Source organism: Amblyraja radiata, chromosome 43 (assembly GCF_010909765.2).
Source record: "Amblyraja radiata isolate CabotCenter1 chromosome 43, sAmbRad1.1.pri, whole genome shotgun sequence".
NCBI lineage: Eukaryota > Metazoa > Chordata > Chondrichthyes > Rajiformes > Rajidae > Amblyraja > Amblyraja radiata.
The window spans coordinates 2,139,411-2,211,499 of record NC_045998.1 but is presented as its reverse complement, the minus strand read 5'-3'; the positions used below and the strand labels follow the sequence as shown (position 1 = coordinate 2,211,499).

The window sequence follows — 72,089 nt, the reverse complement described above, 5'->3', positions numbered from 1 at the left end:
ACAATGTCATATCTACCAACCTCTAACTGAGCCTCAAGCTCATCTACTTTACTTCTTATACTTCGCGCATTCATATACAATACTTTTAATTCCTTACGCATCTCACCTTTCACATCGATCCCTATTACACTTGGCCATAATCTCCTATCCCTTTATGAGCTTCCTTTCCCGTTAATTCTGGGGTCATTAACCAAGCTAAAGGGATCAGGGGGTATGGAGAGAAAGCAGGTACAGGATACTGAGTTGGATGATCAGCCATGATCATATTGAATGGTGGTGCAGGCTCGAAGGGCCGAATGGCCTACTCCTGCACCTATTTTCTATGTTTCTATCCCTTTACTCTCTTTCCCTTTAACTCCATCCTTGACTATCCCATTTGACACCCCACCCCCCTTATTCAGTTTAAAACCACCCGTGTAGCAGTGGCAAACCTGCCTGCCAGAATGTTGGTCCCCCCCACCTGTTAAGATGCAATCCGTCCCTTTTGTACAGTTCCAAAACAGATCCCATTTGGTATTTGCCATTATTTTGCTGAGCTGGATGTTAGGTTAACAAATCACTCACTAAAGTAATGCACCAAAGAATGTGTGCAAAATTACATGCTGTCACATTAATACAATTTTCAACTTTACAACACTTGTTTTTCTGATGTGCCAAATTTCTAGGCTAGCTATCTAAGAATCTAATGGGAAAAAATGAATTTGGACTTACAAATATACGAAAAATCATGGTGGATTATAAGATCCAAGCAAAAAACAAACCGAACATATATATAGAGGGATTAAATCAACATTTCAAAAACGCAGTGTTGTGTTTAAAAAAAATATGCATAATAATAATAATAATAATACATTTTATTTATGGGCGACTTTCAAGAGTCTCAAGGACACCTTACAAAAATTTACAGGTAGAGGAAAACATGTAAGGGGAATGAAATAAATAGTAGAGACATGACTAGTACACAAAGTAAAGACAGAATTCAATTCAAAACACAATATGAGGCAATTAATGCACAGATGAAAGGGAGGGGGACGTGGGGCTAAGGATAGGCAGAGGTGAAGAGATGGGTCTTGAGGCGGGACTGGAAGATGGTGAGGGACACGGAATTGCTGATCAGTTGGGGGAGGGAGTTCCAGAGCCTGGGAGCTGCCCTGGAGAGGGCTCTGTCCCCAAAACTGCGGAGGTTGGACTTGTGGATGGAGAGGAGACCGGCTGATGTGGATCTGAGGGACCGTGAGGGTTGGTAGGGGGAGAGGAGGTCAGTGAGATATGGGGGGGCCAGATGGTGGAGGGCTTTGTAAATTAAATTAAATGTCTTTATTTATATAGCACATTTTTAGTCAATTTGCATTGACCCCAAAGTGCTTCACATAATTACATCCACACACACAGGCAAAGGTGGGTGAAGTGTCTTGCCCAAGGATACACACAGGCAAAGGTGGGTGAAGTGTCTTGCCCAAGAACACAACAACAGTATGCACTCCAAGAGGGATTCGAACCAGCTACCTTCCGGTTGCCAGCCGAACACTTAGCCCATTGTGCCATCTGTCGTAGGTGAGGATCAGAATTTTGTAGGTGATCCAGTGGGAGATGGGAAGCCAGTGAAGTTGTTTGAGGACTGGAGTGATGTGATGCCAGGATTTGGTGTGGGTTATGAGTCGGGCGGCTGCGTTCTGGACCAGTTGGAGTCGGTTGATGTAGGTGGAGCTGACGTCAAGGAGAAGTGAGTTGCAATAGCCCAGTCGGGAGGAGATGAAGGCACGGATGAGTCTTTCAGCAGCGGGAGGTGTGAGAGAGGGTCTGAGTTTGACAATGTTGCGGAGATGAAAGAAGGAGGTTTTAGTGACATGGCGGATGTGAGGCTCAAGGGAGAGGGTGGAATCAAAGATCACGCCAAGGTTGCGGGCCTGGGGAGATGGGGAGACAGTGGTGCCGTCGATGGTGAGAGTGGGGTTATTGATTTTGCTGAGTGTGGCTTTGGAGCCTATGAGGAGGAATTCTGTCTTATCGCTGTTGAGTTTGAGGAAGTTATGTTGCATCCAGGTTTTTATAGCTGACAAACAGGAGTTGATATGGGAGAGGGGGGGGGGGGGGATTTGGTGCCGAGGTAGATCTGGGTGTCATCGGCGTAACAGTGGAAGTCCAGGTTGAAGTGGCGGAGTATCTGACCAAGGGGGAGGATGTAGATGATGGAGGAGGGGCCGAGTACGGAGCCTTGGGGAACGCCTTGAGTGACTGTGGCTGTAGCAGAGGTGTGGTTGTGGAGAGAGATGGTGGGATCTGTTGGAAAGGTAGGAACGGAGCCAGCTGAGCATACACTAGAAGAGTTGTAAAAATGATTAAGTATTGGCAGAAAAATGTGAAATTTTACTTCAGGAAAAGACAAAAACATTGAGGGAAGGTTTTTGATCAACAGTATAGACATAATATACTTTTCTATTTAGTGAGAGTAAAACTACTTTTACAAAGCTATCAACGGGATAACAAGTAGGTAATTTAGAGGCAATTTCCTTACACTAGTGCTATGCAACCTTTATTATGGAGAGAACAAGATTCACAAATTATTGCTAAATTAATCCATTTGTCTCCAAATTTATGAATATTAAAAGCTGGTTGTTGAAAATTTCTGTTAAAAGTGATCAAGAAAATGACCAAAACAAGCAAAAACTTTCAGACAAACAAAGTCTGTAATCTCCACTAAATGAGCAACATCCCTTCATTATATAAGCATCTGGATAAACAGGGTCTGATTAGGAACAGTCAACATGGATTTGTGCCTGGAAGGTCATGTTTAACTAATCTTCTTTAATTTTTTGAAGATGTTACTCGGGAAATTGATGAGGGTAAAGCAGTGGATGTTGTGTATATGGACTTCAGTAAGGCCTTTGACAAGGTTCCTCATGGAAGGTTGGTTAAGAAGGTTCAATGGTTGGGTATAAATGGTGGAGTAGCAAGATGGATTCAACAGTGGCTGAATGGGAGATGCCAGAGAGTAATGGTGGATGGTTGTTTGTCAGGTTGGAGGCCAGTGACGAGTGGGGTGCCACAGGGATCTGTGTTGGGTCCACTGTTGTTTGTCATGTACATCAATGATCTGGACGATGGTGTGGTAAATTGGATTAGTAAGTATGCAGATGATACTAAGATAGGTGGGGTTGCGGGTAATGAAGTAGAGTTTCAAAGTCTACAGAGAGATTTATGCCAGTTGGAAGAGTGGGCTGAAAGATGGCAGATGGAGTTTAATGCTGATAAGTGTGAGGTGCTACATCTTGGCAGGACAAATCAAAATAGGACGTACATGGTAAATGGTAGGGAATTGAAGAATGTAGGTGAACAGAGGGATCTGGGAATAACTGTGCACAGTTCCATGAAAGTGGAATCTCATGTAGATAGGGTGGTAAAGAAAGCTTTTGGTGTGCTGGCCTTTAGAAATCAGAGCATTGAGTATAGAAGTTGGGATGTAATGTTAAAATTGTACAAGGCATTGGTGAGGCCAATTCTGGAGTATGGTGTACAATTTTGGTCGCCTAATTATAGGAAGGATGTCAACAAAATAGAGAGAGTACAGAGGAGATTTACTAGAATGTTGCCTGGGTTTCAGCAACTAAGTTACAGAGAAAGGTTGAACAAGTTAGGGCTTTATTCTTTGGAGCGCAGAAGGTTAAGGGGGGACTTGCTAGAGGTTTTTAAAATGATGAGAGGGATAGACAGAGTTGACGTGGAAAAGCTTTTCCCACTGAGAGTAGGGAAGATTCAAACAAGGGGACATGACTTGAGAATTAAGGGACTGAAGTTTAGGGGTAACATGAGGGGGAACTTCTTTACTCAGAGAGTAGTAGCTGTGTGGAATGAGCTTCCAGTGAAGGTGGTGGAGGCAGGTTCGTTTTTATCATTTAAAAATAAATTGGATAGTTATATGGATGGGAAAGGAATGGAGGGTTATGGTCTGAGCGCAGGTATATGGGACTAGGGGAGATTATGTGTTCGGCACGGACTAGAGTGGTCGAGATGGCCTGTTTCCGTGCTGTAATTGTTATATGGTTATATGGTTATGGTTATCATTGACATTACACCATGTTGCCTAATCTCTCCTATTGTTTGGGGGAACGTCCACAATGTTTTTCTTTCATTTGAAAGATGGTGGGGAGTGTAAACGATGAGGGGCAAAGTGAATATGAAGTGATAGCTCCAGTGCAGTAACCAACAAAACGGCACAGTAAATTGTACTCCTGTAATACATTGAAATAAAAGCTTATTCCAATAATAAGCCTTCCCCTATTTTACCTTGGACATCAGGGCACAAGTGTCGAATTTCCTACCAATGTTCTTTAAAGAGGCATTCTGTCCATCCTTGACTGTGGAGAGAAAATAATTTCTGGTATCATTGACAATAGCATTATTATACTGCAACATTACTGGAGAAACTCAGCGGGTACTTCCAAGTACTGTGGAAACAAGGGAATAATCTATGTCTCTTGTCGAGACCCTGCACCAGGACTGAGAGTGTAAAGAGGAGATAACCAGAGGAGAGGGTGAAGATTTTACAAACAATGTGTGTCGAAGTAGAGCTGCAACAGGTGAATTTCATTCGAGGATCCTCTGGAATTAATCCAAAGCCAAGATATTTAGCGTCACTCAAAACTGCTGCCCAACTTAGTAGGCAGTGAAATTGAGAATCCTGCCGCTGTTATAGAACTGTAATTATCACTAGGTGCTGCAGGAAGCATCAAGGCCAAGACTAAACAACTGAAATGCAGTACTTTGATTCGCTCGCTGCTGGTTAGGGGAGTGAGTAAAACAATTTAAGATGCTGAACTCGACAATTAGTTATTTATGTTTTTTTGCCAGTTCTATGGCATTCTTCAGGAAGATTGTTCCCGATGTTGGGGAAGTCCAGGACAAGGGGTCACAGCTTAAGGATAAGGGGGAAATCCTTTAAAACCGAGATGAGAAAAACGTTTTTCACACAGAGAGTGGTGAATCTCAGGAACTCTCTGCCACAGAGGGTAGTTGAGGCCAGTTCATTGGCTATGTTTAAGAGGGAGTTAGATGTGGCCCTTGTGGCTAAGGGGATCAGAGGGTATGGAGAGAAGGCAGGTACGGCATACCGATTTGGATGATCAGCCATCATCATATTGAATGGCGGTGCAGGCTCGAAGGCCGAATGGCCTACTCCTGCACCTAATTTCTATGTTTCTTTTAGTCAGTCAACTTTAGCTTAACAACAGCAACTTTGAGGTTGATTTGGCAACATTCAAATCAGTAACGTTGGCAAAAGTGTGTAAAAGTGTGTCGACCATCTGATTCGCTTTCAAGGACAACTTGTGCAAATTAATTTTAAACCATGTATAACCTGATTTTTAATTATGTAATTTATATGGGATACATAATCACATGGATCCTCACTACCTACCTATGCAACATAACCACAGCAGGGCTGCTGGTAAATCCTCCTCTTCGATCAGTAGTACAACCATTGGAGGGGCAGGAATCTGTAGCACAATTAGCCGATTGATATTACTGGACAGACTGCAGGAGGATTGAAAGGATCTGGAATGAGTACATACTTTAATTCAGCGATAGTGATTCAGCAGTGGAAGTCTCACCTCACTATTACCACGATCGTTTGTACACGGCAAAGAGATTGTGTAAACTTATCCTCCATGACTCGTGGAATTCAGCTCCTGACGACTTTGGGGTGTGGGAGTAAACCGGAGAACCCGGAGAAAACCCAACGAGCTCATGGGGGGGGAGCCAAGACCGTGCAGCCGGCAGCTGTAGTCAGGATCGAACCCGCCTCTGTGGCGGACGCTGTCTGTCTGTCTGTAGCAACTCTCCCGCTGCGACACCCCACCTCCCCCTCCCCCTCCCCCTCCCCCTCGCGCTAAACGCCTGTCTAGTTCTAGATTAAAACCTTTTTGAACTCGTCAAGCAACGTTTCACAAAACACAGTCCAGTGAGCTACAGGGGGAGGGAGCGCCCGGGGTGGGCGGGGCTACAGGGGGAGGGAGCGCCCGGGGTGGGCGGGGCTACAGGGGGAGGGAGGGAGCGCCCGCTTCGAGCCCCGGACACAGACGGACACAGACGGGGACAGACGGACAGGGACGTGGAGCTTAAACCCAAACCCGCTTCATCTTCAACTTCCCGCCCGCGCTCCGTCCTCGACCGTCGTCATGGCCGCATCGACAAGATGGCGGCGCGTCACGTCACGTGTTGACCGCATTAATGACGTTCCGTGACGCTCCGTCCGTTGATAGGGCGGGAATGTCACGTGAAGTCCATTCAATGACGTGTTGGGGCGTCACGTGGTCCGCTCAGTGACGTCACCAAAGACGCTAGAGGAGCTCCACCTGCCTATGTAATATATGCAAAAATGAATTAAGAAAGAGAGGGATAAGGAGAGAGGGGGATGGGGAGAGAGGGGGGTGGGGAGAGAGGGGGATGGGGAGAGAGGAGGGGAGAGAGAGAGAGACAGAAAGGGAGTGAGAGAGAAATAGAGCGGGATAAGGAGAGAGAGAGAGGAGGGGAGAGAGAGAGAGAGTGCCTTTTTACTTCAACCCAAATCCCCCAAACAACCATTTGCAGGCAGTGCTTTTTTACTTCAAACTAACCATATTTTCATTTTCAAACCACATTAAGGGTACTCACATTTGTGTAGACATTTGTTCAGTGTCATTAGAGCTCAGTGACCTCCATATTGCAGAGACTGATTGAGGCACACCACTTCCTGGATTTATAGTCCCTCCCCCTCCCTCCAGCAGGGGCAGCAGAGAGAATGGTGATTTTTTAAAAACATTAATTTCTCTCTGATTTTTAATCGATGGGAAAAATACTCTGGTCCAGGAAGGCAGACGTGGGCTCTGATCGAGGCGCCCAAATATGACGGCCGTAGGTGGCGGCGTTCGCTCAGAAATCGCAGCACAGTGGGCCAAAAGCGGTCAAGATCAGACTTTTATTAATATAGATAATTCTTCCCTCCTTGCTTCTCAAAAGAGAAGTTGTTAAAGAAAAAAAAACTAATTATTTAATGCGTCCCGTTAGACACACTCGCATTGACGGCATCCAGGGAGGTAATAGTGAGGCTCAATCAGGCGCTGGTAAAGCCGCATTTGGAATTTTGTGAGCAATTTTGGACACCATATCTGAGGAAGGATGTGCTGGCTCTGGAGAAGGGCATGAGGAGATTTACACGAATGATCCCAGGAATTAGTAGGTTAACCCATGATGAGCGTTTGTCGGCACTGGGCCTGAACTCACTGGAGTTTAGAAGGATAAGGGGTAATCTCATTGAAACATACAGAATAGTGAAAGGATTGGATAGTGTGGATGCAGAGAGGATGGTTCCACCAGTGGGAGGGTCTAGGACTAGAGGGCACAGCCTCAGAATTAAAGGATGGTCTTTGAGGAAGGAGATGAGGAGAAATGTATTTAGTCAGAGGGTGGTGAATCTGTAGAATTCTTTGCACAGAAATCTGTGGAGCACAATTTAGTGAATATTTTTAAGCAGCGATGGATATATTCATGATTAGCAAAGGAGTCAGAGGTTATGGCGAGAAGGCAGGAACATTGGGTTAGGAGTGAGAGACAGATCAGCCATGATTAAGTAGACTTAATGGGCTGAATGGCCCAATTCTACTTCCATCAGTTATAACTTTATGATCTGATATGGATTGAAATCCGTTATCCATGGGCTGACCGGGATTGTTATCAACATTTATGGGCGATCTTCATGGAAGAAATCTGTCCTTTAACTCGGCCTGATCTGTCAGTGACTGAAGTTTCTGGTAACTCAGTGTTGCCCCCTGTGGGAATCGAGAGGTTCACTGTTATTTACTCTCTATCATACTGAGGCATTGTTTGAATTAGATTGATTAGGGAAACTAGTATTGACCTCAGTTTGGGCATTTGTCTCGGTGGAAAACACCCAGTTACTTGTCCATGAGATCCTCTTGCACATATGTACCTGAAAATTGAGATTTTGAGCCCATTTTCTCCCTGTAACAAAAGTCCACCAACACAAGCAACATCCCAATGAATATCCTCAATTCCCTCTCCAGCACAAACACATCTTCCTTGAGTACGTCAACCTACACACAATACAACAAGTGAGGCTGACCAGTGACCACTCGCCCACCATGAGGGAACATGTCCAATGCCTCACGAAAGCCCATATATTGGCTTAGCCAGAGTTGAATGAATTTTTGGTTACAGGTCCAGGATCATTTCCACCAATGAACCTCCTGTCCTTCAACGACCCTACAACTGCGAGCCTCCACACATTATGTGTTGCACAAAGGCCATTCAATCCCGACATTTTTAGTGGTGGAAGCCACCCCTCCTTCTGTCTCTCCCTCTGCTGCAGAGAAGATGAACAGAAGGATCACAACTGGCATTTGAAATTGTCTCTATTCAGTGTCATGATGATGATTCTGCACCAGGTCTCAACTCTTGCTGTGTGCCAGTTCCACACTAGGCCCCAATTCTCCAATATTACATCCAACATCCTGCCTGCCTTTATAAATACTTCCTGTTACGATTTATCTCAATCCGCTACTTGATAATCTGATTCCCTCTCCACCACCTAACAGCGAGAGCTCACAAAACCCTGTCCAACAGCTCCAAATGCCCACCCGCAATCTCTCCCTCTCTCTCTTTCTCTTTCTCTTTCTCTTTCTCTCTCTTTCTCTCTTTCTATTTACACACACAATTCCCACTCCGCCGCCCGACCCGCTCATGCAATCCACGAGCCTCCACTTTCCTCGGAGTGAATCGCGGTGAAAGGTTTGTGTGGTCCATCTCACGTGATTGGGTGTCACCCTGGGCAATGTTTCAGTTGTCCGCCCGCCTGTGCCCGAGTCTCCCCCCGACCCCCGGGGACTCTCTGATTCTCTGCTTCTCCCCCCAGTCTCCGTCACCCTGGATGTGGAAACAGCGCATCCGCTGCTCGAGGTGTCTGAGGATCGGAAGACGGTGAGATGGACACAGACCCGGAGGAGTCTCCCTGACACCGAGAAGGGGTTTACACACTGGGCATGTGTGCTGGGATCAGAGGGAAAGGTGGCGGGGAGTGAGTGGTGGAGTCTGGGAGTCGCCGTAGAGTCTGTGGAGAGGAGGAGACGGGTCAACCTGACCCCAAAGACTGGAGTCTGGAGGATCAGGCGGATTGATGACATGTTTGAAGCAGTCACCTCCCCTCCATCCCCTCTTCCCGCCCGTCCCATCCCCGGCAGAGTGGGAGTTTATCTCAGTTACGAGTCCGGGACAGTTTCATTTTACGACGCGGACACCAAGTCCCATCTCCACACCTTCACTGGGAATAAATTCACGGAGAAACTGTATCCTTTCTTCAGGACTTGGACTGTGGGGCAGAAACCCGGTGGACAACAGGGCGGCGCTGACCGGCTCCTATTTAAACCCCCAAATTCCGCTTCGTGAAACCCCAGTGAGCGCGGAAATAAATCCAGGGGGAATATAAATGTGTGAAGAGTGAAATAAACAGCAACTTTCATCAGAGCTGTCTGTCAATCCGTTCATTTTTATCAGTTAACCGCGTCCGGCAACAGAACAGAAATTACTTTTGTGAAAATATAAAGATTGAAACAATCTCCCTTCCCGCGGGTTCAGCAGCAGCCGCGGGCGGCGGGTCCTGAGCTCCGGGCTCCCCCGGGTCCTAAAGTTCGTCGAGATAACGCGTTTACATTATGTCTGCAGCATTTCCACTTTCAACACCAGATACATTTACCTTGGAACGGATGTTTCCAAGAATAGGTGCGTAAGAAGTTCCAGTGTTCCCGGTGAAAACCCGCAGAAATTCCAGGTTCGAGGAAAACCCGCAGCTCCGCCTTCCATGTGTCTATCTTCAGTCTGAAGCAGCATCTGCAGATCCTTCCTGCACATTGTGCCCAGTGTGTGTGGGGTGTGCAGTGTGGATGGAGGTCTCTGTGGTTTCCCCGTTTACACAGTCTGTGTTTGTCTCCCAGACCCCGGTGCTGCCTCTCACCATTACCGACCAGGTGCGGCTCTGGGAACTCGAACATGACCGGCTACAGTTCAGGGGGGGAGAGGGAGGAGGGAGAGGGAACAGGGAGGGGGTGTCATGTTGAGGGATGGGGGGCGGAGAGAGGGGGACGGATGTAGAGAGGGAGTGGGGAGGAGATGGGGATGGGGAGAGAAGGGAGGGCAGAAAACATCATCAAGATCTCACGGTCGAGTTTAGGGTGAACTCCCCCTTCTCATTGTACCTCTCCTTACTTCCCCCCATCCACTTCTCCCCCCCCCCCCTCTCTCCCCCCACTGGTGTACTGCACAACCAGTTCATAGAAACATAGAAAATAGGTGCAGGAGTAGGCCATTCGGCCCTTCGAGCCTGTTCAATATGATCATGGCTGATCATCCAACTCAGTATCCTGTACCTGCCTTCTCTCCATACCTCCTGATCCCTTTAGCCACAAGTTCCACATCTAACTCCCTCTTAAATATAGCCAATGAAATGGCCTCAACTACCTTCTGTGGCAGAGAGTTCCAGAGATTCACCACTCTCTGTGTGAAAAAAAAACAAAAACATCTCGGTCCTAAAGGATTTCCCCTCTATCCTTAAGCTGTGACTCCTTGTCCTGGACTTCCCCAACATCGGGAACAACCTTCCTGCATCTAGCCTGTCCAACCCCTTAAGAATGTTGTAAGTTTCTATAAGATCCCCCCTCAATCTCTTAAATTCTAGCGAGTACAAGCCGAGTCTATCCAATCTTTCTTCATATGAAAGTCCTGACATCCCAGAAATCAGTCTGGTGAAACTTCTCTGCACTCCCTCTATGGCAACAATGTCCTTCCTCAGATTTGGAGACCAACACTGAAAGCAATACTCCAGGTGTGGTCTCAACTGCAGTAGAACCTCCCTGATCCTATACTCAAATCCTTTTGCTATGAACTGCTAATGTTCCAGTTGCATGTGGATTTTGAGTTGCTGCGTGACTATGCGCGGGACCTGGGGGTGCTGGTGTGGGAGAATCCCCCCCATGCGGCTGATGGTGGTCACCCCCACCGGCCACCCCGACGTCAAACGCTGCAGGAAACGGCAGAAATACAACTGACCACCCGGGGAATCTCCCCCCTTCCCGCCCCCTTCACTCTCCCCCATTCCTGCCCTCCCACCCCCACCCCCACCACCCCAAAACCGAGACTGGAGTAACCCTCCCAGCTTTGTCTCCCCTCCCGCACATTCAGTCTGATGAAGGGTCTCGACCCAACCCGTCACCTGTTCCTTTCTCTTCAGAGATGCTTGCAAGATATAGGAGTAGATTTAGGCCATTCGGCCCATCGAGTCCACGTCTTTGGAGTGTGGGAGGAAACCGTAGATCTCGGAGAAAACCCACGCGGTCACTGGAAGATCGTACAAACTCCGTACAGACAGCGCCCGTAGTCGGGATCGACCCCGGGACTCCGGCGCTGCATTCGCTGTAAGGCAGCAACTCTACCGCTGCTCCACCGGGACCGATTTGTGGAATTCTCTGCCTCAGACGGCAGTGGTGGCCGATTCACTGGATGCGTTCAAAAGTGAGTTAGATAGAGCTCTTAGTGCTGGTGGAATCAAGGGATGTGGGGAGAAGGCAGGAACGGGGAACTGATTGTGGATGATTAGCCATGATCACAGTGAATGGCGGTCCTGGCTCGAAGGGCCGAATGGCCTCCTCCTGCACCTGTTGTCCATTTATCGATGTATCCCATCTTGTCCCCCTCCCCTAAACCTCTCCTCTTCCCCCTCCCCTCCTTTTCCATCTCTCTTCCCCCACCCCTCTTCCCCTCTCCGCTTCCCCATCCCCTCAGCCATCCCCCCCTTCCATTCCCCATCCCCCCCCTTTCCCTTCACCTCCCCCCCCCCTCTGTTTCCCTTCACTTCTCCCCGCCCCCGACACGTGACACCAGACCTCCATTGTCCCGCCCCCGACACGTGACACCAGACCTCCATTCACCCGCCCCCGACACGTGACACCAGACCGCCATTCACCCGCCCCCGACACGTGACACCAGACCGCCATTCACCCGCCCCCGACACGTGACACCAGACCGCCATTCACCCGCCCCCGACACGTGACACCAGACCGCCATTCACCCGCCCCCGACACGTGACAGCCGAATGACGTAACTCGCGGCGCTCCCATTGTCCTGCCCCCCCGCACGTGATAAGGGCCCCGCCCCCAGCATCATCCCGGCTGCAAAGCTTGACAACTCTGTGAAGCTTTGGTCATGGGGGTGACACAAGTTACAGAAGTGAAGATCCAGGAAGTTATCCACAGTGACATTCAACAAAATTGTTGTGTTTAGTTCTAAATCATTCTGTTCAGTCAAAAGGGACAGACAGACAGACAGCAGTGTTTAAACGTGTTCATTCATTAATTTTAAAATCTCCTGGGAACCTGTGACCTCCCAACCTAAGCTGGGACCGACAGTGGGAGCTTCACATGTTTCAATGTCCCATCTACAAATACTACAGCATTCACTTTGTCCAACTCATTGGTGAGGCTGCGCTCGAGAATATTATGTGTAAAAGGACACAACGTGCTGGAGTAACTCAATGGGTCACAAGTGATAGAAGCAGAATTAGGTCAGAGGTCCCATCGTCTACTCCGCCATTCAATCATGGCTGATCTATCTCTCCCTCCTAACCCCATTCTCCTGCCTTATCCCAATAACCTCTGATACCCGTACTAAACAAGAGTCTTTCTATGTCTGCTTGAAAATATCCATTGACGGCCTCCGCAGCCTTCTGTGGCAAAGAAATCCACAGACTCACTACCCTCTGACTAAAGAAATTCCCCCTCATCTCCTTCTTAAAACAACGTTCTTTAATTCTGAGGCTATGACCTCTAGACGTAGACTCTCCAACTGGTGGAAACATCCTCTCCACTCTATCCAAGCCTTTCATTATACAGTACATTTTGATGAGATCTCCCCGCATTCTTCTAAACTCCAGCGAGCACAGGCCCAGTGCAGTCAAATGCTCATCATGCAGCATCTCCGGAGAACATGGAGAGGTGACGTTTTGGGTCGAGACTCTTCACTTAATCCGAAATGTCACCTATTGAGATTCTCCGGCGATGCTGCCTATTCAATTATTCAAATATTCCTTACACCAAATCAAGCCTGATGCACCAATTAAGTCGTACAGTGTAGAAACAGGCCCTACAGCCCAACTTGCCCATCCCCACCAACATGCCCCGTCTACACTAGTCCCACCTGCCCCACATTTGGCCCATAACCCTCTAAACCTTTCCTGTCCATGAACCTGTCCAAGTCAGTCAGTCAGTCAATTTTATTTGTATAGCACATTTAAAAACAACTCACGTTGACCAAAGTGCTTTACATCAGTGCAGGTACTAACGTGCTACATACAATGGTACACAGATCGAACAATACATACATAAACTGTTTACAGTGCTCCCTCAGAGGACCTCAAGAAACGCTAGGGATTAGAAATAGGTTTTGGGCCTCGACTTAAAGCAGTCGATGGAGGAGGCAGTTCTGATGAGGAGAGGGATACTGTTCCACAGTCTAGGTGCTGCAACCGCAAACGCGCGGTAGCCCCTAAGCTTAAACCTGGACCGCGGGATAGTCAGTAGCCCCAAGTCGGCCGACCTGAGGGACCTGGAGGTAGAATGGTGGGTTAGAAGATTTTTGATATGGTGTGGGGGGGGGCGGGGAGGGACAAGCCCGTTAAGGGCTTTGTATACATACAGGAGGAGCTTGAAGTTGATTCTGTACCGTACTGGGAGCCAGTGGAGAGAGGACAGAATCGGGGTGATGTGGTCCCTTTTACGGGCAACTGTCAAAAGTCTCGCTGCGGTGTTTTGGACCAATTGCAGGCGGGACAGGGATGATTGGCTGATGCCAGTGTATAGGGAGTTGCAGTAATCAAGGCGGGAGGAGATGAATGCTTGGATGATTTTTTCAAGGTCGTTGAATTGGTGGAATTGTTTTATTTTAGCTATCGTGCGAAGCTGGAAGAAGATAGCAGAAGCTAGCTTTTACCACAGCATTGACTTGCTTGTCAAATTTCAACCCTGAGTCAAATATCACGCCAAGGCTTTTGACATGCGGTTTGAGTAAGGAGGTTAGGCTTCCAAGGCTGCCTGTTATTGTTTTGATGGAGTCCGAGGGGCCGAGTTGGATGACCTCAGACTTGCTCTCGTTTAGTTGGAGGAAGTTCTGCGCCATCCAACACTTTATATCCTCGAGGCAGTTCATGAGGCTGAGTAGATTTGATCGGTTGTTGGGTTTCAGGGGGAGATAGAGCTGTGTGTCGTCTGCATAGCAGTGGAAAGATATGCCGTGCCTTTGAATGACTTGGCCGAGGGGGAGCATATACAGAGAGAAGAGAATGGGGCCTAGGATGGAGCTTTGTGGAACCCCGCAGAAAAGGCCAGCTGTGGAAGAGAAAGCGTTGCCTATGGCGGTAGAGAAACTCCTATCTTTGTGGTGGGAAACGAACCAGCTCAGGGCAGCGCCATCAACACCAACCCCGTACCGGAGACGGTCAATTAGGATGGTGTGGTCCACTGTATCAAACGCTGCGCTGAGGTCGAGAAGGAGCAGGATTGCACAGTCGCCGGAGTCGAAGGCAAGAAGCAGGTCGTTGTGTACCTTCAACAAGGCAGACTCTGTGCTGTGGTGGGCCCTGAAACCTGATTGGAAACTTTCCAGGATGGAATTTTGGTGTAGGTAAGGCATTAGTTGATTTAGAATTACCTTTTCAAGGTCTTTTGAAAGGAAAGGCAGTTTGGAAATAGGCCTGTAGTTGCTAGGCAAGGTGGGGTCTAGGTTAGGTTTTTTCAGGAGGGGCTGGACCACCGCATGATTGAAACAGGTTGGAACAGCGCCAGTGGCCAGAGAACTGTTGATGATAGAGAGGATGCTGGGACTGGCTATTGCAATTACATCTTCAGAAGGGCAGAGGGGAAAACGTCGAGGGGGCAGGTTGCAGGTTTCATAGTGGAGACCAGCTTTACAAGGGAGTGTAGAGTAACGGGTTGGAAACAGTCTAATTTAGAAGAACAGACCAATGAGACAGCTAGGTCACGGATGGGAGGGGAAATATTAGTTCTAACTTTGCTGATGAAAAATGTAGTAAATTCTTCGCACTTAGCAGGGACCCCCCCCCCCCCCCTCACCCCCCTCAATCTTCTAAATTCTGTGAGACTATTCCCTAGATCCTTTCATTGACTCTCTCCCTATTTGGATCCACAGCCCCGGAAGACCATCCCAGCTGAGAAGGATGTGGTGAAGAGGCTTCTGCTGTTTCTGCTCTCCATTGTTGCTCTGCAGGTCTACCTCACGCCAGTGGCCCACCTGGATGAGTGATTGCCGGTCCCTGAGAGACAGAAGTTAGGACTGAAGTGCGAGAGCTTCCTCCACCCTTGGCCACTCTGGATGGGCTATTCCACCACCAGCGGTTTGTGTAGCTCACCGCAACGAGTCCAGGTGAATATTACCTGCCCGACCGTCCACCCTTCCCACAGGTGTACCTGAAGGCCCAGTCCTGCAAGTGATCAACAGCAGGAAGAGTTGACTGTCATCTTCAGAATCTACTGCCCTCCTCCCATCACAAAGCAATCTTCACAGAGGGAACGTCTCATGGAACTGACGGAATGGCTTCTTGGTTTTGTTTCATTAATTGTCACGTGTACCGAGGTGCCGTGAAAAACTATTATGTTTCGTGCTATCCAGTCGGCGGAAAGACAATACAAGATTACAAGCGAGCCGTTTACAGATACATGATAAGGGAATCGTGTTTAGTGCAAAGTAAAGCCAGCAAACTCTGATCGAGGAGAGTTCAAGGGTCACCAATGAGGTAGATAGTAGTTGAGGACGGCACCACATCCTGGTTGTGGTAGGATGATTCAGTGGCCGGATAACAGCTGGGAAGAAACTGTCCCTGAATCTGGAGGCGTGCGTTTTCACATCTATATCTTTAGCCTGATGGGAGATGGGAAAAGAGGGAGTGACCAGGGTGCGACTCGTCCTTGATTATACTGCTGGCCTTGCCGAGGCAGCGGGAGGCTTTTGATGATTAAAGGGCCAGTCCCACTTGGGCATCATTTGCGCATCATTTACGCAAAATCATTTATGCGTCACGAGGCACGACGTGCGCAAGGCGATTGGTGAGACGTGGTGGCGTAGGCAGTGACGTGTGGTAGCGAGCGGCGCACCAGGATTTTGGGATTCTCAAAATCCTCGCACGGCATGTCTGAGACGATATCTTGACGATATCTTGAAGATATAAGACTCGTCTTAGCAGGAAAATCAGAGCAATTTTTAAAGACATGGCCTCCTTTAATTGATTAATTACAAGTATAGTATGGTGCAACACAACTCTGGAAATCAACCGATTCACGAACTGGGTGATGGGTGTGGTGAGATATGAAGCAGGTATATGCACACATTAGGGTCCATTTTTTCTTCTTTTCTCCTTTCTTTTTTTTCGCTTTTTAAAAATTATTTTATGGGTTTCCTTCTTTATTTTCCTATAGGCTATCACTTGCTCTCCCCTGGTCTGCACATCTGGCAGTCCAGAAGTTTACACATCCGGAAAGTACTGCAGAGGGTGGTGAAAATTGCCCAACGCATCACCGGTTCCTCACTCCCCTCCATTGAGTCTGTCCACAGCAAGCGATGTCTGCGAAGGGCGCTCAGCATCGTCAAGGACTGCTCTCACCCCAGCCACAGTCTATTTACCCTCCTCCCATCCGGGAGGCGCTACAGGTCTCTCCGTTGCCGGACCAGCAGGTCCAGGAACAGCTTCTTCCCTGCGGCTTATACATTACCTAACTCTGTACCTCGGTGATTGCCAGTCACCCCCCCCCCCCCTCCGGACACTCCTCCCCCCAGAAAAATTGCACTACTACGACTGTATGTACGTATATATATTTATTGCTCATTATTCTATGTTCGCTCTTCTGGGTGAGATGCTAACTGCATTTCGATGTCTCTGTACTGTACACTGCACAATGACAATAAAGTTTGAATCTGAATCTGAATCTGACATCACTACTTCCTTCACTCTTTCTCTTTCTCGTTCTTTCTTTCTCGTTCTATTTCTTTCTTGTTAAATTTAAAATAGAAGTTGTACACAAAATGTATTTTGCCATATGCCGCGGTTTATACTACTGCAGATTGCTTCTAATAAAAATACAAAACAAAAAAAAGAAAATCCTCGCACACCACCTTGGTTCTTGGTTCTTGGTTTCTTGGTCCTCCAAAATGTTCCAAATGGAATTTAAACTGGAGGTGGTGGAGGGAGGGATTAAACCACAAAAGGTTATTGGGAAGTAAGAGCTACTTTAAATGTAGTTGCATCTGGTCGGGTAACTATAGTTGGGTGGAGATTATTCCATGCTTTAATTGTGCGGGGGAAGAACGAATTGCTGTACACATCTGTCTTTGTAGCTGGGATCACAAATTGGATCGAATGCCCACGTCTGCTCCTAATTGGTTTGGGTTTGGTGTAGGTCTTGTAATATATGTCGAGCTGACCATTTAACATTTTGTAAAAACAGGTAAAACGGTGAGCTTCACGTCTGTCTTGGCGAGGGTTCCACCACAGAGAATTCAGAAGTTTGGTGACACTCGCTTCTCTCTCATCGGTGTTAGTAACAAATCGAGCTGCCTGTCTTTGGACACGTTCGATGGAAGAAATGTTTGTATTTGTGTATGGGTCCCATGCTGCAACTGCGTAGTCCAAATGAGGTCTAACGAGGGTAAAGTATAGCTTCTCCTTGACAGAAGTTGAACAATGATGAAAGTTGCGCCTCAGAAAGTTTAGGACAACTGTTGCTTTCACTTGCGTGACGCGCAAATGATGCCCAGGTGGGACAGGCCCTTAAGGGATTGGACCCAGCTTCATATCCCAAATAACTGCCAGTTACTTTAGATTTATCACACTTGGATTTTCCTGAGGTTTGTGTCACATCATAGGGGGAGTGGGTTTGTTAAACCCAAGGGTCTCACTGTTATCCAAACGGCTTAGAAATAAAAGCATTCAGATGGACTTAAGAACAATGTTCGATGTTATTAAAAAAAACTTCACACAATGAAGATATTTGAGAACATAAAGCTGGAGAAACTCCGCGGGTCAGACAGCATCTCTGGAGAAAGGGAATATGTCACGTTTCGGGTCGAGACCCTTCTTCACACTGAGATTCAGGGGAAAGGGAAACAAGAGATATAGATGGTGACAGAGGAAGATATAGAACAAATGAATGAAAGATATGCAAAAAAATAACAATGATAAAGGGAACAGGCCGTGGTTAGAAAAAGGCTAGATGCTGGAAAAATGTTCCCGATGTTGGGGGAGTCCAGTGACAGGTGTCACAGTGTGAGACTGAGTGGTAGTCCATTTAGAACTGAGATGAGGAAAAACTTTTTCACCCAGAGAGTTGTGAATCTGTGGAATTCTCTGCCACAGAAGGCAGTGGAGGCCAATTCACTGGATATATTCAAGAGGGAGTTAAATATAGCTCTTACGGCTAGGAAAGAACTGCAGATGCTGGTTTAAATTGAAGGGAGACACAACATGCTGGAGTAACTCAGTGGCATATTGAGTGGCAGAAACGTCACATATTCATTCTCTCCAAAGGTGCTGCCTGTCCCGCTGAGTTACTCCAGCATGTTGTGTCTACCTAGCTCTTCGGGCTAATGGAATCAAGGGATATGGGAAGAAAGCAGGAACCGGTTACTGATTTTAGATGATTAGCCATGAACATATTGAATGGCGGTGCTGGCTCGAAAGGGCTGAATCGCCTACTCCTGCACCTATTTTCTATTTTCTATGTTCTTGGTTCTTGGTTTCTTGGTCCTCCAAAATATTCCAAATGGAATTTAAACTGGAGGTGGTGAAGGGAGGGCTTAAGCCAGAAAGGGTCATTGGGAAGAAATGTCCATGTTAGCTGCGGGCTGGATGCAAATGAGTTACAGACAATGAGACTCAACAAGACGGCTTTGAAGCTGGTAGAAGTACTTGTGTGGGGAAGGGACAGAGAGAGAGGGGATGCAGGGGTTACGGTGCTAGAGGAATCAATATTCATATCGCTGGGTTGTAAACTGGATTTTTTGACTGTAAATTAAAAACGAATTACATTTTACTGCCATCTAGTGTATTCATTCGCCATTGTTGTAAGGGATTGATAATGAAAATTCCTGGTACTATATTTGAAATCTCATAATTGTGTAAAAAATATGTAGCATATTTAATTAATTTTGGTGTAATGCTTTTATTCACGTTTGTTGTTCCATGTCTAGCCCTAGTTTTGTAATTTGTTTAATTTGGTTTCGAGATACAGCGCGGAAACAGGGCATTCGGCCCACTGAGCCCGTACCGACCAGCGTTCCCCGCACATCAACACTATCCTACACACACTATGGACAATTTACATTTATACCAAGCCAATTAACCTACAGACCTGTACGTCTCTGGAGTGTTGGAGGAAACCGAAGATGTCGGAGAAAACCCATGAAGGAATGTACCAACCTCGCACAGACAAGCACCCGTAGTCAGGATTGAACCCGGGTCTCTGGCGCCGTAAGGCAGTAGATCTAACGCCAGTTTAGTTAGTTTCGTTTATTGTCACGTGTACCGAGTCAGCAGAAAGACAACACATGATTACAATTGATCCATTTACAGTGTACAGATACATAGTGCAAGGTATAGCCAGCAAAGTTCGATCAAGGGTCATCAAAGAGGTAGATGGTAATTCAGCACTGCTCTCTGGTTGTGGTAGGATGATTCAGTTGCCTGATAACAGCTGGGAAGAAACTGTCCCTGAATCTGGTGGTGTACGTGTTCACTCTTTTCACACTATGCCACAATGCCACCCTTAAGATGCTTTATAAAGATATTTTATTTTTGCTCCAGCTAAATTATTATTATTATTTTTATTTTATTTTATTTTATTTTTATTTTATTTTAGAAGTAAAGTACATTACATTAATACAAGCCAAATATAACTTATTACATTTCTTGTACCACTTCATTTTTTAAGCTTTAAAAAGAGAAAAAGTAAAGAAAGTGAGAAAGAGTCTTGATTGTGTGAAAAAGTGATCAAGAAAAAAGACCCATTACGCGAAGTTAGAGAAAAAAGTTAAGAAATAGGCCGCAGAAAAGACAAAAGAGAAAATGAAACAAAAGCTCTTTTAAGAATGAGCAGAAAGGAATATACCAACTTCGTATTTTTCATCCCCCCTTACCAGGTCCTGAAACCATTTCTTTTCAGAGTACTGTTGCACCTTATACTTGTAGTAAGTCGATAAATGCAGTCCACGTCTTTTGGAAGTGGTCTGATTTGCCTGCATGAAGGAGTCTCATATCTTCCAGGTGTAATGTTTCGAACATATTTGAAATCCACATATTTATTGTTGGTATAGGGGCGTTTTTCCAGAATTTAAGTATAAGTTTTTTTCCCGTTATTAACCCGTCATTAAATAGATTGTTTTGAAACACAGTTAGTTCAGGGCTGCCTTCCATTGTTCCAAAAATAATCAATTCTGCTTTTGGTATCAATTATATTTTAACTAATTTTGTGAAGATTTCAAAAGTTTCAGTCCAAACATTTTGAATTTTTATACAAAAAACAAATGAGTGCGTACAGTTTTGGTCTCCTAATCTGAGGAAAGGCATTCTTGCCCTAGAGGGAGTACAGAGAAGGTTCACCAGACTGATTCCTGGGATGGCAGGACTTTCATATGAAGAAAGACTGGATAGACTCGGCTTGTACACGCTAGAATTCAGAAGATTGAGGGGGGATCTTATAGAAACTTACAAAATTCTTAAGGGGTTGGACAGGCTAGATGCAGGAAGATTATTCCCGATGTTGGGGAAGTCCAGAACTAGGGATCACAGTTTAAGGGTAAGAGGGAAATCTTTTAGGACCGAGATGAGAAAATCATTTTTTACACAGAGAGTGGTGAATCTGTAGATTTCTCTGCCACAGAAGGTAGTTGAGGCCAGTTCATTGGTTATATTTAAGAGGGAATTAGATGTGGCCCTTGTGGCTAAAGGGATCCGGGGGTATGGAGAGAAGGCAGGTACAGGATACTGAGTTGGATGATCAGCCATGATCATATTGAATGGCGGTGCAGGCTTGAAGGGCCGAATGGCCTACTCCTGCACCTATTTTTCTATGTTTTCTATAGTAGCTCCAGCAAAATTATGGGGTGAAATGATTCTCGGAATAGTTGCATGATATGGTGTTGTGCAATGTGTTGGAGAATTGAGTAACGGACGAGGTGACGCCAGGTGGCAGCCTGTTCGAACTTCCTCATTCGGGAGGAAGTGGATGTATTTGTGGATACAAAGTGCTGGAGTAACTCAACGCTTTGGGTATCATTCTTGGGGGAAACCAGCTGAGTTACTCACTTTGCACTTTGCGAAATTTCTCGCAATTTGTTTAATTTGACGACACAGAGTGGAAACGAGCCCCTCGGTCCACCAAGTCTACGCCGACCAACACTCTCCGCACACTAACATCATCCTACATGCACTTCGCGGAACTCAATTCAATCTCCCTCATATATATCAATTTCTAAAACACCTCTATCCATCTATCCGCTATAAATATTATGTCGGATCTTATTTGTAAATTCATTTTTGTTTAAATCTATATCAAAAGTAAGATCTTGACCACTTCCGATGTTATTCCGCCCTTCTATCTCCACCTATCCCCAAACTCGCCTTTACGCCGCTGTTGAATTCCGCACCAACACCGCTTGAGTCGCTTTGTTACTCGGGGGGAGTTTAGGACCCGGGGAGCCCGGAGCTCAGGACCCGCCGCCCGCGGCTGCTGCTGAACCCGCGGGAAGGGAGATTGTTTCAATCTTTATATTTTCACAAAAGTAATTTCTGTTCCGTTGCCGGTCGCGGTTAACGCGTTAAAATGAACGGATCGACAGACAGACAGACAGCTCTGATTTCAGTTGCGGTTTATTTCAACTCTCACATTTACTTATTTGTTTACACACTCGGAGCGGAACCGGAGCAGATTCTCAGCCAGTTTCCATCCCAAGTCTCGAAGAGAGGATAACATTTCTCCGTGAATTTATTCCCAGTGAAGGTGTAGAGATGGGACTTGGTGTCCGCGTCGTAAAATGAAACTGTCCCGGACTCGTAACTGAGATAAACTCCGACTCTCCAGGGGATGGGATAGGCGAGGAGACGGGATCGAGGGGAGGTGAGTGCATCAAACTCGTCAAACCACCCCCGCCCGATGCCCCAGACTCCAGTCTCCGGGGTCATGTCGACCCATCCCTTCCTCTCCACAGACTCTGCGGCGACTCCCAGACTCCAGACCCGACTCCCCGCCACCTCCACCTCCCAGTAATGTCTCCCCAATGTGAATCCCTCCGATCCCAGCACACACTCCCAGCCTGTAAACCTCTTCTCGGTGTCAAGGAGACTACTCTCGGTCCCGGTCCGTCTCACCCTCTTCCGATCCTCAGACACCTCGAGCTGCGCATGCGCTGTTTCCACATCCAGGGTGACGGAGACTGGGGGGAGAAGCAGAGAATCAGAGAGTCCCCGGGGGTCGGGGGGAGACTCGGGCAGCGCGGCCCCGGGACCGGGGGAGAAGCCGCTCGGCCTCAGGCACAGGCGGGCGGACAACTGGAACCTTGCCCGGGTTTTCACCCCAACCACATCGGGTGAAAAACATACATCTTTCACGGATTTTTTATCCAGGGAAGGAGAGGGAAACTTTGTGAGGTGGGGGAGCGTGGACGGGGAGGACGAGTGCGGAGAGTGAGGAGAATTGCGAGATTGCGGTGGGGATGGAGAAATGAAGCGGGCTATTCAAATATGGAGGCAGATCGGAGCAAGAGGATATTGAGGTGAGTGGTAGTTTGAGGTTGTTAAAGAGGAGGTAGAGGTGTGGGGTGGAGTCACCATGATCATAGTGAATGGGAGGGGGAGACATGAGGGGCCAGAGGACCCGCCCCTGTTTCTTTGAGTGGAGGGTGAGAGAGAGGGAGGGGTGGCTTGGACCATGGAAGGAAGCAGAGGTTGAATGACCAGGTGTTGGACAGAATGGGTGGAGACTTGTGGTTGTAGGGTCGCTGAAAGGGAGGGGATTCACGGGTGGATTTGATGGGTGTGTACAACTAAGAATACACTGATCTCATTGTGAACCAATATATGAACTTCACTTAGGACTCCTGGAATTTGGGGTATTGTTACTGGGTGTGGAGAGTAGATGGGAGGGATGATGAGTGGAGCAGAAATCTTGACTGGATAAGATGGGCCAAATGGCCTGTCTATGGTGTCATTCTATGGTGAAACAAGGTGGACAAAACAAACAGAGCAAATTCCCTCAAGGTGACCACCCACTGCTGATGGGAACCGGATATAGATGATCAATCTGATGTGTGCGCCACATTCTAGATTTCAATGTTAACCACACAATGTGGTCATGGCTGATCTAGCCCAGGACTGAACTCCTCATCTTTGCCCCATTCCCATCGATTACAATTCGCCGATTTTTTTTAAATGTATCTTCCTCTGGTTTAAAATATGTCTAACATGTAAAACCTCTCAGAGTCTCTTGGTTGGAGAATCCCAGATATTCATTGCCCTCTGTCCATTCGTGGTCCTTGGGATCAGATATAGGATCACCTGTTATTGTTCTAAACTCCACATAATATAAACACCTCTCTACATTCCGGCCAGACAGTCCTGAGATCCCATAGATTCAGCGGGAGGACAATTCGTTTCTGAACAACAACAGCTGGAACAGAGGGAACATTTACTCAGTTCCGAATTACTGGTAAATGCAGCATTTATTTCTGAAATGTCACCAACCATTTTGTGACTGCGCACTTTCACTTCACCAAACTGTAGTGCAGGGTATGACTTGATGTCATCAGATGTTTCTTTGAATGCCGTGTTGAACGAAACAGGGCAATGAAACTTTTCAATCGGCAAGGCATCATCTACCACCGACAGTCGTTTGGCTTCATCACGACCCTGGAAATATTTAACAGCTGGTTATAAACTGAGCTTTAGAAATGTTTTGAGTTGTTCCTCAAAAACTTACAATGTTTCCATCAAGACAATGTCCTACCTTCGCTTGCAACCAGCTTCCCCCTGAAAGAAATAAAACACAAATCTCAATTGATTGAGATGGACCGTCCTCATCCCGACAGCGGGAATTTCACCAAATTTCTACATTCCTCTGATAATTCCCATTTCCCAACTCTTATCGCCACTGTCATGCAGAGAGAAAGCGGATATTGCCGCAGAGATGTAGAACGATGGGGGAAAGCACAAGGAATGTTCATGAGAATAACGTCATAACTGAGAGGATGGAACTTAATGAAAAGACTGGGCAGGTCATGGGATTTCATCTGGAGAAGATGTCAGGAATGATGAGAGGGAATTTAATATTATCGGCAGATTTAAATGGGTGGGCATGAAATAATATCTCAAATTGAAGGGGAGCCCAATAATCAAAGCTGAAATGTAACGTGGTCTTCAATTATTACCGAAAGGAATTCAGTCATGAGAACATGGACCTCACTGCACTGTAGGGACTGAAACCACCAGCTGAGATAAATGTAAGTGCAAGCGGGATAAACACATTAGGGCTCCTGGAATGTGGGGTATTGTCACCGGGTGTGGAGAGTAGATGAGAGGGATGATGAGTGGAGCAGAAAACATGACTGGATAGGATGGGCCAAATGGCCTGTCTATGATATAGAATGGGATGTCATTCTATGGTGAAACAAGGTGGACAAAACAAACAGCAAATTCCCCCAAGGTGACCACCCACTGCTGATGGGAACCGGATATAGATGATCAATCTGATGTGTGCGCCACATTCTAGATTGCAATGATAATCCCCACAATGTGGCCATGGCTGATCTAGCCCAGGACTGAACTCCTCATCTTTGCCTCATTTCCATCGATTACAATTCCCTGATTTTTTTTAATGTATTCTCCTCTGGTTTAAAATATGTCTAACATGTAGAACCTCTCAGAGTCTCTTGGCTGGAGACTCCCATATATTCACTGCCCTCTGCACATTCGTGGTCCTTGGGATCAGATATAGGATCACCTGTCATTGTTCTAAACTCCACATAATACAAACACCTCTCTACATTCCGGCCAGACAGTCCTGAGATCCCATAGATTCAGCGGGAGGACAATTAGTTTCTGAACAACAACAGCTGGAACAGAGGGAACATTTACTCTGTTCTGAATTACTGGTAAATGCAGGATTTATTTCTGAAATGTCACCCACCATTTTGTGACTGCACTTTCACTTCACCAAACTGTAGTGTAACCCCTCACCTTCAGAAACACCAGACTGTCTTTTTGATCCATCTGTTGCTGCAACTTTAAGACTTCCTCCTGAATGGAATTTAAATTCTCTTGAATCTTTCCAAGATTTTTCTCCATTGTATTCAGAATTTTCTTCTCTTCCTCCCGGATATCTGCCAGTGTGCGCTGCTCTTTCTCAGTGAGAATCTGGTGCAGTTCAGCATACTGGGATGTGATCTTGGACTGAAGGGTGTGTGACTGTTCCTGTGAAATAAAAGGTGAAGATCAATATATAATGTCACTGGTTGTGTTTCCGCACGACTTTAACGGTGACATTTGACCTGTGCATTTTTTATTTGCTTTGGCAATTCAATAGTTTGTCTAATGTAGACAAAAATGCTGTAAGAACTCAGCGGGTGATGCAGCATCTATTGAAAAGGAATGGGCGTCGTTTCGGGTCGAGACCTTTCTTCAGACTTCAAAAGCATTTAGACAGTTTGTCTAAACGCTTCAGAAATATCGTGAGGGTAATGTTATAACTCATCAATCCTCTACCCACAATACAATTCCCTCCTGCCTAATCCTTTTCACGTGCCTATTCATCCGTCCACCACCCACTTTCCCAGGGATTATAACAGTCCCCGATTGACCATTGAACCAGCGTGTATTGGGGACGTGGAAGGAATCCGACGCGGTCACAGGGAGAAGGCATGAACCACACGGGTAGCACCCGAGGTCAGGATCGAACCCGCTCATCAGAACTAGGAGACAGCAGCACTACTTGTGTCACTGCGCTGCCCTATTATTACACGTATCACAGGGTTCAAATCTACACAAGATCAGGAAATGGAAACTGGAAAGCCTCACCAGAACTCCAGAAATCTTCTGTTTCTGTTGCTGCTCCATTCGCTGGATCCCCGATTTCTTTTTTGTAAGAGACTGGATGGAAGATTTCGTCTGATCCTGGGATTGTGATTGAAAATCAGAGAATAAAAGTGTTAGGTTATAAAGATGGAATTAAACAATGATGCGATCAAAATCGGTTTGCTTTTACCTTGTAGGTTTCAACAGCTTCTTTAACCGGCATGAAGTTGTGAGAATTGTGCTCCCGCCCAGCTGCACAAATCACACAGATCAGCTTCTTGTCAGTTTCACAAAACAGCTTCAGTTCTTCCTGATGTTCCTCGCACTGACGTTTACTTTCCTCCTCTGTCCGGTTCAGGCTCATTGTTCGAGCTTTCTCAGACAGTCTCGCCAAGGCCTGACTCACCCTGAGGGTGCTGTCTGTAAACTCCTCTCGACATTCCGGGCAGGAGTTTCTCTCATCCCTGTCCCAACTCTGTGTGATACAGGAGCGGCAGAAGTAGTGCCCACACTCCAGTGACACCGGATCGGTGAAGAAATCCAGGCAGATGGGACAAACTATCTCCTCGGTTAAACTCTCGACTTGATCTTTCGCAGCCATTTTAATCCTCCACTGCCTGGTTCAAAACGCATTCCCTTTCCCTGAAACTGCTGACGCCCTGCAGTAATTAATTGGAGCGCCGGAGGCTGAAGTGCATGGGATCAAGAGGTGAATGGATAGGGTGAATGCACAATCACAGCCGTGACCAGAAAGCCGATGTCATTTTTAATCAGCTTCGGGTAAATTTCATTCCCTTAAACTAAAGTTTTTCCAGTTAAATGGGTGATTGGAACGTGAGTCTGACCATAAAATGCCAACAAAAATACAGAAAGCGTTGTCGGCATTCAGCAGGTCGGGCAGTGTACAATATCTGGAAAGGGAAGGGTTAATATTTCTGCGGTCATATGGAGCAGCAGATTGAACCACTGCCTCACGGGGCCTGAGACCCGGGTTCGATCCTGACCATGTTCACTGTTCGTGCACATTCTCCCTGTGACCGCGTGGGTTTCCTCCGGGTGCTCCGGTTTTCTCCCACATTCAAAAGACATGCGGGTTTGTAGGGTAATTGGCCCTCTGTAAATTGACCCAAGTATGTTGGAAGTGAACGGGAAGGTGGGATAACAGAGACCAAGTGTTAATTGGTGATCGATGGTCGATGTGGACTCGTTGGGCCGAAGGGCCTACTTCCATGCTGTATCTCTAAAGTAAAGTAAGCTCTACTGGTCAGAAAATCAAACTTGCACTGCCGCTCAACAGAGAAAACAAGTCATCATCAATACTGCACAGGAACAGGCCCTTCAACACACAATGTCTAGCTTATGGAAGGACCATTCAGAAGCCTGATAACAGAGGGAAGGAGGCTGTTCCTGAGACTGGTAGTACGCACTTTCAAGATTCTGCACCTTCTGCCCGACAAGAACAGTGAGAAGTAAGAATGACCGGGGTAGAACAAGTATTTGGTTATGTTGGCTGCTTTTCCATGATGAGGGATGATCTTATAAGAGATGTAAAAAATCATGATAGGAACAGATCGGATAGACGCACAGAGCCTCTTGCCCAGAGGAGAGGAATCAAGTATCAGAGGACATCAAGTCAAGTCAAGTCAAGTTTATTTGTCACATTCACATACGAGATGTGCAGTGAAATGAAAGTGGCAATGCTCGCGGACTTTTGTGCAAAAAGACAAACAACCAAACAAACTATAAACACAAACATAACACACATATACCTTTACATAATAAATAATGGAAGGAAAAACGTTCAGTAGTTAGTCCCTGGTGAGATAGGCGTTTACAGTCCGAATGGCCTCTGGGAAGAAACTCCTTCTCAACCTCTCCGTTCTCACCGCATGGCAACGGAGGCGTTTGCCTGACCGTATCAGCTGGAACAGTCCGTTGCAGGGGTGGAAGGGGGTCTCTCATGATATTGTTGGCTCTGGAGTTGCACCTCCTGATGTATAGTTCCTGCAGGGGGGCAAGTGAAGTTCCCATAGTGCGTTCGGCCGAACGCACTACTCTCTGCAGAGCCTTCTTGTCCTTGGCAGAGCAATTCCCAAACCAGATGGTAATGTTCCCGGACAAGATGCTTTCCACCGCCGCTGCGTAGAAGCACTGGAGGATCCTCGGAGACATTCTGAATTTCCTCAATTGCCTGAGGTGGTAAAGGCGCTGCCTTGCCTTACTCACGAGTGCTGAGGCGTGTGATGCCCATGTCATATCCTCGGAGATGTGGACTCCCAAATATTTAAAACAGTTCACCCTATCCACAGGATCCCCATTTATCCTCAATGGAGTGTACGTCCTCAGATGATGTGCCCTCCTAAAGTCCATGATCAGCTCCTTCGTTTTTTTGATGTTCAAGAGGAGGCTGTTATCCTGGCACCAGAGTGCTAGATCAGCCACCTCCTCCCGGTAGGCCTTCTCATCGTTGTCTGAGATCAGGCCCACCACCATAGTGTCATCAGCAAACTTAATTATTGAGTTGGAGCTGAACCTAGCCACACAGTCATGTGTGTACAGGGAGTACAATAGGGGGCTGAGGACGCAACCCTGGGGCGATCCTGTGCTCAGGGTGAGGGACTTCGATGTATTACCTCCCATCTTGACTACCTGGGGCCTGGCGGTGAGAAAGTCCAGGACCAGGGCACACAGGGAGGTGTTGAGCCCCAATTCCATTAGCTTCCCGGCCAGTCTGGTGGGGACTATCGTGTTGAAGGCTGAACTGTAGTCTATGAACAGCATCCTCACATAGCCCCCCTTCTGGCTGTCCAGATGGGAGAGAACGGTGTGCAAGACCTGGGAGACCGCATCGTCCGTGGATCTGTTCGGAAGGAACTGCAGATACATAGGTTTAAGGTGAGGGTGGAAAGGTTTAATAGGAACCTGGGAGGTAACTTTGTGCAAACAATGGGTGGTGAGTGTATGGAATTAGTTGCTGGAGAAGGTGGATGAGGCCAGCACTATTGTAACGTTTCAGAAGCATTTAGACAGGTACATTGATAGGACAGGTTAGAGGTATGGGGGCCAAACGCAGGCAGTGCAGGTCGGTTCAAGAATATAATGGTCGTGGGTAAGGTGCTGAGAATGGGAGCTCTAATAATCAGTCTGAAGAAGGGTTTCGGCCCGAAACGTCGCCTATTTCTCTCGCTCCATAGATGCTGCTGCACCCGCTGAGTTTCTCCAGCATTTTTCTGTACCTTCGATTTTCCAGCATATAACCATATAATAACCATATAACAATTACAGCACGGAAACAGGCCATCTCGACCCTTCTAGTCCGTGCCGAACACGTATTCTCCCCTAGTCCCATATACCTGCGCTCAGACCATAACCCTCCATTCCTTTCCCGTCCATATAACTATCCAATTTATTTTTAAATGATAAAAACGAACCTGCCTCCACCACCTTCCCTGGAAGCTCATTCCACACAGCCACCACTCTCTGAATAAAGAAGTTCCCCCTCATGTTACCCCTAAACTTCTGTCCCTTAATTTTCAAGTCATGTCCCCTTGTTTGAATCTTCCCTACTCTCAGTGGGAAAAGCTTATCCACGTCAACTCTGTCTATCCCTCTCATCATTTTAAAGACCTCTATCAAGTCCCCCCTTAACCTTCTGCGCTCTAAAGAATAAAGCGGTGGGGTTTTATCGGGCCCGCTACGCTGGAAACAATGGTCAGCAAAGATCTTATAGCTGAGCAAGATAGGCCACTCCTGCGAAATGCAATGGGCTGATGTGAAGTAGCTATGGAGGGGATCCTGGGCATTTTTTCCCGCCCATTTTAGTAACCTGAGCCTACCTGACCCGACCCGACTCGCAGTGTAATCAATGTTGCGGGGCAACAGTATCTGTGTGTGATATAGGGTTAGATTCATAATTCTGTCAGTTCATACTTCTTGTCAAGAATAAAATATGACTCTGGTAATTGTCTTTTTTAATGTTTTTTAAATCATTTCTTTTTAAATGGCTCACAAGCAGTGTTTGAGTTGATCTTGTAGTAACAGTAACCGACCCGACCCGCAGGGTAATTGACATTGCGGGGGAAGTTTTTGTGTGTGATATAGGGTTAGATTCATAATTATGTTAATTCATGATTCTGTTAATTCTTGTTAAAGAATAAAATGTTTATAAACACTCATACATGAATGTGATATAAATGTATAGAATCATATAACACACACAATTATATTTCTTCTGATCCAATGATGAACTTTATTTCAGACTAGACAAGGGACATTAAATAAGAAACATTGTAAACCTCCCCGCAACTTCACACACACTAGACCTTATGCCCCCCCCCCCTCAACTCCCCCCCCCCCCGCACTCCCTCGCCTGCCCCCTCACATGCCCCTCTCCCCGCTGCCCCACACCCCCTCTCCCCGGGCCCCACACTCCCTCTCCCCGGGCCCCACACACACTCCCTCTCCCCGGGCCCCACACACACCCCATCTCCCCGGGCCCCACACACACCCCCTCTCCCCGGGCCCCACACACACTCCCTCTCCCCGGGCCCCACACACACCCCCTCTCCCCGGGCCCCACACACACCCCATCTCCCCGGGCCCCACACACACCCCATCTCCCCGGGCCCCACACACACACCATCTCCCCGGGCCCCACACACACCCCCTCTCCCCGGGCCCCACACACACTCCCTCTCCCCGGGCCCCACACCCCCTCTCCCCGGGCCCCACACACACCCCCTCTCCCCGGGCCCCACACACACTCCCTCTCCCCGGGCCCCACACACGCTCCCTCTCCCCGGGCCCCACACACCCTCTCCCAGGGCCCCACACACACCCCCTCTCCCCGGGCCCCACACACACCCCCTCTCCCCGGGCCCCACACACACTCCCTCTCCCCGGGCCCCACACCCCCTCTCCCCGGGCCCCACACCCCCTCTCCCCGGGCCCCACACCCCGCTCTCCCCGGGCACCACATCCCCTCTCCCCGGGCCCCACACACACCCCCTCTTCCCGGGTGAGAGATAGGGGAAGGGGAGAGAAAGATGTGGGGGGGAGGTGGAGGGAGAGGGAGGGGGAAGGATGAGGGCAGAGAGGGAAAGGGGGATTATCTTTGGTGTGATTGCAAAATTAAGGTAGGTTTTAGAGCAATTATATTTTCTCCTCCATATGAATAATATCAAACATTTGGAACTGCTTTCTTTTCCTTGATAACAATACTGAAAAATATGTATTCCATAGTTTACGACTTTCATTTTGCATCATATTTTTAATGTGCACACACTAACACAGTCGAACAGTAACAGGCAATCAAATCAACACACAAAACATTTTCTAAAAAAATGTGTGCTCCTTTATAACATTTTACATAACATTTTACAGTACAACTTGATTATTAAAACAAGGACAGCTTCAATTCGTTATTTTAAAGAAATGGATACAACAATGAGCCCAATCATCCCATTCCAACCGATTACTCTTGACTCAGCCAAAATTATTTCTGAAATATTGGTCATAAATTTGGTGCAAAAATTGCTCCAAAATAAGGCGCAGAATACACCAGAGATCATCTGAATGCCCTGAGCTTCCAGGGCCCTTAAGCAGGCTCTGGACCCCTGCCGCAAGGGCCTTTCAGCTTCGTGCTTGTAATATGCGCTGCGTGCACTTATTTCACATAACATTTGTGTAATCCTGCCATGCCACCCCCTTTTTGAAAAGCTTCGTACGGGCCTGGTGTCTAATATTTTTGACACTGTCATAAGCCTTTCTTACATATGCTGTCACAACACACTGTAGTCTCTAAACAACACTTCAATAATTTTCCTTGCCCTCCATTTTAGAATAATAGTGTTTTAAGCCGATAACTCGACACGAGCACTGGCAATAAATAAAAAGCGCAGCTTTCCTGCCCGTGTCTCATTGGCTATGTTCGGCTGCACATCGGTGTGAAACTGGTGTAATAATAATAATAATAATAATGGATGGGATTTATATAGCGCCTTTCTAATACTCAAGGCGCTTTACATCGCATTATTCATTCATTCCTCAGTCACACTCGGTGGTGGTAAGCTACTTCTGTAGCCACAGCTGCCCTGGGGCAGACTGATGGAAGCGTGGCTGCCAATCTGCGCCTACGGCCCCTCCGACCACCACCAATCACTCACACACATTCATACACAGGCAAAGGTGGGAGAAGTGTCTTGCCCAAGGACACAACGACAGTATGCACTCCAGGCGGGATTTGAACCGGCTACCTTCCGGTTGCCAGCCGAACACTTAGCCCATTGTGCCATCTGTCGTCCCATCTTCCTCTCGTCGTGGGGGTGGCGGATTTGGAGGGGCCTCACAAGTGGAATAGCCTACGGGCTCTCTTCATCTAAATGCGGCCCTGCTCGTCCTAGACTCTACCACTAGTGGAAACATTCTCTCCACATCCACTCTATCCAAGCATTTCACTATTTGGTAAGTTTCAATGAGGTCCACCCTCAACCTTCTAAACTCCAGCGAATACAGGCCCAGTGCCTTCAAATGCTCATTATATGTTATAGGTTCACCAGGTTAATTCCCGGGGATGGCGAGACTGTCATATGTTGATAGAATGGAGAGTCTGGGCATGTATACACTGGAATTTAGGATGAGAGGGAATCTTATTGAAACATATAAGATTATTAAGGGTTTGTACACGCTGGAGGCAGGAAACATGTTCCCGATGTTGGAGGAGTCCAGAACCAGGGGCCACAGTTTAAGAATAAGGGGTAGGCAATTTGGAAGGGAGACCAGGAAACACCTTTTCACACAGAAAGTGGTGAGTCTGTGGAATTCTCTGCCTCATAAGGCGGTGGAGGCTGATTCTCTGGACGCTTTGAAGAGAGACCTAGATAGGGCTCTTAAAGATAGCGGATAGGGAGAAGGCAGGAACAGGGTACTGATTGGGGATGATCAGCTATGATCACATTAAATGGTGGTGCTGGCTTGAAGGGCCGAATGGCATACTCCTGCACCTATTTTCTATTGTCAAGCTGCAAAGGGTTCAGAGATGTTGCCAGGACTAGAGGGTGTGCGCTGTAGGGAGAGGTTGAGTTGGCTGGGTCTCTATTCCATGGAGCGTAGGAGGATGAGGGGTGACTTACAGAGGTGTACAAAATCATGAGAGGAATAGATCGGGTAGATGCAGAGTCTTTTACCCAGAGTAGGGGAATCGAGGACCAGAGGACATAGGTTCAAGGTGAAGGGGAAAGGATTTAATAGGAATTCGACGGGTAACTTGGACACTCTGAGGGGTGATAAAATACTCCTGACCCAGGGTAAGGTGAGGTGGGGGAGGGGATGGCGAGGGGGAGGAGGGTGGGGTATGGCGGAGAGGGGGAGGAGGGTGGGGAGGGGGAGTGGAGAATGGGGGAGGGTGGGGAGTGGGAGGGTGGGGAGAGGGATGGCGAGGGGGAGGAGGGTGGGGGTGGGTGGTGAAGGGGGATGGGGAGGGGGGAGTGGAGTGGAGGGTGGGGAGGGTGGTGAAGGGGGAGGGTGGGGAGGGGGGAGTGGAGGATGGGGAGGCAGAGGGGGAGCATGTCATGTGGGTTGTAAAGCCACAACCACTACAACATGCACTCTCTCACCTTGAGCTTCCCCTCCAGGGTGTGTGAGCGCTTGAAGCCGGAGTTCTTGTTCTCGGCTGTGATGGCACTGATGGCTCCCGTCTTCACCAGCATCTTGGCCTCCACTGTGGCCGTGGCTGTGTCAGTCAGCGACTGGCCGTACAGCGCTGGGCGGTGGGGGGGGGGGAGTGAGGCTGAACACCAGTTAACGTGGGGCGGGGAGAGGGGCCGCTGCGGGCGGGAGGGAGGAGGTTGGGGAAGACACACAAACATCTTTTAAACAACTCGAAGGGCCGAATGGCCAATCCTGCACCTATTGTCAAGCTGGAAAGAGTTCAGAGATGTTGCCAGGACTAGAGGGTGTGAGGTATAGGGAGAGGTTGAGTAGGCTGGGTGTCTTATTCCATGGAGCATAGGAGAATGAGGGGTGATCTTATAGAGGTGTACAAAATCATGAGAGGAATAGATCGGGTAGGCGCAGTGTCTCGTGCCCAGTGTAGGGAATCGAGGACCAGAGGCCATAGGTTCAAAGTGAAGGGGAAAAGATTTAATAGGAATCCGAGGGGTAACTTTTTCACACAGAGTGGGTGTATGGAACAAGCTGCCAGAGGAGGTAGTTGAGGCTGGGACTATCCCAAGTTTAAGAAACAGTTGGACAGGTACATGGATAGGGCAGATTTGGAGGGGTATGGACCAAGCGTGGGACTAGTGTAGCTGGGACATTGTTGGCCAGTGTGGGCGAGTTGGGCCGAAGGGCCTGTTTTCAAACTGTATCACTCTATGACAGGCAGCATCTGTAGAGAACATGGATAGATGATGTTCCACAGAGTGCTGGAGTAACTCAGCGGGTCAGGCAGCATAGAAACATAGAAAATAGGTGCAGGAGAAGGCCATTCGGCCCTTCGAGCCTGCACCACCAATCAATATGATCATGGCTGATCATTACCAACTCAGTATCCTGTACCTGCCTTCTCTCCATACCCCCTGATCCCTTTAGCCACAAGGGCCACATCTAATTCCCTCTTAAATATAGCAAATGAATTGGCCTCAACTACCTTCTGTGGCAGAGAATTCCAGAGATTCACCACTCTCTGTGTGAAAAATGTTTTCCACATCTCGGTCCTAAAAGATTTCACCCTTATCCTTAAACCATGACCCCTTGTTCTGGACTGCCCCAACATCGGGAACAATCTTCCTGCATCTAGCCTGTCCAACCCCTTAAGACTTTTGTAAGTTTCTATAAGATCCCCCCTCAATCTTCTAAATTCTAGCGAGTATAATCCGAGTCTATCCAGTCTTTCTTCATATGAAAGTCCTGACATCCCAGGAATCAGTCTGGTGAACCTTCTCTGTACTCCTTCTATGGCAAGAATGTCTTTCCTCAGATTAGGAGACCAAAACGTTACGCAATATTCCAGGTGTGGTCTCACCAAGACCCTGTACAACTGCAGTAGAACCTCCCTGCTCCTATACTCAAATCCTTTTGCTAAAAATGCTAACATGCCATTCGCCTTCTTCACTGTTGTTCTGGACTTCCCCAACATCAGGAATCTCTGGTGAACATGGATAGGTGATGTTTCACAGAGTGCTGGAGTAACTCAGCAGCATCTCTGGTGAGAAGGAATAGACGACTTTTCGAGTCAAGACCCTTCTTCAGACTCATGTCAGCGGAGGGGAGGGCGGGGGGGGGTCAAAGAAATAATGTAGTCGGAGACAGTAAGACTAGTGGGAGAACTGGTAAGGGGGAGAATATGGAGTGAGAGGGAAAGCAAGGGCTATCTGAAGTTAGAGAAGTCAATGTTCATACCGCTAGGGTGTAAACTACCCAAGCGAAATATGAGGCGCTGTCCCTCCAATTTGCGCTGGGCCTCACTCTGGCAATGGAGGAGGCCTAGGACAGAAATTCAGGATTGGGAATGGGAGGGGGAGTTGAAGTGCTGAGCCACCGGGAGATCAGGTGGGTTAAGACGGACTGAGCGGAGGTGTTGGGCGAAGCGTTCGCCGAGACTGCGCTTGGTAGACGGACTGAGCGGAGGTGTTGAGCGTAATTCAGCGAGGAGGAGGTCACTGCGAGGTCACCAACAGCGTTTGATGCCCCCCTCGCTGCTCTGAGCTCCTGAACTCTGCTTCTTCAAGGCCAGCAACGCTTTCTTCTGCAAACAGAACATTCCTGGTCAGGTACTGGGAGCCACAACGACCCTCTGTCACCTCCCCCCCCCACCTCTCTCACCCCCCATGTCTCTCACCCCCCCTCTCTCACACCCCACCCTCCCTCTCACCCCCCCCCCCCTCTCACACCCACCCCCTCTCTCACCCACCCCTCTCTCACCCCCCCTCTCACACCCCCCCCGTCTCACCTCCCCCTCAAATGTCAGATATTCACCCCACAGACTTCCACCCTCACCCCCCTCCCCCCCCCCCCAACTCCTTCCCCCTCGTCATCCCCATCACCTTCCTCCCTCCCCTCCATCCACCTGCCTCTCCCTTTCCTCCATCGCCTCTCCCTCCATCCACCTACCCCACTCTCTCCCACTACCCTCCCTCCCCTCCATCACCCCCCCTCTCTTCTTCCATCACTGGCCTCTCCTCCCCCTTCATCCCCCAAATACCTCTCTTCCCAACCCCCCCCCCCCATCTATCTCCTCGCCCCCATCACAACACAACACCCCCACCCTCCTCTGCTCTCTCCCCCACTGTCACCCCCTCACCTGTTTCCTCAGCGTGCTGTACTTTCTCCTCTCTCTCTCTCTCTCTCTGTGCCCACCCGCCCTCCCCCTCTCTTCCCTCTCCTCTGCCTCTCTCCGCCACCCCACCCTCTTCCTCAGCTTGATCTCTCTCCATCTCACCCTCCTCCACTATGCCCCCTCTCTCTCCTCCCCACCGTGCCTTACCCACTCTCTCTCTCCCACTCCCCCTCTCACTCCCCACTCTCCCTCCCCCGTCCTCCACTCTCATCCCCTCTCTCTCTCTCCCCCACCCCACCATTTTCCCTCAGCTTGCTCTACTCTCTATCTCTCCCCCAAAGTCAATTGTATTTGTCACATGCACATTAATGCAGTGAAATGAACCCCCCCCCTCCCTCTGTCTCCCTCCCCCACCTCCCCTCCCCCAAATTATGTGCTATAAAAATAAAATTGACTTGACTTCCCCTGTATTTTGTATCTCCCCCTCACCCCCACCCTCCTCCCCTGTCTCCCCTCCCTCTCCCCACCCTCCTCCACTGTCTCCCCGTGTCCCTCCCCACCGTCCACCCCTGTCTCCCCTCCCCTGTCTCCCCCTCCCTCTCCCCACCCTCCTCCACTGTCTCCCCGTGTCTCTCCCCACCCTCCTGCCCTGTCTCCCCGTGTCTCTCCCCACCCTCCTCCACTGTCTCCCCGTGTCTCTCCCCACCCTCTCCTCTCCAGCATTTTCCTCATCTTGCTGTACTTTCTGTGCATCGCCGCCTCCTCCTCGCTCCGCGCTCCGGGGAAAATCGCCATCGCTGCTGCTCCGCTCCCCCATGACGTCACCGACACCGGAAACGGCGGGACGGCCATCTTTGTAGCGGGCTCGCCTCATGGAGGCGGCCATCTTTGGTGCAGGCACTGACGTCACTGAACTGATGGAGATTTGGCGGCAGGAGGAGAATTTCTTCACAGTCGGCACATTGATGAAGGGCGGCCATCTTTGTTAGGGGCACTAATGTCCCGGATCCCCAGGGGAGGCGGCCATCTTTGTTAGGGGCACTAATGTCCCGGATCCTCAGGGTGGAGAACAATGAAATCCTGATTTGCAGCAGCAGCAGCAGAATAGGGAGATTTCACGGCAGTGGGGTCACGACCCATGACCCGTACTGTTGCTACACTACTCCAGTACTCTGCTCTAAGATCTTTTCTCCAAATGGAGTACACGCGATGAACTGCAGGTGGGCGCTTACCATTGTTTCCAGCGTAGCGGGCCCGTTAAAACCCCGCCGCTGAAATTGTCAATTTACGCGCTGTAAATAATAATGGAAATCGGGATAAGCGTGTGAGACATTTTGCATACTTCAGTATTCCAAAAGTGAAGAGAAATGACGGTGGATAGAAGCGAGAGCTGAAGGGACAACAACAGCCAGGGTGCTTGGCGAACATTGGCCGTTTGCTCACTACATACAACTAAGGCATTATTTGTGTTTTTTCTTGATTCCTTTGGCATCTAAAAAGTTTCAGAAGTGATAAATCTGGCTGTAATTTTTTTTAAATCGCCCAAGGTTCCCAATTGGGTTTTTACATACAAAATGAAAACGCATCTGAAGAAACATTTACAGCCAGATTTATCACTTCTGAGAATTTTTAGATACCAAAGGAATCAAGAAAAAACACAAATAATGCTTTACTTGATGAAATGCGGTGAGCATGCGCGATAATTCCCAATATTTTCAATTTCGATATCTGCATGGCCAATGTTTACCAAGCACCTTTAGCTGCTGTAGTCCTTTCAGCTCTCGCTTCTCTATACCTTCATTTCGCTTCACATTTGGAATTCTAAAGTTGGGTACATGTCTCTCACACTTACCCCGACTCCTACAATTTTTCAATTCCCCGACTCCCACAGTGCAAAAATTCAACATTTTGGCGGTTTTTAACAGGTAGGAACAGGTAGCGTTTCTAGCATTAATAACATATACTGGAAGTGACGGATGTCTTCCAGATGGATTGAGCGGGCTCCGTGCATCGAGCCCTATGACCCAATGACCTTACGTGCAACCCCCTTATTGAGGGAGTGCAGCGTCGGTTCACAAGGTTAATTCCCGGGATGGCGGGACTGTCATATGTTGTTAGAATGGAGGGGCTGGGTTTGTAAAAACGGAAATGTAGAAGGGGATCGCTGGTGACCTTATGTGCAACCCCCCTATATGTAAACATAGTACTCTGTAAACAATGTTATAAACGAGAAAACAAATCAGCATATATTTATATATGAAAATATAACTATTTAAATATGTATATATATATGCATCAACAGGTCAAACATAATCTTTTTGGGTTGGGAATGATAAAGGGTCCTGCACACCTTTGGAATGTGGAAGGAAGCAAGTTCTATGAAACCCGGAAATAACCCATGCGATCAAAGGGAAAAGGAGCAACCTCCATATAGACAGCACCCATATTCAGGATCGATTCCGGGTCGCTGGCACTGTTAGGCAGCAACTTTACGACCATAGTCTTGAAGTGAATTAAAACATAGCTGTTAAGGGGGACATAGTGTGACTTAGAGATTTAAGACTGAAAATAGATAGTTTATTTTTTTTAGTAACCAAAGTTATCAACGTTTAATTTTTTGCGTGTTGGAAATCAAGATATAGTGGCACAGCTAGTAGACTTGCTGCCTCACACGCCAGAGACCTGTGTTTGATTCTGTCCTCGAGCACTGTCCTCGGGCACATTCTCCCTGCAATCATGTGGGATTCCTCCCACATCCTAAAGATGCATTGGCTTTGTAGGTTAATTCGCCTCTGTAAAATTGCCCCGAATGTGTAGAGAGTGGATGAGGAAAGTGGGATAACATAGAACTAGTGTGAATGGGTGATCGATGGTCAGCGTAAACTTGGTGGGCTGAAAGGCCTATTTCCATGTTAAATATCTAATGGAATTATGCAATAGACCAAAGTATGAAGATGTACTGGAAACCTAGAGGGCTGAAAGATTGGAGGAGGTGGCGTGAATGGCAACATTCATGTTTCTTTTTAATCTACTCTGACGACCACAGGTTAGGTGCATAAATCGCAATCTGTGTTGCTGGTTTTACATTTCATTCTGGCACTGATTGCCACATGCAAAATTAAAACAAAACACCATAATACTCCCCCCCCATCACCCAGTTCCTTTCCCCTCCTCCATCCACTCATCTCCCACCCTTCCCAATTCCAAGTCAACCATTTTTATCCCCAAATCCATGCTCGTCCCTCTCCTGGTTCTACGTTTTATGCCCCATTTGCTCCATTTTGTTTTCTGTAATTATAATCTCCAACTCAATCACCTGCCAATTAGCCAATCCTCACCTGGATAGAGAAAAATGCTGGGTGTTTTGTTGTAGTTCAATGTATACATTTTGCAAATAGCTGAATAAATGTAATTTTGTAAAAAAGACAACAGACCATTTGTCTTCACTGGCACGTTGTATGAACAATGGTTCAATGGTGGTTTATTTGTCACAAATGCAATTGTACAGTGAAATTCATTTTGCATATATTACACAGGCAGGTGGAGCTTCTCTAGTGTCTTTGGTGACGTCGCTGAGCGGACCACGTGACGCCCCAACACGTCATTGAATGGACTTCACGTGACTTTCCCGCCCAATCAACGGACGGAGCGTCACGTGACGTCATTAATGCGGTCACCACGTGACGTCACGTGACGCGCCGCCATCTTGTCGATGCGGCCATGACGACGGTCGAGGACGGAGCGCGGGCGGGAAGATGAAGATGAAGGTGAAGTAGGTTTGTGTTTGTGTCCGTCTGTTTCCATGTGTCCGTCTGTGTCCGCGTGTCCGTGTCCGTCTGTGTCCGTGTCCATGTGTCCGTGTCCGTGTCCGTCTGTGTCCGTGTCTATGTGTCCGTGTCCGTCTGTGTCCGTGTCCATGTGTCCGTGTCCGTCTGTGTCCTTGTCCATGTGTCCATGTCCGTGTCCGTGTCCGTCTGTTCACGGGGCTCGAGGCGGGCGGGAACCAACTGGTTTAGAAATAACATTTGCGGTCGTGAAGGACGATCCCTGCGTTTGGAAAACGGCGCCGTCGGCGGAAAAAACACCTCGTCTCCTGAGGCCCCGCCCACCCCGGGCGCTCCCTCCCTCCCTCCCCCTGTAGCCCCGCCCACCACAGACACTCCCTCCCCCTGTAGCCCGGCCCACCCCAGACGCTCCCTCCCCCTGTAGCCCCGCCCACCCCGGGCGCTCCCTCCCCCTGTAGCCCCGCCCACCCCGGGCGCTCCCTCCCTCCCTATTCCCCTCCCCCGGCCTCCAGGATCCCGGGCGCTCCCTCATTGAGCTCTGTTATGTGAATCGTTGCTTGACGAGTTCAAAAAGGTTTTAATCTAGAACTCGTCAGGCATTTAGCATGAAGAGCGAGGGGAGGGGAGGGGAGGGGAGGGGAGGTGTCGCAGCGGGAGAGTTGCTGCTGACTGACTGACAGACAGACAGACAGACAGACAGACAGCGGCCGCCACAGATGCGGGTTCGATCCTGACTACAGGTGCCGGCTGCACGGCCTTGGCTCCCCCCCCCCCCCATGGCCTCGCTAGGTTTTCTCCGGGTTCTCCGGTTTACTCCCACACCCCAAAGTGGTCAGGAGCTGAATTCCGCGAGTCATGGAGGATAGGTTTACACAATCTCTTTGCCGTGTACAAAAGATGGTGGTAATAGTGAGGTGAGACTTCCACTGCTGAATCACTATCGCTGAATTAAAATATGTACTCATTCCAGATTATTTCATCCTCCCTCAGTCTGTACAGTAATATCAATCGGCTAATTGTGCTACGGATTCCTGCCCCTCCAATGGTTGTACTACTGATCGAAGAGGAGGATTTACCAGGAGCCCTGCTGCGGTTATGTTGCATAGGTAGGTTCAGAGGTGCCATGTGATTATGTATCCCATATAAATTACATAATTAAAAATCTGGTTATACATGGTTTAAAATTAATTTGCACAAGTTGTCTTTGAAAGCGAATCAGATGGTCGACACACTTTTACACACTTTTGCCAACGATATTGATTTGAATGTTGCCAAATCAACCTCAAAGATGCTGTTGTGAAGTTAAAATGACTGACAAAAAGAAACATAGAAATTAGGTGCAGGAGTAGGCCATTCGGCCCTTCGAGCCTGCACCGCCATTCAATATGATCATGGCTGATCATCCAACTCAGTATCCCGTACCTGCTTTCTCTCCATACCCTCTGATCCCCTTAGCCACAAGGGCCACATCTAACCCCCTCTTAAATATAGCCAATGAACTGGCCTCAACTACCCTCTGTGGCAGAGAGTTCCAGAGATTCACCACTCTCTGTGTGAAAAAAGTTTTTCTCATCTCGGTTTTAAAGGATTTTCCCCTCATCCTTAAGCTGTGACCCCTTGTCCTGGACTTCCCCAACATCGGGAACAATCTTCCTGCATCTAGCCTGTCCAACCCCTTAAGAATTTTGTAAGTTTCTATAAGATCCCCTTTCAATCTCCTAAATTCTAGAGAGTATAAACCAAGTCTATCCAGTCTTTCTTCATAAGACAGTCCCGACTTCCCAGGAATCAGTCTGGTGAACCTTCTCTGCACTCCATCTATGGCAATAATGTCCTTCCTCAGATTTGGAGACCAAAAAAGAAAGGAATAGAACAAAGAACATTATGGCCCCATGGCTAACAATGTCTGTGCCGAGCATGATGCCAAGATAAACTAATCTCCTCTACCTGCACGTGATCCATGCCCCTCCATTCCCTGCATATCCAGGTGCCAATCGAAGGATATCGAAGAATGCCATAGAACTGGCAAACAAAACACATAAATAACTAATTGTCGAGTTCAGTATCTTAAATTGTTTTACTCACTCCCTTAACCAGCACGGAGCGAATCAAAGTACTGCATTTCTGTTGTTTGGTCTTGGCCTTGATGCTTCCTGCAGCACCAAGCGATAATTACAGTTCTATAACAACAGCAAGACTCTCAATTTCACTGCCTACTAAGTTGGGCAGCAGTTTTGAGTGACGCTAAATATCTCGGCTTTGGATTAATTCCAGAGGATCCTCGAATGAAATTCAACTGTTGCAGCTCTACTTCGGCACACATTGTTTGTAAAATCTTCACCCTCTCCTCTGGTTATCTCTTCTTTACACTCTCAGTCCTGGTGCAGGGACTCGACAAGAGACATAGATTATTCCCTTGCTTCCACAGTACTTGGAAGTACCCGCTGAGTTTCTCCAGTAATGTTGCAGTATAATAATGCTATTGTTAATGATACCAGAAATTCTTTTCTCTCCACAGTCAAGGATGGACAGATTGCCTCTTTAAAGAACATTGGCAGGAAATTCGACACTCGTGCCCTGATGTCCAAGGTAAAATAGGGGAAAGCTTATTATTGGAATTAGCTTTTATTTCAATGTATTACAGGAGTACAATTTACTGTGCCGTTGTGTTGGTTACTGCACTGGAGCTTTCACTTCATATTCACTTTGCCCCTCATCGTTTAACCTCCCCACCATCTTTCAAATGAAAGAAAAACATTGTGGTCGTTCCCCCAAACAATAGGACAGATTAGGCAACAGATGGTGTAATGTCAATGATAATGAAGGGATGTTGCTCATTTGGTGGAGATTACAGACTTTGTTTGTCTGAAAGTTTTTGCATGTTTTGGTCATTTTCATGATCATTTTTAACAGAAATTTTCAACAACCAGCTTTTAATATTCATATATTTGGAGCCAAATGGATTAATTTAGCAATAATTTGTGAATCTTGTCCTCTCCATAATAAAGGTTGCATAGCACCAGTGTAAGGACATTGCCTCTAAATTACCTACTTGTTATCTCATTGATAGCTTTGTAAAAGTTGTTTTGCTCTCACTAAATGGAAAAGTATATTATGTCTATTCTGTTGACCAAAAACCTTCCCTCAATGTTTTTGTCTTTTCCTGAAATACAATTTCACATTTTTCTGCCAATACTTACTCATTTTTACAACTCTTCTAGTGTATGCTCAGCTGGCTCCGTTCCTACCTTTCCAACAGATCCCACCATCTCTCTCCACAACCACACCTCTGCTACAGCCACAGTCACTCAAGGCGTTCCCCAAGGCTCCGTACTCGGCCCCCTCCTCCATCATCTACATCCTCCCCCTTGGTCAGATACTCAGCCACTTCAACCTGGACTTCCACTGTTACGCCGATGACACCCAGATCTACCTCGGCACCAAATCCCCCCCCCTCTCCCATATCAACTCCTGTTTGTCAGCTATAAAAACCTGGATGCAACATAACTTCCTCAAACTCAACAGCGATAAGACAGAATTCCTCCTCATAGGCTCCAAAGCCACACTCAGCAAAATCAATAACCCCACTCTCACCATCGACGGCACCACTGTCTCCCCATCTCCCCAGGCCCGCAACCTTGGCGTGATCTTTGATTCCACCCTCTCCCTTGAGCCTCACATCCGCCATGTCACTAAAACCTCCTTCTTTCATCTCCGCAACATTGTCAAACTCAGATCCTCTCTCACACCTCCCGCTGCTGAAAGACTCATCCATGCCTTCATCTCCTCCCGACTGGGCTATTGCAACTCACTTCTCCTTGACGTCAGCTCCACCTACATCAACCGACTCCAACTGGTCCAGAACGCAGCCGCCCGACTCATAACCCACACCAAATCCTGGCATCACATCACTCCAGTCCTCAAACAACTTCACTGGCTTCCCATCTCCCACTGGATCACCTACAAAATCCTGATCCTCACCTACGACAGATGGCACAATGGGCTAAGTGTTCGGCTGGCAACCGGAAGGTAGCTGGTTCGAATCCCTCTTGGAGTGCATACTGTTGTTGTGTTCTTGGGCAAGACACTTCACCCACCTTTGCCTGTGTGTATCCTTGGGCAAGACACTTCACCCACCTTTGCCTGTGTGTGTGGATGTAATTATGTGAAGCACTTTGGGGTCAATGCAAGTTGACTAAAAATGTGCTATATAAATAAAGACATTTAATTTAATTTACAAAGCCCTCCACCATCTGGCCCCCCCCATATCTCACTGACCTTCTCTCCCCCTACCAACCCTCACGGTCCCTCAGATCCACATCAGCCGGTCTCCTCTCCATCCACAAGTCCAACCTCCGCAGTTTTGGGGACAGAGCCCTCTCCAGCGCAGCTCCCAGGCTCTGGAACTCCCTCCCCCAACTGATCCGCAATTCCGTGTCCCTCAACATCTTCCAGTCCCGACTCAAGACCCATCTCTTCACCTCTGCCTATCCTTAGCCCCACGTCCCCCTCCCTTTTCATCTGTGCATTAATTGCCTCATATAGTGTTTTGAATTGAATTCTGTCTTTACTTTGTGTACTAGTCATGTCTCTACTATTTATTTCATTCCCCTTACATGTTTTCCTCTACCTGTAAATTTTTGTAAGGTGTCCTTGAGACTCTTGAAAGTCGCCCATAAATAAAATGTATTATTATTATTATTATTATGCATATTTTTTTTAAACACAACACTGCGTTTTTGAAATGTTGATTTAATCCCTCTATATATATGTTCGGTTTGTTTTTTGCTTGGATCTTTTAATTCACCATGATTTTCCGTATATTTGTAAGTCCAAATTCATTTTTTCCCGTTAGATTCTTAGATAGCTAGCCTAGAATTTTGGCACAACAGAAAAACAAGTGTTGCAAATTTGAAAATTGTATTAATGTGACATCATGTAATTTTGCACACATTTTTTGGTGTATTACATAAGTGAGTGATTTGTTAACCTAACATCCAGCTCAGCAAAATAATGGCAACGACCAAATGGGATCTGTTTTGGAACTGTACAAAAGGGACAGATTGCATCTTAACAGGTGGGGGACCAGCATTCTGGCAGGCAGGTTTGCCACTGCTGCACGGGTGGTTTTAAACTGAATAAGGGGGATGGGGTGTCAAATGGGATAATCGAGGATGGAGTTAAAGGGAAAGAGAGTAAAGGGATAGAAACATAGAAAATAGTTGCAGGAGTAGGCCATTCGGCCCTTCGAGCCTGCACCACCATTCAATATGATCATGGCTGATCATCCAACTCAGTATCCTGTACCTGCTTTCTCTCCATACCCCCTGATCCCTTTTGCTTGGTTAATGAGCCCAGAATTAACGGGAAAGGAAGCTCATAAAGGGATAGGAGAGTATGGCCAAGTGTAATAGGGATCGATGTGAAAGGTGAGATGCATAAGGAATTAAAAGTATTTATGAATGCGCGAAGTATAAGAAGTAAAGTAGATGAGCTTGAGGCTCAGTTAGAGGTTGGTAGATATGACGTTGTGGGGATTACTGAGACCTGGCTGCAGGAGGATCGGGCCTGGGAACTTAATATTCAGGGTTATACATCCTATAGAAAGGACAGGCAGGTGGCCAGAGGAGCGAGGGGGGGGGGTGTAGCTCTGCTGGTGAGGGAGGGAATTCATCCCTTGCGAGGGAAGACATAGGGACTGACGAGGTAGAGTCACTGTGGATTGAGTTGAGGAATTGTAAAGGCAAGAAGACACTAATTGGTGTTATTTACAGACCCCCAAATAGTAGCCCGGATGTAGGGTGTAAATTGCAGCAGGAGTTAAAACTGCCATGTAACAAAGATAATGCCACTGTGGTGATAGAAGATTTCAATATGCAGGTAGATTAGGAAAATCAAGTCGGTTCAGGACCCCAAGAAAGGGAGTTTGTAGAATGCCTCCGAGATGGATTCTTAGAGCAGCTGGTAATGGAGCCGACCAGAGAAAAGGCAATTCTAGATTTAGTGTTGTCCAATGAACCAGATATGATAAGAGAACTCGAGGTAAAGGAACTGCTTGGAGGTAGTGATCATAATATGATTAGTTTTAATCTGCAATTTGAGAAGGAGAACGTTAAATCGGAAGTGGCAGTGATGCAGTTGAAGAAAGGGGAGTATGAAGGCATGAGAGGGGAGCTGGCCAAAGTAGACTGGAAAGAGATCCTAGCAGGAATGACGGTGGAACAGCAATGGCAGGGATTTCTGGGCATAATCCGGAAGACGCAGGATAATTTCATTCCAAAAAGGAAGGAAGATTCTAAGGGGAGTAGAAGGCAACCGTGGCTGACAAGAGAAGTTAAGGATAGAATAAAACTAAAAGAAAAGATGTATAACACAGCAAAGAGCAGCCGGATGCCAGAGGATTGGGAAACTTTCATAGGACAACAGAAGGAAACATCGGGCAATGCGGGCTGAAAAGGTGAAGTACGAGGGGAAACTGGCTAGGAAAATAAAGAAGGACAATAAAAGCTTCTTTAAATATGTTAAGGGAATAAGATTAGCAAAGTCAAATGTGGGTCCCTTGAAGGCAGACACGGGTGAAACTATTATGGACAACAAGGAAATGGCAGAAGAGTTGAACAGGTACTTCGGATCGGTCTTCACTAAGGAAGGCACAAACAATCTCCCAGATGTACTGGAGGACAGAGGATCGAAGGGGGTAGAGGAACTGAAAGACATTTTCAATAGGCGAGAAATAGTATTGGGTAGGCTAATGGGAGTGAAGGATGATAAATCCCCTGGGCCTGATGGTCTGCATCCCAGGGTCCTCAGGGAGGTGGTTCTAGAAATAGTGGACGCATTGGTGATCATTTTCCAATGTTCAATAGATTCAGGATCAGTTCCTGTGGATTGGAGGATAGCTAATGTTATCACACTTTTCAAGAAAGGAGCGAGAGAGAAAACGGGGAATTACAGACCAGTTAGCGTGACTTCGGTGGTGGGAAAGATGCTGGAGTCAATTATTAAAGAGGTAATAATGGGGCATGTGGAGAGCAGTAAAAGGATTAGTCCAAGTTAACATGGATTTATGAAAGGGAAATCATACTTGACTAATCTTCTGGAATTTTTTGAGGATGTGACAAGTAAAATGGATGAAGGGGTACCAGTGGATGTAGTGTATCTAGACTTTCAGAAAGTCTTTGATATGGTCCCGCACGGGAGGCTGGTGACTAAAATTAGAGTACATGGTATTGGGGGTTGGATGTTGATGTGGATAGAAAATTGGTTGGCAGACTGGAAGCAAAGAGTAGGAGTGAACGTGTCATTTTCAGAATGGCAGACAGTGACGAGTGGCGTGCCGCAAGGCTCAGTGTTGGGGCCGCAACTGTTTACCATATATATTAATGATTTGGAAGAGGGAATTAGGAGCAACTCTAGCAAGTTTGCGGATGACACAAAGCTGGGTGGCAGTGTGAACTGTGAAGAGGATGTTAGGAGGTTGCATGGTGATCTGGACAAGTTGAGTGGGCAGATGCGTGGCAGATCCAGTATTATATAGATAAATGTGAGGTTATCCACTTTGGCGGCAAAAACAAGGGCGGAGATTATTATCTCACTGGGGTTAGGTTAGGTAAGGGGGAGGTACAGCGAGACCTGGGTGTCCTTGTACACCGGTCACTGAAAGTTGGCGTGCAGGTACAGCAGGCAGTGAAGAAAGCTAATGGAATGTTAACCTTCATAACAAGAGGATTTCAGTATAGGAGTAAATAGGTTATTCTGCAGTTGTATAGGGCTCTGCTGAGACCACATCTGGAGTATTGTGTACAGTTTTGGTCTCCTAATTTGAGGAAGGACATCCTTGTGATTGAGGCAGTGCAGCGTAGGTTCACGAGATTGATACCTGGCATGGCGGGACTGTCATATGAGGAAAGATTGAAAAGACTAGGCTTGTATTCACTGGAGTTTAGGAGGATAAGGGGGGATCTTGTAGAAACATATAAAATTATAAAAGTACTGGACAAGCTAGATGCAGGAAAAATGTTCCCAATGTTGTGCGAGTCCAGAACTAGGGGCCACAATCTTAGAATAAACAGGAGGTCATGTATAACTGAAGTGAGAAAAAAAAATTTCACCCAGAGAGTTGTGAATTAATGGAATTCCCTGCCACAGAGGGCAGTGGAGGCCAAGTCACTGGATGGATTTAAGAGAGAGTTAGATAGAGCTCTAGGGGCTAGTGGAGTCAAGGGCTATGGGGAGAAGGCAGGCACGGGTTATTGATATGGGACGATCAGCTATGATCACAATGAATGGCGGTGCTGGCTCGAAGGTCCGAATGGCCTCCTCCTGCACTTATTTTCTATGTTTCTGATTCATCTCCAGGGAGATTTTCAATGACGTTGGTCTAAATAACGACTGCCATTGATCACGGAGAAGAACCAGTTTTATTAATCAAGCAGAAACTGAATATCGTTAAAGTACAAATCTATGTTCTTGTAGTCTGATTGTTGCATGCTGTAAGCATGTTTATAGAACAGTACAGCACAAGAACAGACCCTTTGGGCCACAGTGTCTGTGTTGAACATGATGCCAAGACCATCTCTTGCTTACCTGAGCCTACATTCCCTGCACATTCATGTGCCGATCAAAAAGCCTCTTAAATGCCACTACCGTATCTATCTCATCCCCAACCTTGGCAGCACATTTTAGGCACTCAACACCCTCTGTGTAAAAAATAAAATAAAAATAGATCTATAAAGATTGTCCTCCACATCACATTCAAACTTTGCAGCCCACACCTTAAAGCTATGCCCTCTAGTATTTGATTTTTCCAATCTGCAGATTAAAAAGATTCTGACTGTATCTGATCTATGCCACTCATTTTATATATTTCTATCAGGTCTCGGTGAAACCTCTGACGTTCGAGAGAAAACAATCTTAATTCTGAATAACCTCTCCTTGCAGCTAATACCCCTTAACCCAGACAAACTTAACAATTCCAGACATTTGCAATCACAAATATCTCATAGTGCCTATGGATCATACACTCCTAATCATAGTTGTCAAGTAGTTAGTCCTCAAGACAACATAGGTTAGTAATTATTTCTGAAGAGGCGTAATTGAGAAAATCATTTTTTACACAGAGAGTGGTGAATCTGTGGAATTCTCTGCCACAGAAGGCAGTTGAGGCCAGTTTATTGGCTATATTTAAGAGGGGGTTAGATGTGGCCCTTGTGGCTAAAGGGATCAGGGGGTATGGAGAGAAGGCAGGGATGGGATACTGAGTTGGATGACTAGCCATGATCATATTGAATGGCGGTGCAGGCTCGAAGGGACGAATGGCCTACTCCTGCATGTATTTTCTATGTTTCTATGCTTCTAATTAAAATTTCAAAGTTACTGAGTTTTGATTCTGCTTCATATGTGGAAAGAAGTATGACTTTACATGGAAGCATTGGAGAGGATACAAACATGATCAACAGGTGTGGTACCAAAATTGGGAATTACTACTCAATTTTGAACAATGAGTTAATTTGGCTGGGATCAACAGGAACTTAACAAGATACTTGGGTTCTTCATTTCACCCACTACCAACCCTTACAGACAACCATGGCTTATTCCAGACCCAACCATATGTCACTTTAACCACTTTTTTGCTGTGGCGAGCCAGGAAAGGGCTGAGGCCCTCATTCAGGTTCCCAGTGTAGTAGTGGAGAGGGCAGCGACTCGTGCTAAGTTCCTTACACAGCAGTGTCATCACTGACATATCTAAACAATAAAGCAATGATGATCTATTTTAGCATAATTCCACTCCATTATTCCATTCCTGGACACATCCTGAGCAGTAAACAAGATGCTGCGTAGCATCAATCCTTTTACTTGGGTCCTTTCACTTTGTTTGATTCTGTGTGGCACTTTAATGAAGGCCTTCGAAACATCTCTGGTTCTGATGTATCTTTTGCAGGTTAAGAGTTGTGTAGACGAGGCGGCCATTTCACCAAACATTTTCCCTTGTTTTGCCAAGGCCTGCATCTGTTTTTTTGTGCCCCCCCTCCCCCGTTCTCTCTTTTCTCCCCCCCCCCCCCCAGATGCACTCTAATTTCTCCCACCATCCCCCATCTTCTTTAACCCTCTCCGTCCTATCTATATAGAAACATAGAAAATATGTGCATGATTAGGCAATTCAACCCTTGCAGCCAGAACCACCATTCAATATTATGGCTGATCATCCAGAATCCTAACCTTGTTCCTGCTTTCTCCCCATAATCCCTTGATTCCATTAGCCTTAAGTGCTATATCTAACTCTCTCTTGATTTGCCCTACACTGCCACCTGTGGCAGATAATTCCACCGATTCACAACTCTGTGGGTGAAAAGGTTTTTCCTCATCTCAGTCCTAAATGGCCTACCCCTTTATTCTCCCCCAACACGGGGAACATTTTTCCTGCATCAATCCTGTCCAATCCCTTAAACATGTTATGTTTCTATAAGATCCCATCTTATGCTTCGAAATTCCAGTGAATATAAGCCCAGTCTAAATTCCAGAGCATATAAGCCCATTATCTCGCTCCTTCTGTATTGTATTTCACCCCTTTTCTCTCATTATCTGACAGCCTTGTCTCTTTTTTATTTCCAGTGTTTATCCGCCCATCTGCCAATAAAACCTCCTCGCCTGTATCCACGTATAACTTGCTAGGCTTTGTCTCCTCCCACTTCTTTTTCAGCTTTCTCACCTTCTCTATTACAAAAAAAAAAAATCACCTATCCATTCCCTTCAGTGATGTAGCCTGACCTGCTGAGTTATACCAGCACTGTATCATGGTTTTTTTTCCTCTGTTGCCAACCGGGCAACCTAGGCAGCTTTTTCAGTTGCCAAATGACAGTTTAGGTGGTCATTTAAAACGGCTTGCATGGCGTGTGTGGTAATGTGCTCGGACGAAGTGCGTAGTTACCAGTCAGAATTATGCTCATTGAAGCATTCACATATTATTTCTGCTTCAAATAAAGTCACAAACTAAACATATTCACCAATCAAGACATGATATATACCACAATAACATGCAGCAAAATTATAATACAGTATCTCAACTCTTTTTACACGATGCAATGAATGCAATTTCTATTATTTCTTTCCACTTCCAAACAAATGTGGTTGGATGATTCAGCGTATGATCAACCCGTGTCAATAAATCCTGGACCATGGTAACATATATGCTTAACCATGCACACTGCAGATTGATGCAAGCATGTTTTCTGTGAAGGACGGAAAATTATCATGACATGGCCATAGCATGGGTAGTTATTGGTACATAAACTCTCTTGCTTCCCACATCATTTATCCACAACAAAATATACAGGTTGCAAGGAAATTTCTAAAGGCATTTTATGATAATAGCTGTTAAAACCGACGATACCCACCTGACAGGTTAAACATTACGCTAACTGACAAGAACTGTCTGTGGAATTCTCAGTCTCAGAGGAGGGTGGAGGCCGGTTCTCTGGATACTTTCAAGAGAGAGCTAGATAGGGTTTTAAAGATAGCGTAGTCAGGAGATATGGGGAGAAGGCAGGAACGGGGTACTGATTGGGGATGATCAGCGATGATCACATTGAATGGCGGTGCTGGCTCGAAGGGCCAAATGGCCTACCCCTGCACCTATTGTCTATTGTCTATAAGAGATGGCCAAATGACATAACTGCAGCAAATGTTCTTTTGGCAATATGTTTAAAGGTGTCAAAAAGCCACATTACCGGACATTCAGATTAGATGTATGTGTTGTGAACAGCAATGAAGATACCAAGTTTGTATTTAAAAAAATATATATTGATAAATGCTGTTTCCATCATTCCCACTTTAGGTGGCCATTGGCAATTGGGCAACCGTTAATATCGAGCCCTGCTGTATGTTTTATCTTTGGTGTGCTAGTTGTAAATGTGCGCGGCATCTGCTAAATTATTTAGTTTTTATATACCCTGCCCTAACTGACCTGCTGTTTCTCATTTTCTATCTCCCTCTCTCCAGAAAAAGTGAGGCGTCATTTGCTCTCTTCCAATTTGTGTGAACCATTCTGCAACCTACGGAATTTTGGAAGATGATGAACAGTGCGCCTGCCTAAAAGGCTACGGATCGAGTTCTGGAATTTGGGCAGCTATTTTCCAGCCGGCACGGACTCCATCTTCTATGTTGTCGACTCTACAATTCCTTGAAACTGGCAAGACATCTGATTCACACAACACAGTGGAAACCTGGAGCGATCTCCCCAAAAGGCTTTTTGGATGCTGTGGGTCAGTTGGTACTTTCACTGCCATGTTCAATAGGAATTTTGGTGGGAGGGTTAATGAGGGATTCGGAGCAAATGTGCATAAATTAATCTGAGCACAGGTCTTCCCTGACTAACAAATGGATTCCATTTGTACAGATGTTGATTTTTGTACGTCAGAAAATAGACAAAAATCACTCTATGTTTACCATTTGAATGGCATTAAAAAACACATCATGCTGACAAGAAGGAACAATTGTTAAAAGAGACAAAACTAGTTCTAACGTTCCTAGAAATGAACGTATGTATGTACATCGGACTTTTCAATTTAATATTGGAGCTTTTCTGCATGTATGGGTTTCTCGTAAGTGGGGCATTTGTTACTCTGAGATGGCCTGTGTACTGCTCTGTCATTGTCTAATTTAATGTCAAGAAAAATATTAGCGGAACTGAATTGATTATGCTTTTAGCTTTGAAGAGGGATGTTGTGCAGATCATCTAATTGAGGTATAGAAAAGTATTTATGGCACGGAATATAATGTTATATTCAGGAGGGAGAGAGGGACGGAATGCTGAGGCACAACAAATTTGCCATATGCTTGTTTAGTTTCTGTAATGAAGAATGAATTGTAATCAGGCAAGCAAAGTCATGAATGGATTGTCTCACGATTCCCAGGCATACTTTACACATGCCTGGCTATTTCACGTAATAGATCAAAAGTATTGCCTTTGATTCTTTTTCACTAAATCAGTATCCCTTGGTTGGAAACCTTTATGCCTTTGACAAGAAGCGTATGTACGTGACTGATCTATGAACACTTCTTTTAACCTTCTTTAAGCACGACAATCCTACTTTCTTTGGATTTTTTATGGAAGTGAAGCCTTTCATCTTGATACCATTCTTGTTGTTTAATGCAGTCGAACAGACTTGTGTAGAAGCGATTTGTTAAAACGTAGCATACCTTGCTTTTATACTTTGCTTCTCTATTCCAGAAATTCGGTGTTCCTTTTTTAAACTGACTACTCAACCAACTTGTTCTGCAATTGTTAAAAATTGCATTTGTACATCTGCAGCGGTCTCTGTCCCAACATCCTCCATAAAATTGTACCATTTAGTTTAGATGGAATTCTAGAGGCGAGAGCTGGGTTCCTGTTCCTTCTCCGTTGCTAATGTTGCACATCGTGCAGTGTAGCATTGATTCAAGGGATGAGGTGATGTGGAATGCTTGGTTTTAGGTACTGGTCATTCCAACCAATGACAGGACTCAGACACAAGTCATAGACAACTCTAGACTGTCATTGGAACATTGGACATTAAAAACTACTGTAGAATTGCATGTAAACATGGGTGACAAACTGCATTAATATTTCCCATGATTACAAGCATCTGATAATGCCACAAAATACTCCTGCCAGAAATATGCAAAACACTTTTGCTTTAATTAAACTAATAATCCCATTACAAATTGCCTTACTTGCAAAGCCTAGATGTTTTTGTGTCACCGTCAGAGTGGTAAATGTGACGGATCCTTCCTGAGTCATCGATTTAAAATGCATTTACAAGTTCAAAAGTCATTCGAGTTTATTTAACCATTCGCCCCATTGAGTCAACTCCGCCATTTAATCATGGCTCATCTATCTTTCCTTCCCGACCCCATTCTCCTACTTTCTCCCATAACCTTTGACACCCTTCCTAATCAAGAACATGTCAATCTCTGCTTTAAGTATACCCAATGACATGGCCTCCACAGCCACCTGTGGCAATGAATTCCACAGATTCACCACTCTCTGACTGAAGAAATTCATCCTTATCTTTCTATAGGTATGTCCTTTTATTCCGAGGCTGTGCCCTGTGGTCCGAGACGCTCCCACTAGTGGAAACATCCTCTCCACATCCACCCTATCCAGGATATCAATATTCTGTAAGTTTCAATGAGGTCCTCTCTTGTCCTTCCAAACTCCAGTGAGTGCAGGTCTTGAGTGGTCAAACGCTCATACGTTAACCCAATCATCCCTGGGATCATTCTCGTAAACCACCACTGGATGTCGGCACAGCCGGTCCCCACCTCGGATGTAGGCCCAAAACTGCTCACAATACTCCAAATGCAGTCTGACCAGTGCCTTCTAAAGCCGCAGCATTACATCCATGTTTTTATATTCTAATTCTCTCGAAATAAATGCTTTTAGATCCCTTGCCAGGCTTTGTTTTCTCCCCCTCCCCCCTCTAGACAAGCCTGTCGGACACCTTCTTCACACTTATGTTCTGCCTCCACAATCAGCAATACTGAAAAACTGCAACTCTTCCCGCCAGTTTTTAAAACCTTTTTCTTGTTAAAAAGCAGACTTAATTCCAGCAATATGGCTCTTCTCCCTCTGGCTTCAATTTTTGCATTAGAAATAATCCCAGTGATCCTCTGCTTCCATTGTATTTGATACTCCCACACTCTGGCCAGGGACCCCATCCACATCTGTGCTTTCTGCAGATTCACTCTCATGAAGTGATCTTGCATCTCCCAAAGTAACTGTTGGTGCAAGTGCATCCAACACTAGATGGGTTAGTTCAAATTACTCAGCATCATATCTGGTAAGGTACACAAAAATGCTGGAGAAACTCAGCGGGTGCAGCAGCATCTATGGAGCGAAGGAGATAGGCAATGTTACGGGCCGAAACCCTTCTTGAGACTGATAGGGCGGTGGGTGGAAGCGGGGAGAAGAAAGGAAAAAGGAGGAGGAGGAGCCCGAGGGCTGAGGTAGGAAGGGGAGGAGACAGCAAGGGTAAACAGAATTGTGAGAATCCAATGTTCATGCCACCAGGATGCAGACTCCCCAAGCGGAATATGAGGTGCTGTTCCTCCAATTTCCGGTGTTGCTCACTCTGGCCGTGGAGGAGGCCTAGGACAGAGAGGTCGGATACGGAATGGGAGGGGGAGTTGAAGTGCTGAGCCACCGGGATGTCAGGTTGGTTAGTGCGGACCGAGCGGAGGTGTTCGGCGAAACGATCGCCAAGCCTACGCTTGGTCTCATCGATATACATCAGCTGACATCTAGAGCAGCGGATGCAATAGATGAGGTTGGAGGAAGGGGTGGAGCGGGAGTGAAGGGAAGGGAAGAATTGGCAAGGGAGTTATGGAGGGATCGGTCTTTGCGGAAGGCAGACAGGGGGGCAGATGGGAAGATGTGGCGAGTGGTGGGGTCACGTTGAATAGAATAGAATAGCCTTTTATTGTCATCCAGACCGAAGTCTGAACGAAATTTAAGCAGTCATACATATAATACAATACAATAAAAAACAACAATAAACACATATTAACATCCACCACAGTGAGTCCACCCAACATCTCCTCACTGTGATGGAGGCAAAAGTCTTAGGGCTGCAGTCTCTTCCCTCCTCTTCTCCTTCTGCGCTGAGGCGATACCCCCCGGGCGATGTTAAAACCTGTCCTCGCGGCTCAAACACCGCGGCCCGGGGTAGTCGAAGCTGCCGTCCACCAGTCCTGCTGACGCAGCCGCTGGCCCGCGGCCGAACCCCCGGTCTCAGGCCACCGCCACCAGAACTGCCGTCCCAGCCCCCGGAGCATCGTTCCAGCCCCGAGCCGGATCGCCCTCACGTGAGTACTGCCACCGTCTCAGCCTCGCGCCAGGCCGCCGCTCCTCCCTCAGGCTGGGCCGCCCCGACCGGGCACCGCTCCTCCCTCAGGCTGGGCCGCCCCGACTGGGCGCCGCTCCTCCCTCAGGCTGGGCCGCCCCGACCGGGCACCGCTCCTCCCTCAGGCTGGGCCGCCCCGACTGGGCGCCGCTCCTACCTCAGGCTGGGCCGCCCCGACCGGGCGCCGCTCCTCCCTCAGGCTGGGAACGCCGTACCTCCCCGAGCTCGGCTACTCCGACGGGAGCACCGTTCCTTCCTCGGGCCGGCCGTCACAGCCCCTCACGAAAGCCCTGTTCCAGCCCCGAGCCGGGCCGTCCTCACGGGAGCGAGCTCAGTGCGAGTCCTGGCGGGCTCTGCCTCCTGAGCCTCGAGGTCGCCAGCTCCGCCATTAGGCCTCAGCGCAGACGCAGGAGATAAGGGGAATACGACAAAAAAGTCGCATTCCCCCGCAGGGAGAGACAGCAAGCCCCGTTTCAACCCCCCCCCAAAACACAAACTAAAAACCAAAACTAGACTAACCAAAACGAAAATAAACAACCCAAAAAACACAAAACAAACAGGACTGCCGGAGAGCCGCTGCAGCCAGAGCCGCGCTGCCACTAGTAGCAAAGGTGGCAAAACTGATGTATTTGTTGTATGTGCCGGCTAGTGGGGCGAAAGGTGAGGACCAGGGGGACTCTGCCCTTGTGACGAGTGGGGGGATGGGGAGAGAGAGCAGTGTTATGGGGTATGGTGACCCTGGTGCGAGCCTCATCTATAGTAGGGGAGGGGAACCCCTGTTCCCTGAAGAATGAGGGCATTTGCGATGCCCTGGTGTGGAACACCTCATCCTGGGAGCAGATGCGGCGTAGACGGAGGAATTGGGAATAGGGGATGGAGTCCTTACAGTGGGTTTATAGTGGATGTCGGTCAGAAGTCTATCACCTGCGTTGGAGATAGTGAGGTCAAGGAATGGTAGGGACGTGGCGGAAATTGTCCAGGTGTATTTGAGTGCCGGATGGAAGTTAGTGGTGAAGTGGATGAAGTCAGTCAATTGTGTGCGGGTGCAGGAGGTGGCACCAAAGCAATCGTCGATGTAGCGGAGGTAGAGGTCGGGGATGGGGCCATGGTACGCCTCGAACAAGGATTGTTCGACGCACCCGACAAAGAGGCAGGCGTAGCTGGGGCCCATGCGCGTGCCCATAGCTACGCCTTGTATTTGGAAGAAATGGGAGAAGTCAAACGAGAAGTTATTGAGGGTAAGGACCAGTGGACGGGTATAGGTTGCACCTCCGGTCGAGGAGGAACCGGAGGGCTTTGAGACCATCCTGGTGGGGGATGGAGGTGTAGAGTGACTGGACGTCCATGGTGAAGATGAGTGGATTGGAGTCTAGAGAATGGAATGTGCAGAGACGACGGAGAGTGTCTGAGGTGTCTTGAACATAGGTAGGGAGGGATTTAACCAAGGGGGATAGGATGGAGGTATGTGGAAATGAGTTCGGTAGGGCACAAACAGTTAGAGACAATGGGCCTGCCAGGACAGTCAGGTATATGGATTTTGGGGAGAAGGTAAATCGGGCCGTGCGGGGCTGGGGAACGATGAGGTTGGAGGCTCGGGGGGGGCAGGGTGTCGGAGTTGATGAAGTCGGTGATGGTGCTAGAGATAGTGGCCTGGTGCTCGTCAGTGGGGTCATGGTCCAGGGGTAAGTAGGAGGAGGTGTCCGAGAGTTTGCGTGTGGCCTCGGTTTTGTAGAGATCGACGCGCCAGACTAACACGGCACCTCCCTTGTCGGCAGGTTTGATAACCCAGTCTGGGTTGTTGTGGAGTGAGTCGATGTCAGTACATTCGGGGGGATAGTACGTTGCGGCTGCGATGTCGGATGGGACCGGTGCGGCGATGAGGTTAAGCGGTCCCGGGGGGAGGCGAGGTTCGGCTGTCGCGTTATCGTGGCGATAGTCGGAGGAATCGGCGAGTGGGAGGAAGCCCGAGTTACCATTGACGCGGCGAGGCTGGGCGTCATCGGTGGGCAGGTGAATGTCGGTGGCAACATCGACGTGGAGGTCGGCGAAGGCGGTGTCCTGGCGAGTACTGGAGGCGCTGCTCTTGGCCAAGATGGCGTCGCTGGACTCAGGCAGGCGGCGCGGGCCAGAGTTGGGGCCGGAGCCTGCGGGCGGTCGAGTCGCGGAGTGTCAGCGACGGGAGCGGCCTGGAGGCGGGCTAATTTCAGGTCCTTGGTGGAGTTAAGGTGGGCTAGGAATCGTTGATTGAAGAGGTGGATACAATACAATACAATACAATACAATACAATACAATACCTACACTACCTTTTATTTGTCATGTTGCCATAACAATATATGGCAACATGGCTGTCCAGGCTCACAAAATAGTCAAGGGCCGGTTTGAACAATTCCAAAGTGGATTTGCCACACTAAAGGGGTACAAGGTAATGTCAGCATACAAGAGGGCTAAAAATCTGAAGGACATCCTGGTCAGTACAAGTCTACACACAGCCCCAGACTGTGGGCAGAGATGGTGTGGGGCCTGCACCCACTTAGTAATAGCCAAAAATATAGAGAACAGTGTAACAGGGAAGAGAGGCCAGATAGCGCAGAGTATAACCTGTGAGCAAAAGAATATGGTGTATGCAATTAGATGTAAAGAGTGCAACTTACTGTACATAGGCGAAACAGGCAACAGCATCAGAGTCAGACTGACAGGACACCTCAGCAACATCACAAGGGGGGACCAATCCATACCCATTAGCAGACACTTCCAGCAACATGGGATCCAGTCCCTAGAGATCGTGGGCCTGGAAACAAACATAAATTGGACAATAGGGAGACGGAAGAGAGCAGAGAGGCTGTGGATTGAAGCTCTACAGACGAAAGAGCCCAATGGCCTAAACCTTGCATAAACTCAAACCTAGGGTGGATCCTGACTGACTCCCACAAATCTATGGAAGGGCAAGTGTGAGGCAAATAGATTTGGACAGGGTGATGAAACCGTGGGCCAAATACCAAGTGACAGTACATGGTGAAAAGGAATCCCCAGGAGGAGATCGATAAGCACCAGAGGGCATGTTTCCCACTGTCCGATAAATCACAACCCTGGCGGATCTTCCGGCGGATGAAGTATAGTTGGGGTCCGTTGCAGGTCTGGGTGAGTGAGGCCCGAAGTTACAGGAGAGTCAATGCGAGGTCCTGCTGCTGCCGGCGCATCGCGGCCAGGGTAGATCTCAGTGCCCGGTTAGAGAATGGTTGTGTATGCCGGTAGATAGCCAGTCGATACCGATAGTCTGGCTTGGGTCCGTACTGGGAGGTAGGGAACTATCATATCTGGTAAATTGCTTATGACAATTGTGATTGAATTGTTGTTGGAGAAATTAGTTAATTCATGTTACTGTCATAATTAATCCTCCCAATCGGAACAGAAACTCAACCACAAGTGATCATCATTTTAATACACATTTGGTTTTGTATATTAACTCCTGAATGTTCCTGATCCTATACCCACCTTTCTCAGCTGTGGTATTTTCACAATTGTTTATTGGTTCTTACAAATCAGTTCTCCATGCTATTTGCTTTTAAGAACAAAGTTTTCCCTGGGAGCCACACTTTACCTACATACTTGTGCACTAGAGCGTACTCCGAAAGGCATCATTGCTGTAGGGATGAGTTTTTAAGTGGAGATGGCATCTTGGCTCCCGTCATCGTCTCACAAAAGACAGAGCACCTGCCTCGTAGTACATGTGATAATGTCCTGTTGACTTCTTGTCCTGCAGGTCAGTTATAAAAGCTAGTCCTAGCACAATGGAGGTGTGGGGAAAGAATATCTAGCTTGTTTCAGTGGAATGCAAAACAGGTGGGCTGCTTTGAGTAATGATCTCAACTATGGGAATGCTGTTGGAGATGCATTAATTGATGCAAATGGATAGAATGCTATCAAGCTCCTGCCTTGCATCTGGTTGCAAACTTCGGGACATGAGTAGATGGGTTACTACAATCCCTGACCAGCTCTTGTAGCCACAGTCATTGTGTTTGATCTAGTTGAGTTCTGGCCAGTGACCACCCCAGAATGTTGGTGTGATTTGGCAATGCTAATGCGATTGAACATCAACTGCAAGAGGTTCGATTCTCCATTTCTGGAGCTGATCTTTGATTCTTCTGTGTATGAATGTTACTTGCCACTGTTTAGTCTACGCTGAATGTTGTCCAGATTCAGCTGAATTCTGGACATGAACTATTTAAGTTTCTAAAGATTATAGAGTGATACAGTGTGGAAACAGGCCCTTCTGCCCAACTTGCTCACACCAGCCAACATGTCCCAGCATTAGTCCCGCCTGCCTGTGTTTGGTCCATATCCCTCCAAACTGGTCCTATCCATGTACCTGTCTAATTGTTTCTCAAATGTTGGGAAAGTCCCAGTCTCAACTACCTCTTCTGGCAGCTCGTTCCATACACCCATCACCCTTTGTGTGATAAAGTTACCCCTGTAGTGGCACCAAACGTGGTGAATAAGGCCAGACGTCAGGCAGGTTCAAACAGTCGTCGACATTCCAGTGAATATAAGCCAATTATCTCCCACCTGCATTGTATTTCACTCATTTTCTCTCATTATCTGACAGCTTTGTCTCTTTTATATTTCCAGTGTTTATCCTCCCATCCACCAATAAAACCTCCTCGCCTCTATCCACCTCTAAGTGAACGGGTCCTTTTCAGAATGGCAGGCAGTGGCGAGTGGGGCCACAACTGTTTACCATATATATTAATGATTTGGAAGAGGAAATTAGGAGCAACACTAGCAAGTTTGCAGATGATACAAAGCTGGGTGGCAGTGTGAACTGTGAAGAGGATATTAGGAGGTTGCAGGGTGTCCTGGACATGTTGAGTGAGTGGGCAGATGCGTGGCAGATGCAGTATAATATAGATAAATGTGAGGTTATTCACTTTGGCGGCAAAAACAAGGGGGCAGATTATTATCTCTATGGGGTTAGATTAGGTAACGGGGAGGTGCAGCGAGATCTGGGCGTCCTTGTACACCGGTCAATGAAAGTTGGCGTGCAGATGCAGCAGGCAGTAAAGAAAGCTAATGGAATGTTGGCCTTCATAACAAGAGGATTTCAGTATAGGAGTAAAGAGGTTCTTCTGCAGTTGTATAGAGCTCTGGTGAGACCACATCTGGAATATTGTATACAGTTTTGGTCTCCTAATTTGAGGAAGGACATCCTTGTGCTGGAGGCAGTGCAGTGTAGGTTCACGAGGATCCCTGGGATGGCGGGACTGTCATATGAGGAAAGATTAAAAAGACTAGGCTTGTATTTACTGGAGTTTAGGATGAGGGGGGATCTTATAGAAACATATAACATTATAAAAGGACTGGCCAAACTCAATGCAGGAAAAATGTTCCCAATATTGGGCGAGTCCAGAACCAGGGGCCACTGTCTTAGAATAACGGGGAGGTCATTTTAGACTGAGGTGAGAAAAAACGTTTTCACCCAGAGAGTTGTGAATTTAAGGAATTCCCTGTTTCTATAAGATCCCCTCATCCTTCTAAACTCTAGTGAATACAAGCTAAACTCCAATGAATACAAGATGCATGGTTTCATTGTCTTCACCTATTGAAAGAATTAAACATAGCAGGTATGTGCAATATGAATTAGATAGCTGCTACCTAAAGATGCCAGTAAAATACAAATCAAGTCACATTCTTTCTGAATGGGGATTATGCATTACATATTAAAACAAGTAAAGCTTACAGTTTGAAGAAATATGCATGCAGTGATTTGTTCTTACCCAGTGACATAGTTCTCCATCATTTTTCAGTAGAAGCTTCTTTAAGCGAATGTTTCGGTGCAGACAGGTTTTCACGTTGGTTCCTTGTCGTTTTCTTCAATTTAAAACCTTTCCTTGTGTCAGACAGAAGAAATTATTTTTCACACAAAGCGTCCTGTACAGTATTGCCATATCCCTGATCCTCGATTAGCAAATGTACAGAAACAGTCTGCAGAGCCCGTATGCAAGAGGCGCCATATTTAAGTGCCATTTTAAAAGTCCACGCTCTCGATCTTATGACACATCCCGACACATCCTAGGCTGTTGTGGGCCTCCGGCCATCTCCTTCCTTGGACGGGGCCCGTTCCCTCTCTCCAGGAATGCTGCCTGCGTGTGCTGTTTTTACTGTGGATCATGCATGGTATTGAAGATGCACTGAGCTGGCATGTCATCATTTTTGGACATACCTGAAGCTGCCCTTCTGCACTCCTCATTGAACCATTCTTGATCCGCTGGCTTGACTGAAAAGAAGAGAAAAATGAGGAATCTGCTAAGTCATGACATTGTAGAATGTGGTGGGTTGTATTTCTGCTGATGCCCCACAGTAATTGTTGGAGAGTTAAGAGTGTTTAATTGTCGTATGTACCGTTAACAGAACAATTAAATTCTTGCAGCTAGCAGCTTAACAGGCTTGACTCACACACACAGATAAACCATGAATTAAAAAATGGAACACATTTATAACCATAATACTAGGTAGCCATAATAATGCAAAAGCGGGAGTCCTGCGCTCGGTCTCGCTGATATATAAGAGTCCACACCTGGATGGACTTGCAGAAAAGGTGAATGTGTTCATGTATGAATTTCCCCCTTCACTTTCAGAGAGCACATTACAGGTACACCTAGAACAGCAGATACAGTAAATGTGGTTGGAGGTGGTGCGAGTGAACCACTGCCTCACCTGAAAAGGTTGTTGGGGTCCTTGGATGGAGTAGAGGAGGGAAGAAAAGTTCACCTCCTGCTCGGGTGTTGCTTGGGAAAGGACTTGGAGAAGAGGAGGTTTGGGAAGGGACGAGTTAACCAGGGAGTTACAGAGGGAACAGAGGTCTCTGCGGAAAGTGGTGGAATCGGGAAGATGTGGCTAGTGGTGGGATCCCGTTGGAGGTGGCGAAAATGTCGGAGGATTATCTGCTGTATTGGACGACCTGAGGGACTCTGTCCCTGTCACAACTGGGGGGAAGGGGAGCAAGAGCGGAGCTGCGGGTTACCGAGGAGAGGCGTCCCTAATCAATGGGGACATCTCGGATGTCCTGGTATGGAATACCTCATCTTGGGCTCAGATGCGGCGTAGACGGAGGAATTGGGAGTAGGGGATAGAGTCTTTACAGGAAGCAGGGTGGTAAGACATGTAGTCTAGATAGATGTGGGAGTCATTGTCAGTTGATAGTCTATCTCCTGTGATGGAGACGGTGAGATTAAGAAAAGGTAGGGAGATGTAGGAGATGGTCCAAGTGTATCTTGAGTGCAGGATGGTAGCACCAATCTAGTCGTCAATGTAGCGGTGGTGGATGTGGATGCTGCTCCTCTTGGCAGCTATGGCATTGCGTGTCTTAGCCCCATGGTGGTAGGGCAGGTGGCATGGTCCAGTAGTGGTGCTGCAGCGGTCGATGTGAGGAGTGTCAATGGAGGGGCTGGTCTGGAGACGTGCAAGCTTGTGATCCTTAGTGGAGCCCAGATAGGCAAAGAAGCGTTTGTTGAGAACGTGGATCTGGTATCGAATGAAGTAAAGTTCGGGTACATTGCAGGACTGGTTTAAAGTTGCCAAGGTTTGTGATATATAGTGCGATGGTTGCTGTTAGTCTTGACCTGGAGGTCATGGTTTTCAGGCTTCTGTACCACTTCCTGTACCACTTTCCTGATGGTAGGCGTGAAATAAGAACATGGCCAGGGAGGTGTGGGTCTTAGATAGAAACATAGACATAGAAACATGGAAATTAGGTGCAGGAGTAGGCCATTCGGCCCTTCGAGGCTGCACAGCCATTCAATATGATCATGGTTGATCATCCAACTCAGTATCCTGTACCTGCCTTCTCTCCATACCCCCTGATCCCTTTAGCCACAATGGACACATCTAACTCCCTCTTAAATATAGCCAATGAACTGGCCTCAACTACCTTCTGTGGCAGCGAATTCCAGAGATTCACCACTCTCTGTGTGAACAATGTTTTTCTCATCTCGGCCCTAAACGATTTCCCCCTTATCCTTAAACTGTGACCCCTTGTTCTGGACTTCCCCAACATCGGGAACAATCTTCCTGCATCTAGCCAGTTCAACCTCTTAAGAATGTTTAAGTTTCTATAAGATCCCTAGATGATAGTGCCTGCCCTTTTTGAGGCAGCACCTCCAAAAAATCCTTTTGACGTTAGGGATGTTAGTACCTGTGATGATCCAGGCAGTGTCTACAGCACTCTGTAATTTCCATTCCTGCGCGTTTGATTTGCGAAACCAGGCTGCAATGCAACCAGTCAGTTTAATAGTAAGATTAAATGAGAACTTACCAGTTTGAAGTTTGATCTGTATTTTATGAGGAGTTACGATGAGGGATTACGTGAAGAACCCGCTCAGTGCGCAGGCGCGGCATACTTCCAAGCAGCGGTGTGGAATCACAGATAGACACAGTTATTTGAAGTAAACATAGTAAAGATTGGGAGACATCAGTCTATTAGTTTGATCCATATAATGAGGGTAGGGGCGGAGGGCATGTAATCCCTCATCGTAACTCCTCATAAAATACAGATCAAACTTCAAACTGGTAAGTTCTCGTTTAATCTTACTATTTTACTTCGGAGTCACGTGAGTGACTACGTGAAGACTTCAAAGCTCTGTGATTTCAAACCGTGTAACAGTTTTATTTAACTCACTGCCGAAGTTCTTGAGGGAGGAAGTGTTATCGTAATCAACCAATGATTCTGTTTGTAGAAAAACACAATGGTATTTTTTTAACAATAACAACAAAGAAGTTAAGTTGCTCCCCTGGGCTTAAATTAAATATTTGCAGTCCGTAAATCTTTCCTGCAAATAAAACAGGTTTTGCCAATGGTTTATTATGACATTTCTGAACGGTCTTCCCCCCCCCTACCATCCTGCTGTAGCCAGGATGTGGTCTATAGGTACGTCCATTCTTTTAGCCTTCGGCGTGGATGCTGCTCTGGTGGAATAAAATTTGTACATGTTAATGTTTATCCCAGCAGTTTTTAGCACCTGCTTGAGCCATCTCGCAATGGTTTGGCTCGTCACCCGACCACAAGGTTTTTTATGACTGACCCACAAGGCTTTCCATCTCCCTCGAATATTTTGGTTGTGTCTATTTAGGATAGTAGGTGGGTCATGGCACATAACCGTGGTTCTGGTGGGTAAGCCCGGAATTCCACGACTGGATTAGGTGCTCCTGGTCTGCTCTGTTTGACCGTTCCCTGGACAACGACAGAGATCTGGTCTGGAGCTGTGAACATGGTGTCCAGTCACAATAGGTGTAGTGACTGGACCCTTTGTGCAGCTACAAGTGCCATCAACATGTGTGTTTTGAGCATAGATGGTTTCAGGTTGAGGGATCTGGCTGGTGGGCATCCCCTGAGGTATGTCAGGACAACACTGATATCCCATATATGGGTGTGCCTTGGTCTAGGGTTTAGAAACATAGAAACATAGAAATTAGGTGCAGGAGTAGGCCATTCGGCCCTTCGAGCCTGCACCGCCATTCAATATGATCATGGCTGATCATCCACTCAGTATCCCGTACCTGCCTTCTCTCCATACCCTCTGATCCCCTTAGCCACAAGGGCCACATCTAACTCCCTCTTAAATATAGCCAATGAACTGGCCTCGACTACCCTCTGTGGCAGGGAGTTCCAGAGATTCACCACTCTCTGTGTGAAAAAAGTTCTTCTCATCTCGGTTTTAAAGGATTTCCCCCTTATCCTTAAGCTGTGACCCCTTGTCCTGGACTTCCCCAACATCGGGAGCAATCTTCCTGCATCTAGCCTGTCCAACCCCTTAAGAATTTTGTAAGTTTCTATAAGATCCCCTCTCAATCTCCTAAATTCTAGAGAGTATAAACCAAGTCTATCCAGTCTTTCTTCATAATACAGTCCTGACATCCCAGGAATCAGTCTGGTGAACCTTCTCTGCACTCCCTCTATGGCAATAATGTCCTTCCTCAGATTTGGAGACCAAAACTGTACGCAATACTCCAGGTGTGGTCTCACCAAGACCCTGTACAACTGCAGTAGAACCTCCCTGCTCCTATACTCAAATCCTTTTGCTATGAAAGCTAACATACCATTCGCTTTATTCACTGCCTGCTGCACCTGCATGCCCACTTTCAATGACTGGTGTACCATGACACCCAGGTCTCGCTGCATCTCCCCTTTTCCTAGTCTGCCACCATTTAGATAATAGTCTGCTTTCCTGTTTTTGCCACCAAAATGGATAACCTCACATTTATCCACATTATACTGCATCTGCCAAACATTTGCCCACTCACCCAGCCTATCCAAGTCACCTTGCAGTCTCCTAGCATCCTCCTCACAGCTAACACTGCCCCCCAGCTTAGTGTCATCCGCAAACTTGGAGATATTGCCTTCAATTCCCTCATCCAGATCATTAATATATATTGTAAATAGCTGGGGTCCCAGCACTGAACCTTGCGGTACCCCACTAGTCACTGCCTGCCATTGTGAAAAGGACCCGTTTACTCCTACTCTTTGCTTCCTGTTTGCCAGCCAGTTCTCTATCCACATCAATACTGAACCCCCAATGCCGTGTGCTTTAAGTTTGTAAACTAATCTCTTATGTGGGACCTTGTCGAAAGCCTTCTGGAAGTCCAGATACACCACATCCACTGGTTCTCCCCTATCCACGCTACTAGTTACATCCTCGAAAAATTCTATAAGATTCGTCAGACATGATTTACCTTTTGTAAATCCATGCTGACTTTGTCCAATGATTTCACCACTTTCCAAATGTGCTGCTATCCCATCTTTAATAACTGACTCTAGCAGTTTCCCCACTACCGATGTTAGACTAACTGGTCTGTAATTCCCCGTTTTCTCTCTCCCTCCCTTCTTAAAAAGTGGGGTTACGTTTGCTACCCGCCAATCCTCAGGAACTACTCCAGAATCTAAAGAGTTTTGAAAGATTATTACTAATGCATCCACTATTTCTGGAGCTACTTCCTTAAGTACTCTGGGATGCAGCCTATCTGGCCCTGGGGATTTATCGGCCTTTAATCCATTTAATTTACCCAACACCACTTCCCGGCTAACCTGGATTTCACTCAATTCCTCCAACTCCTTTGACCCGCGGTCCCCTGCTATTGCCGGCAGATTATTTATGTTTCCTTAGTGAAGACGGAACCAAAGTAGTTATTCAATTGGTCCGCCATATCCTTGTTCCCCATGATCAACTCACCTGTTTCTGACTGCAAGGGACCTACATTTGTTTTAACTAATCTCTTTCTTTTCACATATCTATAAAAACTTTTGCAGTCAGTTTTTATGTTCCCTGCCAGTTTTCTTTCATAATCTATTTTTCCTTTCCTAATTAAGCCCTTTGTCCTCCTCTGCTGGTCTCTGAATTTCTCCCAGTCCTCCGGTATGCTGCTTTTTCTGGCTAATTTGTACGCATCATCCTTCGCTTTGATACTATCCCTGATTTCCCTTGTTATCCATGGATGCACTACCTTCCCTGATTTATTCTTTTGCCAAACTGGGATGATCAATTTTTGTAGTTCATCCATGCAGTCTTTAAATGTCTTCCATTGCATACCCACCGTCAACCCTTTTAGAATTAATTGCCAGTCAATCTTGGCCAATTCACGTCTCATACCCTCAAAGTTACCTTTCTTTAAGTTCAGAACCATTGTTTCTGAATTAACAATGTCACTCTCCATCCTAATGAAGAACTCAACCATATTATGGTCACTCTTGCCCAAGGGGGCACGTACAACAAGACTGCTAACTAACCCTTCCTCATTACTCAATACCCAGTCTAAAATAGCCTGCTCTCTCGTTGGTTCCTCTACATGTTGATTTAGATAACTATCCCGCATACATTCCAAAAAATCCTCTTCCTCAGCACCCCTGCCAATTTGATTCACCCAATCTATATGTAGATTGAAGTCACCCATTATAACGGTTTTGCCTTTGACGCACGCATTTCTAATTTCCTGTTTGATACCATCTCCAACTTCACTACTACTGTTAGGTGGCCTGTACACAACACCCACCAGCGTTTTCTGCCCCTTAGTGTTTCGCAGCTCTACCCATACCGATTCCACATCCTGCAAACTAATGTCCTTCCTTTCCATTGCGTTAATCTCCTCTCTAATCAGCAACGCTACCCCACCTCCTTTTCCTTTCTCTCTATCCCTCCTGAATATTGAATATCCCTGGATGTTCAGCTCCCAGCCTTGGTCACCCTGGAGCCATGTCTCCGTGATCCCAACTATATCATAGTCATTAATAGCTATCTGCACATTCAACTCATCCACCTTATTACGAATGCTCCTTGCATTGAGACACAAAGCCTCCAGGCTTGTTTTTACAACACTCTTACCCCTTATACAATTTTGTTGAAAAGTGGCCCTTTTTGATTTTTGCCCTGGATTTTCCGGCCTGCCACTTTTACTTTTCACCTTGCTACCTATTGCTTCTACCCTCATTTTACACCCCTCTGTCTCTACGCTCACACATTTAAGAAACCCTTTCCCTTTAACTCCATCCTCTACTAGCCCATTCGACACCCCACCCCCCTTATTCAGTTTAAAACCACCCGTGTAGCAGTGGCAAACCTGCCTGCCAGAATGCTGGTCCCACACCTGTTAAGATGCAATCCGTCCCTTTTGTACAGTTCCCCTTACCGCAAAACAGATCCCAGTGTTTAGAGTTGTGAATACCCTTCATAGATTGACCACCAGCTGGTGGGACCCCATGGCCTGTTGTCCTGGAGCTGGTTTTGAAAAAGACAGGCAGGGCAATTCTAGCTGTGTTGACAGCTCTGTAGCTGAAGTCCTTCATCGTGGTGAAGGTTCACCAGGAATTCCAGTACGTTGGTAACTGTAGCGGTTGAATAGGTGGTCCCTGTATCCAAGCAGTACTTCTCCCATTTTTTGATGCTGGACAAGTGCTGTTTTCCAGTGAATGTTCGGAGGGATGCTGACATGGTGTCGACGGTTTGTTATGATAATCCCAGTCCCAGAGTGGTTTGTACAGAATCTGCAACCCAGGAGTTTGACTCTTCTCATGGCTTGTGCCCGACACTGGGTGTTAATAACTCTGGTTCACTGGGGAATACCATCGGTTTCAACAACCATGTCATGGAGTATTGGGAACCATGGCGGTGTAGGCCAGTCGGGTACTTCAAAATACCTGAAGCAGAGTCCATTTGTACTGTGCGTAGTCCCCGACTGAGGAGGCAGAAGGGAGGAAATGCATAGAAAAAGAATTTCCCCAATCCAGAGCGAACGCATCTACTGCTGCTGCCTCAGCTCTGGTTCCCAAGCAACATACATAGGTACCTGGTGATTTAGCCTTGATGCAAATAAATCGATATATTGCTTGATAACTTTTGCGAAACATTTTGTGGGGTTTTTAACATCTATTCGATGTTGTCATTGATTTTTATGCGACCTGGTGTCTGCCACTGTATTTAGCTTACCTGGCAGGTAAGTTACTGATAGCCAAATATGTCTTTGGACACCATTGCCAATTGTGTTGACCAACTTGTCGCATGATACCGATTTTTGCCGTCCATATGGTTAATGTAGGCCACCACCGTAGTATTATCTATTTATAACCGTACATGCAAGTGATGCATATTTATGCATATGCTTTAACCATAAATTCACCCAAACATCTCTAGATAATTAATGCCCAGTGTAAGTGGTAACGATGATTCTGGGTAGTCCATCTACTATGACGTAGGGTTAGTGATAATAATAAGCTGAAAACCTATGTCTAACGTTTTATGCCCACCACTGTCGTTCTGATATTACTTCAGTGGGTAACTTCATGAAATGATCAATAATGACCTGGATGTCGTTATTTGGTACAAAAGTCCGAATTATGTAGCCGGAATGCTGCTACCATATTCCCAATTACTCTGTTACTTGTCGAGTAGTTGGTAGTTTATTGACCAATAAATAGTTGCATGATTGTGTCAATTCAACTATTTTGTCTCTTGGCAATGTTACAGTCGCGTAGACTGAATTAATTGTGAAGCCCAAGTAGTCTATGATGGAGGATGGCTTCAACTGAGATTTATCTGGATGTAAGACAACCCCAAGATTTCGAATAACTGTTTGATAGCTGAACAGCTAACATAGTCAAATTCATGGTCTTGCCTACCATTTAGGATATCATCAAGATATGCCATGACAATATGTTTTTGTCTTCTGAATATTGCCAGAGCTGGTTTTAGTGTCTGGGTGACACTCTTGGGCTGACTTTAAACTGCTATAGCTGCCCCATCGAGGTAAATTTCAGGTATCTGCGATGATCCCTGTGAATGGTACTAAATAGTAAACATCTTAAGATAAATGCTTGCCATGAAGTACCCTTTGGAAATTAGTTGTTTGGCAGTAACAACCGGTTCCATTTTGAAATGTATATACTTAACAAACATATTTAGTGAAGTTAAGTCAATGATGATGCGACATCCACCATCTTTTGGGTTTAGTGAATATATTTGATACGAATTGCAAGGGTTCAGGTTTTCCCATGATACCCTTTGTAATTATTCTCACCAGTTCAACTTGTCCCTCTGTTTCTTTAACGGAGGGGAAAATTACCCTCTGGGTGAATGTTGACACTGGTGGCAATTTTTCTAGTATGAATTGTATTTTGTATCCACTAAAGCCATTGAGCCACTGATCACTTCTAATAGACTCCCGTGCTTCTTAAAACAGGTGTAATCTCTCCCCTGTAAGTATTACCTATTTTTTATACGTTGGTAGGAACCAGACCCACCTACCTCCATGGTTATGGGTATTCTTCTGTTTCCTGCCGATCCAACGAGTCTGCACGTTGTGTAACGTGGCTTTGATGTTGGGGTATGGCACATTTTCCATGGGGCCTGCTTTGGGCCGTAGCCTAAAAGGCTTCCGGGATTGGCATGCAGGCCCCGAGCTTTCACCAGTACCATGAGGTAGCCCCTCCTGGTGGACGCGTTAGAGGTACTGCTGACTGGTTTACGTGTGGTGCTCATTCCAGACCCTGTCCTCTGTGCCGAATTTTTGGACACTTCGTCCAGTTTTTTTTTAGGCTTGGTTTGATAACTTAGCCAGACAGCAGGATCTGTGGTTGTGAGGTCAGCGTTCTCACAGTCCTGGAACAATTTTTTGATTTGAGGGCAGGTTTTTTATAACTTCCTGAGAAGTTGCGGAGCACTGCGAACAGTAGGGTCAGGTGTTTTGTCATACTACCGTGACCCTCTGGAATGAGCATGCAAAATGATAGCCGACGTCAGGAATATCAAATTTATTTTTAGATATTTGGCTTTTTTAAAAGCGATGCTCAATGTACCCTCCAATAATGGTGGGCACTATGAGTAAATGCAATTTAGGAGAAGCGTGATGAAATCCAACGCCTCATGACTACCTGTCTTGGAGATTTTTGAAAGAACAGGTAGTAAGCTGACCATCAGTTGAGACTGAAAGGCCATCTCGCTAGTGGTGGATCCACATAGCGGCCACACCCAGCAGCTCTTCCTGATCCTGTAACTCAAGCATACTCCCGATGTTGTTCAGCCAGTGACCCTCTTCTTGACCAGCCCAGCTCTGGTCGCCATCAATCTCTCGACAAGGGAGATGGTCAGTGCTGTAGGCACTGGAGTGGGAGTGTTAACTCCCTTGGCGGACTTGCCCCTGCTCCTGAGGCAGTCTCGCTGGAGTTTTTAGCTCCATGACCTTCCACTGGCTTGGAGGGACAGACATTCTTGTTTCTTCCCTGTCTGTCTCCAGCCTGAGGTCCTGACCATTTTCGAGACAGCATTTCAGCGGTTTCCGGGCGGCGAGTCTCCTTGTCGGGACTCTGCAGGGGTGCCGGCCGGTTTTTAAATTTCCCTCCAGTCCGCTGCTGTTGGTCAGACATCTGTTTAGCGGACTGGGCATCGGCGCAGCACCCGTGTCTGTGGACCGCAGCGTGTGCAGTCCCGTTGCCGCCTCTCCCCCCTCCACT

The 72,089-nt window shown here is 46.9% G+C and overlaps 1 protein-coding gene and 2 long non-coding RNA genes across 3 annotated transcripts; 1 reads left to right on the top strand and 2 right to left on the bottom strand.

Annotated features, from left to right (window-relative positions):
• Positions 1-16,124: 16,124 nt before the first annotated feature.
• On the bottom strand, positions 16,125-37,289 carry LOC116967999 (negative elongation factor E-like). Its single transcript, XM_033014633.1, has 4 exons — positions 37,160-37,289; positions 35,837-35,908; positions 33,758-33,920; positions 16,125-16,263 (listed from the first exon to the last, which is right to left on the bottom strand). Exons 1-4 carry the CDS (start codon positions 37,287-37,289, stop codon positions 16,125-16,127), a joined length of 504 nt encoding a protein of 167 aa, XP_032870524.1.
• A 3,959-nt stretch (positions 37,290-41,248) lies between these two features.
• On the top strand, positions 41,249-52,339 carry LOC116968032. Its single transcript, XR_004410385.1, has 3 exons — positions 41,249-41,328; positions 42,741-42,811; positions 52,220-52,339. It is a non-coding gene; the product is annotated as an uncharacterized LOC116968032 (long non-coding RNA).
• A 7,775-nt stretch (positions 52,340-60,114) lies between these two features.
• On the bottom strand, positions 60,115-63,648 carry LOC116968031. Its single transcript, XR_004410384.1, has 3 exons — positions 63,617-63,648; positions 60,789-60,793; positions 60,115-60,125 (listed from the first exon to the last, which is right to left on the bottom strand). It is a non-coding gene; the product is annotated as an uncharacterized LOC116968031 (long non-coding RNA).
• Positions 63,649-72,089: the final 8,441 nt, after the last annotated feature.

What these genes read in the sequence shown, in the direction of transcription:
- LOC116967999 (XM_033014633.1), bottom strand. Translation starts at nt 37,289, where the DNA reads ATGGCCGTCCCGCCGTTTCCGGTGTCGGTGACGTCATGGGGGAGCGGA. An exon ending in GTACAGCAAGATGAGGAAAA is followed by an intron (nt 35,909 to 37,159) that starts TGCTGGAGAGGA and finishes TGTTCTGTTTGC; the next exon opens with AGAAGAAAGCGTTGCTGGCC. An exon ending in AAGGTGAGAGAGTGCATGTT is followed by an intron (nt 16,264 to 33,757) that starts GTAGTGGTTGTG and finishes TATATCTTCAAG; the next exon opens with ATATCGTCAAGATATCGTCT.